The 60,948-nt window shown below is 42.2% G+C and overlaps 3 protein-coding genes across 3 annotated transcripts; all 3 read left to right on the top strand.

Annotated features, from left to right (window-relative positions):
- Positions 1-3,306: 3,306 nt before the first annotated feature.
- On the top strand, positions 3,307-9,377 carry G6pc2 (glucose-6-phosphatase catalytic subunit 2). The gene is made up of 4 exons (XM_070033787.1): positions 3,307-3,524; positions 4,091-4,200; positions 6,210-6,321; positions 9,353-9,377. Exons 1-4 carry the CDS (start codon positions 3,307-3,309, stop codon positions 9,375-9,377), a joined length of 465 nt encoding a protein of 154 aa, XP_069889888.1.
- An 18,407-nt stretch (positions 9,378-27,784) lies between these two features.
- LOC138830373 (lysine-specific demethylase 4D-like) lies at positions 27,785-29,217 on the top strand. Its single transcript, XM_070027121.1, has 2 exons — positions 27,785-28,815; positions 28,878-29,217. Exons 1-2 carry the CDS (start codon positions 27,785-27,787, stop codon positions 29,215-29,217), a joined length of 1,371 nt encoding a protein of 456 aa, XP_069883222.1.
- Positions 29,218-38,096: 8,879 nt separating this feature from the next.
- On the top strand, positions 38,097-39,530 carry LOC138829538 (lysine-specific demethylase 4D-like). The gene is made up of 2 exons (XM_070026291.1): positions 38,097-39,127; positions 39,191-39,530. Exons 1-2 carry the CDS (start codon positions 38,097-38,099, stop codon positions 39,528-39,530), a joined length of 1,371 nt encoding a protein of 456 aa, XP_069882392.1.
- Positions 39,531-60,948: the final 21,418 nt, after the last annotated feature.

Raw genomic sequence — 60,948 nt, 5'->3', positions numbered from 1 at the left:
AGAGTAGGAATTCTATTTCATTTTTACAAACTATTTGGCAAAATAATGGTAACTAATACTAACCCAATTTGAAATTAGTATTTACCAAATGCTCTGGGTTACAAAAAAAAGAGGAATAAAAAGGAAGGTCCTAAAATAATAGCCTGCATACATTTAAAAGACTGGAATAATACAGACTCTAAACAAGGGAAGGGGAAAATAAAACACCGTAAGTCAGAATATGAGAAAATGGATCAGGGTAGAGTGCACTGGGTGTACGCAGAGGAGAAGTATAGTCATCTTGTATCAAAAGAGAGATGAGTTAAGACAGAATTTCTAAAATGTGATTATGTAAACATTATGCAGGTAACCTGCAAATATGTAGATTTCTGAGATCTGAGGATAACAGTTCAAAGTCAGTCCAAGCAGGTTTGTTGGTTAGAGGTTTATCTCCCATTAAGCAGCAAAAAGCCAAAAGTGGAGCTGGGGCTCAAGTTGTAGAGCACTAGCCTTGAGCAAAAAAGAGCTCAGGGCCCAGGGACAGCACCCAATCTCTGAGTTCAAGCCCCAGGATCAGCACATGCATGTGAGCAAGAGCAGTGCATGTGTGTGCACACACATACACGTTAGGGGAGATGAATGACAGGTTCAGATCTTCTTAAAGAAAAAAAGTCAGGGGTGGACATACACAGGAATTTTTAACAGTGGGATTTAATTAAGCAAAAGCTAGACTTTATTAAATTAGAAGTGATTGTAAAGCACAGAGGAAACTGAAGCCAGACAACTTGACCAAACTGGCGCATGTCTTGAGTCCTTCAAGTCACAGATGCTTTTATGAATAGGGTTTAATGACTGTGTTAAGGGTATGTATGTAGTTGTGGCAATCTCTAAGAAACAAGAGGTCATTTCCAAAAACTGGGGCATAGGGAATAGCTTATGTAACAAAATGTCCTTAGAACCAAGATAGAGATTTGAAGGGAGAAGTGTTTGTTCATGCAGCCTCAACTATAATGAGATGTAGATGAGGCCTCTGGCTAACCTCTAGGTTGGGAATTTTCCTGTTCGGTTGTTTGCGGGGGACTGTTGGCCAGGTTACCAAGGAATTAGCCTCCACCATGGTCAACCATTGCTCCAGGTCAATGGTGGAGGAGGATGCTTGTTAAAATGTACCCAGATGTAATGCTGCACCTGTTCCCTGGCTCTTTTTGTTTTATTATTATTCCCTTTCTACCTTCCTGCCCCATATAAAAATACTAAAGATGACAAATTAGAAAAATAAAGAGATTTATCAGATCCTATTAAAAGGCATAAGAAGTCAAGATGCTTTTGTTTCTGTTAATTAGCCCACCATCTACAAAACCATAGTCCTCGGGAGACTACAGGCTTTCTAAATTAACCGCTAAAGATGAAAAGCTAATGTGAAGTCAACCTCATCACAATCCACAGACTCTGAAGTGTTGAATGAGCATGAAGCTTAATTTTTAATTGTAAGACAAAATGTATTTGATATCATTCATACTCTGATTTAAGGACAAGCCACTTCAAAAGAAAATGAATATTATGAATTATGTACCTCAAACCCTTGTAGAAAAAGAATAAAAGGAAGTTATGTCCTTCCTCGTGGCTCATTAACAAGATTATGGAAATTATAGAGCCTGAATATGCAAAACAAAAAAAAAAATGCCAGAAGCACAGACTCTGATTAGTCAAGGCTAATGCTGCCTGTGAGTTGCTTTAGCACAATGATTTGAAACCCGATTTTACATTGGGATCACCTGGAAGTACATTTATATTATCAAGGTCTGGATCTCATCACCGGGAATTAATAGATCTAGGATGAAGCAAAAGCATAGCAGTTTTTCTTTTAAGCATCCTAAGTTGATTTTAATGGTCAGTTAATGAATTACTTCTAGGCAACAGAGGCCTAGAAGATACGAAAAGTCACTGGATGCGTGTAATAAGGATGCTGTTAAGTCATGAGCTAACTGTAAGAGAAGTTCAACGTGGTATCCGTAGCCAATGAAGGAAGTTTCTAGTAAAGAAGGCTGTGATTAGCGAAGACAGCAATCTGAACTGTGAACATTACAGCTCCTGCTCTACTCCGGTCACCTGGTAGGGCTTCACTGACTTCTCACAATCTCTGCTAGACAGAACTTAGCTCTCTTAAACCAGCGTTCCACTTTGATGGGGACTTATAGGTCTCTACATAGCTCTCCTCTCTACTTTCAATTTGCATGTTTATTTGGATACTTCCTATTTACTTCTACTGAGCACTGTGCTCAACTAATTATTTTCCTGATTGATTGAAAGCCTATTCTTGCTGTAAGAGCAACAACTCTCCATTCCTGTGAACTATATCCTCTAGTCACATTAAAAATTAATAAAGGAAAAAACCCAACTACATCAGTCTTAACATGATCCCATTACTCAAATGACTTCCATTTCTACTTATTTGCCTCACAATGAAAACAAAAACAACACATTTCCTTCCACATATTTCTTCCCTGCTACACACACATTCCATCTTTCGCATTGATAAAAAATATCAAACATAGCTGGGCACCAGTGACTCATGCCTGTAATCCTAGCTACTCAGGAGGCTGAGATCTAAGGATCGCTGTTCAAAGCCACTAGAGCAGATTCTTATCTCCAGTTAACTACCAGAAAACCAGAAGTGGCTCTGTGGCTCAAAGTGGTAGAGCAATAGCCTTGAGCTGAAGAGCTCAGGGACAGTGCCAGGCTCAAAGTTCAAGCCCCACAACCAACAACAAAAAAAATCAAACTATTTTTATTTAAAAATAATCAAAACAACTGTCATACTATCTAAATATTTCATCATCTAAATATTTACCATTTCCTGAAAGATCCAATAAAATAGACAAAGAGCTGAAGTTTATCTTACATTAAAATGCATAGCTTTAAGTCCTATTGGACATGGAATAATTATTAGTGTAGTCTTCTAGTCAAGCATGGAAATTGCTAATGTCTGCCCTTGAAGGAAATGAACTGTGCAAAAAATTTCAAGCAAACATGATCCAACTGTTCACACAAAGGCAAGGTTACATAAGAAATGCATTGTGCATCTATCCAAATTTCCCCTCAAATTGCCCCCAGATCAGCATGTACTTCACCTCTTTTCCACCAATTAAAATCATAAACAGATATTTTCAACAAAGGAGGATCAGGACTGAAGTGCATCCTCCACAGATGGCCAACATCACATGTCACAGTAATGGCCCAACTCATCTCCAGGATGCTGTATAAAAACAGCAAGACTGGGAGCACTGAAGCTCTATTGCTCTATGTTTAAGACTGCAACTTGCCAAGATGGATTTTCTTCATCGAAATGGAGTGCTTGTTATTCAGCACTTGCAGAAGGACTACCGAGCCTACTATGATTTTCTAAATTTTATGTCCAATGTTGGAGATCCGAGGAATATTTTTTCTATTTATTTCCCACTTTGGTTTCAACTTAATCAGACAGTAGGAACCAAGATGATATGGGTAGCAGTCATTGGAGATTGGTTCAATCTTATATTTAAATGGTAAGACTTCTGTTTTCTTTCACTATTTTTCTTAAAACTTACTCTTAAATTTATAACTTTAGCACAATGATCATATTTCAGGTATGTATACCCCAGTTCAGAGAATCTTTCAAATGTACCTGTTACCTACCTGGAAACATCATATTCATTAGTAGAACCTACAAAAAAGCAGAGAATTGTGTACATTGAGGAATAAATGATTTCCAAAACGGTGTAATACATACTCTGTGATTAACCAAGAAGTTAAAGGAATAGCACCATAACAAATAGACTGACAGTTCTAGGGGCCACTTTGGAATTCCAAATCTAAGCACTCAAAGTACCTATAAGACTTCTTAAAAAGAAAAACATTTCTGTGTTTATGAAAGATGAGGATGCCCAAATCCCCAGCACTACCATTTTCAGTAATAAGACACAGAAATAGAAGCTCTTTGGGTCTTTTAACCTTGGGCTTTCCCCCCACTAACACTCTCCTTGTACTTTTGTAGGAAAGAATAGCTAGCCTCCAACAAAGTAGTGTATATGTATTTAAATATATATGAATATTTCTATTTCTTTAAATACAGGATATTATTTGGTCATCGTCCATATTGGTGGATCCAAGAAACTCAGATTTACCCAAATCACTCTGGCCCCTGTCTTGAGCAGTTCCCCACAACATGTGAAACAGGACCAGGTAAGCAATTCAAGAAGTCTCATAATGAAGTTATCCCAACAGAAAATCACTATGTATGGTTATCACCTAATAACAGATGCATTGTGTAGTTTCTCAAAGAAAATGGCCTGGGTTGGACAAGGAGGCAAAATGCCTAAGCATCAAAAGTGCTAATGATAAAGAAGTTTTATAAATAATCAAATTCTATTTTGCTGTTTGAGAAGGGGAAGCTTGTGAGAGTACTTCCTAAATGATTTTTTATGTGGGCATTTACTTTTTGGAAGAAATATAAAAAAAAACAATTAGCTAGAACAAATTCTTACAGAATTATGAGGGAGAATGATGGAAAGAATGTCATTGATCAGGATGCATTGTATTCATAATTTGAGATTCGAACTCAAATCCCTTTGCACAACTACATCATCATCATCATCACCATCATCATAATAGCTGTTGGAAAGAGGGAAGAATAGTCCTATAAGAAAAGTAAAGGCTTCTCAATGGTACTATGCTAGTAAAGACAGTTGCTAACTTTAGAACTATTTCTTAACTTTTTTCCTTTTCTCTCTTGCGTGTATAAATCATCTTCTTTGGCTACATCTTACTTGTTAGTATGACTCTGAATAAGTGTAACTTTTTTGTTGTGGAAGTTGGATTCAAGCCTGTAAAATTGAGAGTTTTAAAAATACATAATAAAAAGTTACATGTGGTTATCATTAATAAGAATGTGTTCCATGGTACCTCACTGGTTTGTTACATAGCATAAAATTATTGCCATGAGATACTGTTTGAAACTAGCCCTACATATATGAGTTCCTAATCAGTCTTCTGAATGTCTTTTTGCCATATAAATGTATGCCTACATCTGTCATATCATTTATCATGCCATACTACAATTAATTCTTTATGTATTTTGGCTTTTCTAGACTGTATCAGAACAGGGATAATGTGTATTTTATCTTTGCGAAACCAAAGTGTTTTTACATGAACTAGATAGAATGGATGAATAACCTTGGAGACAACTGGTATGGTTGTTTGGTCTGTCCTGGCACTTCCTGGCATTTGTTCCATCTTAGGGGGCATTTTCAGTGGAGTGGAGAAACAAGAGATGGAGGAGGCAGCAGAGAGTCTGCTTAGAGATAAGAAATAGGTGTGTTGTTGTTTAACCAAACAAGAGATTGGTGCTGTGTTTTTTTTTTAATCTGATCTTTAACCAGAATGAAAAAGCAAGGAGAATATCAAAATAAAGTTATTAAAATAAAAATTATTATTATTATTAAAAATAAAATTAAGCAGAATGGGAAAGACATTGTGGCAGCTGAGATCCTACCTGACTGCAGATGTTTTCTTCCAGGATCCATGGAAGACAACTTTGCTCCTCCTCCATTGCATAACAATAGTTGTCATTGCAGTTGCCACAGATAGCAAACAGCTACCTGTTTGCTCCTAGCAGTCACCTGTAAATTAATCAACGAACCACAGGCACAGCAATGGTTGCCTTAGAGTTTGACTTTGTAGCCCAAGAAAAATACACAGATTCTAGGTTCAGTAGTGGAGCCAGTGTGATGGCTGTGCTTGTAATTCCAGCTAGGGGAGTAGCAACAGAAGGATTGCAAGTTAAAGACTGGCCTAAGCTACATAGAGAGTACTCTAGGCCAACCTGGTCTACATAGTGAGACTCTGTCTCAAAAAGAGAAAAGGAAAGGAAACTAAGAGAGAGAGAAAATAAAGGAAAGGAAAAAAAATCCAAGGTATTTTAATTTTTTTGTCCATTGAAAATAATTACACATGAAGAATGAATAAGCTTGTCTTAGATATAGCTGCAAAAGCTTTGAATATACTGATTTCTGTAATTCAGGGAGCTTGAAAATCTGGGAAAACTTTTTTTTAAAAATAGTTTCGAGGTTCAGTCTTCCTTTTTTTTAGCTCCTCACATTATGTAAGGCTGATGCCCTCTACACTAACCTAGCATCCATGTCTGACTGTGAAACTAAATTAACCAACTTTCAAATGGCTGATACTTATTGCAGGAAGTCCATCTGGCCATGCAATGGGCTCATCGTGTGTCTGGTATGTCATGGTGACAGCTGCCCTTAGCCACACTGTCAGCCGGGTGGACAAGCTCTCCATTACTCTCCACAGGTCAGTCCGACTCCAGCGTCTACAGCACGGGCATGGCAGTTTTAATACATAACATCTTTTCGAAAAATCCTTTTTTGTAATTTTAGATATTGAATGAAATATTCATAATCTATTCTATCATAGCTAAACTAGCAGAATGAATAGAAAATTAATATTTTGCATTAGGATAACATCCTAATTAGCTCACAGCTATTTCCACGTTTATAATAGAATTGGAAATGTTTAAACGATTAATGACTAGTTAAATGTGCCTTTGGGTTTCCAAAATTCAATGATTACTGTGGTAGCTCATAAATAAGTCATAAATATTATATAAGGAAACATTTTTCCATGCTTATTTCCTTGCTTTGAGATTAACTGAAGGTTTTAAGAATCATCATCCCACTCAAAACATCAATTTTTAGTGAAAAATCATACTGTCTTGTCTGAATAGCCAATGTTTTTTGATCAATAACATTCTAGCTTTAAAGATTATACGGTGTTTTCAGTTGAAAACATTCTAGAGGCAAACAAATTTTAATGTTAATAGGCTTAATACTAGTAAATTTCTTTCTTTTTCTTCGATTAAGATTACTTATAATTTGTAGGAACCAGGGTTCTTCTTTCTCTTCTTTTCTGAATTCTTTAACTATCATTAAAACAATACTGAGCATGACTTTAGTTAGAAATTATTGGATGACTTGACATAAAATGTGTGGTTATACATATGTGTGTGTGTGAGAGAAAGAGAGAGAGACAGAGACAGAGACAGAGAAACAGAGAGAGACAGAGACAGAAACAGAGAAAGACAGAGAGACAGAGACACAGAAAAAGAGAGACAAATCAGGCAGACTAAGGATGTGGCTCAAGTGGTAAATGCTTGCATAGCAAACACAAGCCCCAGAGCTCAAACCCAATAATGGAAGGGGGATTATAGACAGACAGACCAGACAGACAGACAGACAGACAGACAGACAGACAGACAGACAGACAGAAAGACAGATGTAGATATTTACATATATCTAATATGTAAAATCACATAAAAGTTCTAAAATAAAAATTCAAGATCTATCACATATTCTACTTTGTAGAATAGTGCTGAAAACTAAGAAATCAGCTCCTTTTAACTTAGAAAAATGTATCTCTTCTAAAAAATTTTTATATCCAATTCCTGATTTCTATAGCTCCAACATTTTTTTTCATCTGTCTAAACTTAATGAGTACCTAGTCTTTATCTTGACCTTACCAAATCCTACTTGTTTCTCTACATGGATAGCCTCTGTTTATTTCCTCTTGGAAAATGTCATTTTCTCTTTATTCCTCTGTCTTTCTACAACTAAATATGATTCTGGTTAGCAGAAACAAACCATTCAAGGAGCTCAGTACTACTGTTTATCTATCTATCTATCTATCTATCTATCTATCTATCTATCTATCTATCTATCTATCTATCTATCTATCTATTTGTTTATTGGGGGGGGGTCCAGTCATGGGGCCTGAACTCTGGGTCTGGGTTCTGTCCCTCAGCTCTTCAGCTCAAAGCTAGCACTCTACCACTTGAGCCACAGCGCCACTTCCGGCTTTTTCCTTTTTGCTTATGTGGTGCTGAGGAATCGAACCCAGGGCCTCATGTATGCAAGACAAGCACTCTACCACTGAGCCACCTTCCCCGCCCTTCAATACTACTTTTTAAATAGCAGACATTGTATGGATTTTGATATTTTTATGTTGCTTGCATGTTGCTGCTTCTTGTTACTTTATGATCCTTACTTTGGTCCTTATTTCTCAAAAAAACAAGGAACCAGGACTCTTGGGAATCTGTGAAATTGCACCAAATGAGAACCTGCCCCTGCATGCGCTCAATGCTTTTCTTCTAAGAAGCAGCTGCCTCTTCAGCATGTTTCCTTCAAATAAAGAAAGTCAGAGAAGGGAGAGTAAAAAGCAATAATGTAATAGAATAAAAACATCTGTGGCTTCCCTTTTAGCATTTATTAAGATGTGAGGTGGTACCACTGGTCAAATTGAATGTACTGAGAAACGTAGAAATCTCTGTTTTTGAATCCTACTGAACACATGAAAACAGTTGGGAATAAAACAACTCTAAAATTATACTACAACCAAGAGATTCTAAAGATTCCCTGGTGTCACTTACTTAATTTTATGAGTGATATAATTCTTTGCTTTTTACCCTTAAATCTCTTTTTTCATCATAGATTGACCTGGTCATTTCTTTGGAGTCTTTTCTGGTTGATTCAAATCAGTGTCTGCATCTCCAGAGTATTCATAGCAACACACTTCCCTCATCAAGTTATTCTGGGAGTCATTGGTGGTAAATATGGTTACTTATCTTTACTTGTATCCTTTGAAAGCTTTGCTTCATTTATCTTAGGGTGTCAGATGCTCTCTGGTAATCAATTTTCCAAGTTCAGCAGCTATCTACCAAGCTAAATACTAAATGTTGTCCTGGGAGCTTAACACAAACGTTGTCCTGGGAGCTTAAGTGGGTCAACACATGACCGTAGCCCCCATGGACAATGGCAGTCTTAGTGGTGTAAATGCATAAATGCACCACGAGGTGGATTGTTTTTTTAAAATTGTGAATAGAACCAAGTCCAGTTTTCAATGCATCACGTCAAACCCTGTGCTTATGAAACAAGCAACATGCTAGGCTTATCCCTGAGCCACATTACCAACCTGAGGTGATTATTACAGGAATGGACTTCATGGAGCATTGAGCAGCATTGAATTTCCAGTGCTCCCATGTACATTTCAAATGCTCTCTAAGAAAATTGGCCATGGCATTTGAAATATTAATGGCAAGCATCTAGATTAGGGCTGTGCCTGACTGATTCTTCTGGGCTAATATACATAGTTAAAAGACGATGGAGCAAATGGGTGGTTTCAGTTAATGCCAGTAAAAGGCTTTCATCGAACCTAGATGTCTAAATCCGTTTGTCACGGGAAAACTACAGCTAAATTCTTCCCTAAGGCAGAGAAAGGATTCCCGAGGAGCTTTAACAGTGCAGTCATCATAGGTGTTTCCAATCCCCAGGCATGCTGGTGGCAGAAGCCTTTGAGCACACCCCGGGTATTCACACGGCCAGCCTGAGCACATACCTGAAGACCAACCTCTTCCTCTTCGTGTTTGCACTTGGCTTCTATCTGCTTCTCAGACTGCTCGACATCGATTTGCTATGGTCTGTGCCTATAGCTAAGAAGTGGTGTGCCAACCCGGACTGGATCCATATTGACACTACACCTTTTGCCGGACTTGTGAGAAACCTTGGGATCCTCTTTGGCTTGGGTTTTGCAATCAACTCGGAGATGTTTCTTATCAGCTGCCGAGGGGAAAATGGCTACAAACTGAGCTTCCGGTTGCTCTGTGCTGTGACCTCATTGACCACGTTGCAGCTGTACCATTTCATCAAGATCCCCACTCATACAGAGCATTTATTTTATGTGCTATCTTTCTGTAAAAGTGCATCAATCCCACTGACAGTGGTGGCTCTGATTCCCTACTGTATACATATGTTAATGAAACCGAGTGAAAAGAAGATTAAATAGAGTTGTGCAAAGTTAGGGCTCTGTGGTCCTAGAATCACCCTGGTCCTCTGTCCCCCAACAGAACCACAGAGCAGGGAGACACTCTGGGGTACATCTCAGGAGAGGTTTGCAACAAGGTGGCACCCACCCACACTTAGTTTAGTCTTTACAATGGCTTTTTGTCATTGTTGTTTTATAATTAGGTGTCAACATTTCAAACACAGAATATTTGATTTAAGAAAACTGTGAAATTTCTTGAAAAACTTGATGATGTAACAATATGGAAGTTGCATTCCACAATTTAAAGACTATTGCCTGGGGCTGAATGCTGATTGCACCTAATAGTCAAGGAGGAATCTCCATTTTTTCACTGTCTTCAGCATCTCATTATGAACCCCAATGACAGACACCTTTATTTTCTTAAGACATGGGTGCTTTTAGTTCATGTGGGCATTTGAATGGTGATGCTGATCAAATCTAGTTCCCTTAAATTACAGATAAGCAAGTGGGGTTCCCTTCAGGTTAACTCAGTAGCAAGTCATGCTATGTTAGAAAAAGAATTAGAGCACTGTCCTTCTGGTACATATTTCCATGACAGTGTTCTCTGTTCCTCCATTTTAAGTAAGAGTAAATACTTCTGTGTAGTCTATGATTTCCATGTAAGGCCTCCATTTTCCCAGACATTGAAATGCCATATCCAGTTTCTCTTGTGCTCTGCTGGGCCAGCAGTGGCCATAGATATTAATACACAAGCAGATCTAGCACAAACTCAGACCAAGTTCTAGTCTACACATGAACAGAAGTACTTGTAGATATGTCAATCATTCCTACTATAGATCCTCTGATAAAACAATATCACCCACCCCGAAGTCTAGCTCTTCATTATGATGTCTCCATATTTTAATTTTAGGAGACAATGTTTCAAAACAAGGGGGAGAGAATTAAGGAAGACTATCAAATACATACACACACACATACTAAACTAGAATGAAGCCTACAACTGTACTTTAGAAAAATAATTCTAGACTAAATGAGATTACACTAACAATTTCTCAGTAAGGGTTGTAGTTTTCCTCATTGAAATTCTGGGCTTAAAGTTGATAACTGTAATATCAAACAAACAAAAAGAATTCGAGTCTGATTTTTGCCACATGTTACTGACCTGAGATTCACCATGATGTTTTATGTAAGCCTTCTTAAGAATGTCAGTGCCTGAATTATTTTAGATACAAAAGAGTTTATAAATATTTATGAAAACAGAACAGTTCAAGGGGATAAGATAGTATTTGACAAGATATTCATTGTGGAAAACAAAACCTCTAAAACCCAAAGAAATCATTGGCCCCTTTCCAAGTATAGTGATAGAATATGTGCTCTTATTTTTTTAGAGATAGCCTTCTTTCGAAAGGTAATTGATGACTAAGCAAAAAGCTGAGGAATGAAGATTTTCTTAAGTAAATTTGTCTCATGTTGATGACTCAATTAGGATGGAAGAAGAAGAAGTCTTCTTCATTTCCTTAGTGTCTCCTTATTGCTGTACCATTGGAAGGTCCTTCTAGTCCTTGGACTCTTTATGATACATTTGCTCCATCACATCTCCTGCATACATAGAAGGCCTGACTTCCTTTATGAGCTCTCTTTCAAACTTTCTCCAAACTTGGTAATATTCATCTGAACAATCCTCTATTCTAGTACATTCTCAGTCTGTTCTCAACAAGTCCTGAGGGATATTCAAACCAGGGAACTCTGCTGTGAGGCTTGACAATTGCAAATCCCTTCTTAGTTTCCATAGAGAAGCTCTGTTCAGCTACCTCACATGGGTCTGTTGAATCACGTGGGTTTCTCAGAGGGGAAATAGGATAAAGAATGAGCTCATTTTTCTATAATTAATCCCCAACACTGGTAGCCCTATCAGTTGTAGAGCCTGAGTTCCCAGTGAGAGATTTTTTTCTTGGTACTTTAGATGCAATCTCCTGGAGGGATCCATAGGGTAGCAAACTGCTTTTGTGATTGAAACTGCTTAGGCAGCAAGAAAAATAGCTTCACAAGTCTTGGAGAAAATCTTTGTCTGCAATAATGATGAAGAAGATTCTTTTCCTTCCAACTTATTTGTCAGAAGGAAGTGAAATTGAGCTCATTTGACTTACTGTTACCATATCCATTTAAATGTGTACCTATCTACATATGTAGGAGAAAAGTGTCAATAGCCTTCAGGATGACAAAAATCTGACTAGAGAAACTGTCCAATCATGCATATATTTGAAAAGAAATGCAAGGGAATGTATTCTGGCTGAAATCAGCCATCAAGAACGTGTAGTCCTTGTAACAAGATGCTCTGGAAACTCAAATTTATCTCTAACTAGAATATATTCAAAATTTGTAAATAGGTTTATTTACAAGTTGGTTTATAAAGTATGGTTCATTTCTTTGATTATATTATCTTATCTTTCCTAGCCATTTTTATTGAACTTTCACAGTGATGGGGATGTTGCATATTTTTTGCTATTCAGTACAGTAGCCACTAGGAAGCTCCTGAAATACAGCTAATGCAACCAGTAGACTGCATTTATTAAACTTTATTTACATTCACTTTGTATGTGTGTATGTGGGTACTGGGGCTCAAACTTTGGGCCTAGCTCTCTCACTCAGAGTTTTGCTCAAGGCTGCTGCTCTAATATTTGAGCCGCAGCTCCATTTCCAGCTTTTTTTTCTAGTTAATTTGGGGGTAAGAGTCTGACAGACTTTTCTGCCAAGATTGGCTTTAAACCAGGATCTGCTGTTTTCAGCCTTTTGAATAGCTCGGATTACAGGCTTGAGCTACTGTGCCTGGCTTACATTTACTTTAAGTTTAAAGTCCAATAGCCATGTGTGTCTAGTAAATGCTAAATTGGGCATTACAAATCTAATCCCACAGTGCTTTTCGTTGAAAACAAAATAATTATTTATATAAAACAATTATTTATATTGTCACTTATTCCACATTCCTGCAAGATAGTGGTTGTAAGGTTTGCCCAAAGGAGACTGTGTCACAGTTGTTCAGGAAAGTTCATTTAGGAGAACCAAACCACTGGTCCACATGAGATGGATGGAGGTGTGCAGAGAGGTGATGTATGGCAGGGAGAAAAGTTATATAGGGAGAGAGCAGGGAGGAGGTGTGGCTGCAGTGGATGCAGAAGTGACCTTGGAAGTGACCTTAGAGCCTGGGGGACCTCCCATTTCCCCCACATGCTCCAGTTATCTGGGTTACAGGTGCTGGGTGGGGACTTCTAGAAAGGACCAGGTGTAGTTCCTCACAAGAGAGAACAAAAAGGAAGGGGCCATTTTTCCCAGGCAGACCTAACAGTGGAGATCTAAAATACCAGGAGAATAGTGGCTTCTGTTGCATCTTCAAGAGAGACATCCAGCAGATCTGGGATCCTCTGTGCTCCCTTCACTCTGTCTGGGATTGACCCCCACTGCATCATGTCCTTGAAAACTAAGGGACCCAAGACTGAGTGAAATTTTATTCAATATTAATGACCACATTTTGGATGACTGGATGATCTTACCAAATTCTCCTGTTTTCCTGGGTTTTATGTATCTGTATGCCTCACACCAATATTTTTAGAAATAATCACATAAGCATGGCTCGTGTCTAACTGCCACTGAGGTCCTCATTGATGACCTGTCTTGGCCACCCTGGAAACTACAAATGTCTTCCTGGGTGAATGTCTGGTCCACTGTGTTGCTAAGAAGCTAAAGTGATATTGTCAACCTTTTTTTCTTCCCTTTATCTTTAGTACTTGATAGGATGATTTCACTCTATAGTAAGAGTTGTGACTCTCATTAGTTTCTTTTTTTTGGGGGGGGGTCCGGTCGTGGGGCCTGAATCTGGGCCTGGACACTGTCCCTCAGCTCTTCAGCTCAAGGCTAGCGCTCTACCACTTGAGCCACAATGCCACTTCCGGCTTTTTTCTTTTTGCTTATGTGGGGCTGAGGAATCGAAACCAGGGCCTCAGGCATGCAAGGCAAACACTCTACCACTGAGCCACCTTCCCAGCCCCTCTCATTAATTTCTTTATGTCTTCATTTTGTTTTTCTTTTTTTACAAAAAAGAGTTCACAGTAACGGTTTATAAAACAACAAATTCCAGAAACCCCTGCCCAAAGACAGAAAGTCATTAAACTAAGAATTAGACGTGTTTCATTTTCAGCTTTCCAAAGGGCAGCAGCAGTCGATGTCGAATTTAAGACTGCTTTGTGTAGAGTACTAATTAATGTCTTTGCTGTCCTTTGATGAGATCGCAGTAATGATTTATTAGTCACATTTCATTTCTTATGCTAGCTCAGAAGTTATTGCTCCAGAGGAGAGAGAAAATTCAAAAATTGAGGTTATAAAGGTTAGTGTGAACCCAATTAATTGTCTTCTGCTTTGAATTCTTTAATTTCTTAGAATCTTTTCCTCTAACATTTTGCCATGTTGTTTCTGAAGAGAAGCTGTCTTTCGTTCAAAAACCTGTGATGCTTCTCCAAAAGATGTATGCTCTAGGAGCTGCCTGGGGACAGGAGCACACTGCAGCTGCTGTGGTCCAACTGCATTGGGCTTGAGACCAAACTCGATGGCTACCCAGAGGAGCACTGGCTTTAACCAAACACTAGCCCACCTCAGCTAACTCCTTCTCTGGGACTATATAGGTAGCATGCAGGAAGAGCAGGTGACATTTGCCTGGGAAAGTTATGCAGCCTCAGTGATGAAGAACTCCCCCTTCTCCTCTCATCTTCCCTGTACATTATGGGGCCAGTCACACTCTGATTCCTCCCAATCCAAAACTGGCTTTTCAAGGACTCAGGCTTTGTTCTATGAACAGTATTGGTCAGGCCAGTATTTCTGCCTGCATATCTGGCTTCACTAGAAACAATTATTTCACATATACTGTCTTCATTAGAAAGAGTTGCCTCAGAGACGACAGGTAAGCCTGGCTTCCCAGCCACTTGGGAAGCAGAGTTAGGATAAAAGTCCTGGCCCAATCCAGACAAAGGAGAAGGTCCATTCTGAAAAATAAACTAAAAGCAAAAGGACCTGAGCCTGGCCCAAGTAGTAAGGTGCTTGCCTAACAAGCAGGGAGTTCTAGATTCAATCTATAGTAACACACAACACACACACACACACACACACACACACACACACACACACACACACACACACACACACACACACACACAGATTGCATGTATTTTTCACTCTCTTGCTTTCTGGTGCAGTGATTCTGCATTAAAAATATCTGGTCCTCAAGATCTTCTTTTCTCCACAATCATTCCAAATTGCTTTTTTGTGGGTTTTCTTTTCTTTTTCTTTTTCTTTTTTTTTTTGGAATGGTATAAGATATGGTGGAGTGCTTCCTATTTTCTTATATTTCTTATCTTTGCATCAGAGTTCTGCGATTTTTGTCACGCATTTCATTCTTTTAGCTTTGGAATCTTAATGCCTTGCCTATCCTGGCCAATGAAGAGGCTCTGTCACAGCTCGAATTCTGCGGGCCACAGTTGGGAGGTTGGTACAAGAGAATTCCAAGACAACAGAGTACAAATGACTTCATGGAGTTTCACAGTTAGCACTCTGGACCACCTTCTTCAGTCCTACATTCTAGTTGGGCTCTTTACTGTCACTCTGGAAGGCCATTCAACATTGGTGGCCTCCAGTCACTAATTCTCAACTGAGGCACTTAGCATACACTTACAACAGAAAGTCACTTATGTGACATTCTGCAATTCAGATATTCAAATTTAATATGGACCTTTCCTGATTCCTCTTTGTGGACACTGTTTAGGTGAAAGACCTCCAGGTTTTTTGTTTGTTTGTTTGTTTTTCTGAGAAGTTAAAAAAAAAAGATAAGAAAAGCCATGGTAAATGTATTCCAGAGAAAGTATTTGAATTTTTACTAACATTCGATGAACAAGGCTTTTTATATATTTTAAAAAGATTGTACTCCATTTTGAAATATTCCTTTAGCTCATGCCTGTAATCCTGGCTACTCAGGAGGCTGAGATCTGAGGAACTCAGTTCAAAGCCTGCCCGGGCAGGAAAGTCCGTGAGAGTCTTATCTTCAATAAACCACTAGAAAACCAGAAGTGGTGCTGTGGCTCAAGTAGTAGAGCACTAGCCTTGAGCTGAAGAGCACAAGGACAGCGCCCAAGCCCAGAGTTCAAGCCCCACAACAGACAAAAAAAAAATCCTTTATTAATCCAACTATGCAGAACATTTCAGTCATTAAAACATTCTATTCCAATTCGAATTCAAATTTTATAGCCTTGAAAAGAGACATATAGAAAATTGAAACAATTCAACTGATGTAATGAGACAGAATTATTAACGTAAAAATATTCACAGACTTTCTGCTCACCTATTGCTCAAAACTGATTTTTGTAGTTGAATTACCAATATCCAAAAAGAGAAGTTCTTACTGGAAGAGATACTGAGTTGACACAGAATGTAACAGGCTGAGGGAGAAAGGAATTTTGCTTTGGTGGAGGTGGGTTGGAGGCATTTCTCCTTTGGTAGCAAAATGCTATCCAGTTATAAATGTTTTATATTTCTAATGTAATGACTATTTGAATTTTCAACTTTCAAGAAAATTTTAACACAGTGTTCCTGTTTACATTTATTCTGCACTTTACATATTAGAATTCCATATTCTCGGCCAGTAAAATAGCACAGAATTTTTATCTTCTGTACTTTTATGGTAAACATCACTTGAGTGAACATTTCTCTTTCTCTTTCCAGTGATTCTGTTGTTATACAACTGATGGCTGTGTGTCTGACAATAGAAATTTTACCTGCATTGCAGAAAAGAAAACATTGTCAATTCCCCATCTGGCTATGTATTTTTTTTTCTCTGCTAAATTTTGTCATAGCTCCAATTTATTGGGTTGAGTAGTCAAACTCAGGCAGCTAGACATGCTAGTCACGTGTAGCCTGATTACTCAATAAGTTACTATATAGTGTAAGGGAATATGACTACAAGTTTGAAATTGTACTTAAGGAAGTTTGTTATGGATCTTGTAATGACGTAGAAATAAAGTTGACTTTTTAGTTCTTCATGTGTTTTGTAAATGTAACATAACTCTACCAACAAATTATACAATGCCAAGGTCTTTGGACGTAACTGTGAAAAATGAACATTAGAAATTCAGTTTCAGAAATACTTACATAATCTTCTCAACTCAGATAGGGCTTTCTTTTTGTCTTTTTTCTTTTTTCTTTTTTTTCTGGTCAGCCATAGGGCTTGAATTTGGGGCCTGGGTGCTGTTTCTGAGCTTTTTTCCTCACGTCTAGTAATGTACCACTTTCAGCCACAGCTGCACTTACTGTCTTCTGGTGGTTAATTGGAGATACAAGTCTCACAGACTTTTCTGCCTGGGCTGGCTTTGCACCATGAGCCTCAGATCTCAGTCTCCTGAGTAGCTAGAATTAGGGTTCGAGCCACCAGCACCCAGCCACTGACCTGAAATTTATCAGGATGGGATCATGGATGCTGCCCTAGAAAGGGCTCTATTGGTTATAAGTTTATGTACTACACTTCTGGTTGGATCTAGCAATACCTCTGTATGGTGGGCTTGGAAGGATTGGACTGTGATTAGAACTGTGTAAGTAACTAGTAACATGATTTCTCATCTCTTCTAATCCATTCTTCTTCAAATTCATCCTCTCCTTGAACTATTTTCTTTTTCAAATCCTGCAATAATGTGCCAATGGAATCCAAGTTGTTTATAATCTAATCTCCATTTAGTATTCAAGAGTAAGAAAGCAGAATCACCCTACTCCTGACACACCAAGTGAAGTGCCTAATGACAGCTTCGTTCATTTGAAGCAATGTCTGTGAAAGGTTCCTGGAAAACTGAGTGGACATGCTTCTGTCCTCCTCTCCATAGCAAAGAATTTTGTTTAAAAGATGGATTCGTTCTTTCCTTAAGTAATATCTTTGGAATATCTTTAGCCATAAAGTGCATGTTTGAAAGTCCTTTAAGCATACATCAATGCTTCAATATTGTATTGTTTCTGTATACTTACACTTTCAGTATTTTTATTAATAATATCTGTTACAATTGTACTAATCCATGCCTAAGTATAATAAATGACTTCAGTCATTTAAGGGGAAAGGTTTTTTTTTTTCCTCCTATAACAAGGTGGCTAAGGTAGGTAGGCCAGGGTGGGCTACCTGCTGAGGAATCTTCTGCAATCAGGGTTGTCCTATTTTCCTGCTCTGTCACTGTGATGTGTGGCCTTCATATAAATGATCACAGCATGGTTGCTGTGCTGAGCATTAAGGCAAGAAAAAGGCAGAAGGGTAATAACCCTTTTCTTATTCAGGTTATTCAGAAAGGTGGTCACCTACATACAGCCTATATCTATGCTGCATACATACAGGACCGCCTGGCCTTCTCAACTACAAGAGAGTCAAGGAAGGGAATACTGTTTTTCCAGCCCTTTGAAAGCAAAGGAAAATGGTAATAGACTAAGTGCCAAGTGAAATCCATCGATAACACCTGCCATGATGGGTGCTGGTGGCTCATGCTTGTAATCCTAGCTACTTAGATTTGAGGATTTGAGATTTGAGATTTGAGGATCACCATTTGAAGCCAGACAGAACAGACAAACTGAGTGAAAAAGCTAAGGGCACTAAATTCAAGCCCCAGCACCACACAAAAACACCACAAAACAAAATCCTCTCATAGTACCTTCTCATCTATAACAATAAATGTAACTTATTTTGTATCCCTCCCCTGCAGCCTCTCACAATAACATACCAAAATTATAGAGATATAATGCTATCAACGTCACTCTCAACCAATAAAATAGCACAGAGTTTTTACTTTCTGTACTCTTTTAAAATGTCACTTGAGTGAACATTTCTCTCTCTCCAATGATTCTGTTGTTATTCAACTGATAGCTTTGTATCTGACAATAGTAATTTTACCTTTGTTACACAAAAGAGAAAAATGTCAATCCCCACTCCCCCCCGCCAATCTGGCTATACATTCTTTTTCATTTGCTAAATTTTGTCGTAGCTCTAATTTATTGGGTTGAGTAATCAAATTCAGGCAGCTAGCTAGACATGCCAGTCACGTGTAGCCTGCTTACTCATTATAAGCCATAGGACACTGCCCAACTCATTAATGAGCACATTATAATGCTGGCCAGTGCTAATTAGATGATAATCATGCATTTCTTTATTTTCAGTCTATCCATTTAAATTAATTGGGCATTTAATTGAACGCAGTGTGAAAGAAATTGGAATTAGGTTTAGAGGTTTGTGGAAGTTACTTTCACCTGCTATCTCCTTTTCAGGTGAAATTATTCACTGTATTTCAAAATTCAGAGAAAATACAAATGACCATAGTGCTTACTTTATAATAGTATGCATGCATATGTAAATTTTTCTCAAAATGTGTTTGGAAACAGCAATCAAACTTGTGATTTATCTCCACTAACATCCTTATGTGACCTGAGTGCAGAGTGGTACTCCATGAATAAGAGATATTTACCCTTAGCTGGAAATATGAGGTGGAAGCCTAAATACCAATCTAACAAGAATATCCTGATAACTTCTTAGGACAAGAAAAAACACATATACATGAAGACATACAGGATAAAATGCTACACAAAGTCTGGTCAATCTGATTAAAATATGGTATACACATATGTGAAACAGTGTGAAGTCCCTTTGAATAATTGCCATGCACTTTAAACAAAATGAATGTGTTTTTTTTTTTTTTTAATTTTTTTTTTTTAAATTGTATTTTATTTTATTTGAGAACATACTGTACAGAGGGGCTACAATTACATGGGCAGAATAATGCATACATTTCTTACCAAGCATTGCAGCCTCCTCCTTTGTTTACCCTTCACTTCCCTTCCCTGCCTCCCCCCTCCCCCCACCCAATTTTACCCCCCTCCCCCCACCCAATTATACCCCCCTCCCCCCCCCACCGAAATTGTAAAGCTGGTTTTGACATGACATTTTTAAACAAAATGAATGTGTGAATGCAAAGTACATTATGTACATGTATGAAGTGAAGCAATGAAACCTGTTGGGATTGTTCTGGAAGGGGGAGGAGGACGCAGGAGGGGGACAGAAGGGTGAGTCTAATTAAAGCTATGTCAAAATGAAACTCCCTCCAACAAATAATTGATGCTAATAGGCAAAAATTAATATGCAGTTATTGAATAAGTCTCTCACCAACTACCTCTAATTAGAATCCTATATCATTTTCTGTAATAGAACATAATATCAAAATATCCCAGTATCTACACTTTGAATGAATAGATAATAACCACAATTTACATCAATGTGTGAGCACTACATTTAAGGTATCCTTTTATTAAAATACTTTCTTTGGATCTCATGAAAAGTAGGGTTACTCTTAGTACAAAAAAGAGTTTTTTAATGGACAAAAAATATCTAGAGGCTAATTTTTGTTTTATTTCAAATACTTTTATTTCTAGTTTGGTATATTGACTTCCATACAAAATTGACTGTTTTATTTCAAATACTTTTATTTCTAGTTTGGTATATTGACTTCCATACAAAATTGACCTTGTTCAAATGATTGAGGTTCTCTTCTGCCTAAAATCTGGAAAACATGCTGTTCAAATTTTCATAGAAAAAACCCCATAAGCAATCCTTATAAATTAACTGGAACAAGCCAGGTGCTGGTGGCTCACACCTGCAATCCTAGCTACTCAGGAGGCTGAAATCTGAGGATTGTGGTTCAAAGCCAGCCAGTCTCAAGTCCTTGAGACTCTTATCTCCAATAAACCACCAAAAATCCAAAAGTGCTGCTGTGGTTCAAGTGGTAGAGTGCTCACCTTGAGCTGACGAGCTGAGGGACAGTGCCCAGAGGCAGAGTTCAAACCCCAAGACCGACAAAAAAAAAAAAAAATTAACTGAAACAAAACGTTGTGGAACCAGATCCTAGGGAGCTTAAATAATATGGCAGTTTTTTGTTTCTGTAGTATCAAAAAATTTTAGTTATTCCCTTCTGTTAACTCAAAGAGGTGAGTAATGAGAACTTTGCATTGCCTCTCCTCAACCAAGATATTTTGGTAGTCTAAATACACATCAGGTTTTGAACATTTGTACTATGATGTAATGATGTAAATCAGCTCAGTAACTATATTTATATTGTCTATATTATAATGGGAATATTTTTTATATGTCAGCCTAACTAAAACACACATTTGAGGGGAAAAGATTGCAGAATAACAACAGGGAACAACACTCAACTCTCTGGCCAAGCAGAGATTTTCTAGATGGTACTCCACCTCTAGAGAGTCACACCAAATACGCTATAATTATCCAAACACATACACTAAAAAAGAAGATTTTATTCTGCCTTCACAAGAAGACACAGCACCAGGGCCACTGAGCTGGCTGGCTGGCTTACTTGAGTGCCGACCTTCAGCGTGTAATTTTTTTATTTAAATTAATGAATTAATAAATAATTGTCACAGGCCTTGAGCTCTGGGCCTGGGCCATGTCCCTGAGCTCTTTTTGCTTAAGGCTAGGGCTAGAGTTCTACCACTTTGAGCCACAGCACCAATTCCGGTTTTCTTGTGGTTAATTGGACATAGGACTTTTCTTCCCGGGGCTGGCTTAGAACTGTAATCCTCAGATCTCAATCTCCTGAGTAGATAGGATTACAGGCGAGTGATAGGATTACAGGCCAGCGCCAACAGCTGGCTTCAGTGTGGAATTTAAAGAACCAGCTTGGGGAAAAAACAGGGTGGGGAACATACAGCCTGAAGGGCCACAGCCAGACACAGAAAGGATTTACCTCACGGCTGGAGAGTCCGAATCAGGAGCTCCAATGTCCGCAGGTTTAAAGATTTCAACCCTGCCCTCAGCCGCCTGAGTATCTTGGAATTACAAAGCCCAAAGTCTCTGAAGTCTTGCTGCAAAAACTCAGAGAGGTGTTAAAAAAATCCTAGCGTATTTCCAGGCTGTACTGAGAGTGGGAACCTAGATCATAGTCACATCCCCATATGGGGAACTCTGTAGATGCCAGGTGTGCCTCAGCCCAGCCAGCACCCAAGCACTCTGCAGAATCTAGGAAGCAGAAAGGAGTCACCATCCCCACCTGTGAATTAAGGAGCCTCACCCTCCGCGGCTGCCTAGTTCCAAGCCAGGAAGAGTGCTGCAGATACTAGGGTGCAACAAAAACTGAAACTCTACTTTTATAGTGCACAGTGCACTTCTGGAGACTCGAGGTTCCTCAGACATATAGATTAGAGAATTCATTTTTTAATCTTTGGTTTATAGTTTACAGACAGGCCTTAAGAACCTAGTTTATTTCCCCGGTATACTGAGAGTGGGAATCTAGACACCAGGCACACTCACATATGGGAGTGGGAATCTATGTCCCAGCCTGGCCTGCATTCAAGCACCAAGCAGAATTGAGGCTACATCCACCACAGACACCTCCTCCCTATGAATTAAGGAACTCCACCCTCTAGTGCTGCCCAGATCTTGGCTAGAAGAACAGTGGCAGATCTCAACAGGCAATTAAAACAGAGACTCTGGTTCTTTCCCAGAGACACAAGATCCCCCAAAGAAAATGATTGGAGAACTCAATTTTCATCTTTGATTTATACTCTATGTGATAGCTCAGCTTTATTCTTAGTTTTGTGTATGCCTATTTCTGGTTTTATTTTTGATTGTCATTATTGATTTTATATTTTATTTATTCTTGCATTTGGATTTGTTGCTTTTTTATTTTTATTATTAGTATTTCTCTCTTTTTCCTTTTTCTTTTTCTGTTACCTTTTGTTTTTTCTTCCCTTTTTTTTCTTTTGTTGCTTTTTGTTTGTCTGGGTAGATTTTTTTTTGGTTGTCTTTGTTTGCTCTGTTTTTTAAAAAATTTTTTAAAAGTCACAAACACCTTTTAATCTTCACAATGATAGTCATCATTATCTTAATCTACATAGCTTATGAACTCTATGACCTTTAACAATAAAACTATCTTTTCTACAAATCCAGTGAGGTTTTGTTTTGTTGGTTGGTCATATTATCCTTTTAGTTTGGTCTGGTTTGTACTGACTCTTACAATTGATTTGCTCACTAGGCATAAATATATACAGTCTCCTTTTCTGCACTTCTTCACTTCTCCACCTAAAAGTAAAGGCATATTTAGATAGGGGAACACGTATCTATGGTTTAAAGTCTCTGATTTAAAGTGCAACTGTAGGGTTTTGTGTTTGATTTTATTTTATGTTTTGTCTTATTTTGATATTGATGCTTTTGATTCCTTTTGTTTTATTTTGTATTGGTTCATATGGACTCTTACAATTGAATTACTAATCAGTTACAAATATACATAATCTCCTTTCTTCACCAACATACCCTTCCCCACCCAAAATTAAAGGTGTATTTTGGTAAAGGAATATCTACAACTGACTTAGGATTTTAGAGTAGGCAATGTTGGTGTTAGGATCATGAACTGACTCTTAGCCTTGTTTTCTACAGTGGTATAGACCAACAGGTCTCCTGTTCTCTTTCTTCATCTAACACCTCTATGACATTCTCTGACTTCTCTGACCCATAGATCTCTCAGATAAACTATTCCTCTCCATCCCTCCCTTGCCTAACAACCTTAACTTTTTTCAACTGATAGACAATTGTTAGCATCAGTGTCTTACCACAGCTAAAATGTAATCTTATACTTAATGATCTCAACAAAATCTAACCCCAGATAAACAAATCCCAACAAAATAGAAAAAAACATCTGGCAAATCCACCTAGAACAGAGAAAACAACCTGTTAGGAAGACCACAGTCCCATACAAACTTACAAGCAAAAGGGACTCCAAATGGACAGAAAAAAAATCACAGAAATACAAGAAAAATGGCAAGTCAATGTAGTTTAATTCCCCCAGAAAATAACCAGATGATAGGGGGACAATCAAGGACCTTTACAAAAAACTGCTGAGAGACAGGCACCAGTGGCTCATGGCTTTAATCCTAGCTACTTAGCAGGCTAATATCTGAGGATCACTGTTCAAAGTCAGCCCAGGCAGGAAAGTCCATGAGACTCATATATCCAATAAAATATGTAGAAAAAGCCAGAAGTAATGCTGTGGCTCAAGAATTAGAGCATTAGCCTTGAGCACAAAGAAGCTCTGGGACACCACCCAGGCACTGAGTTCAAACTCCAGGACTAGCAAACAAACAAACGAAAATAAAAACAAAAAAAACACAAAAAACACCAAACATTGCTGATAAATATGTTTTTTTCTCATATGTGGAAGCTAGATCTAAAATAAATCAGGACATGATAACTTATACAGCACTCCAGGCATTCACACACACGGAAACCAAAGGCTGACACACTTAGGGGAGAAAAACAAAGACACAATGCCTCTGTGCCTCTGATCATGTAAAATCATATTTACCAAAATTTAAAGAAGTCATTATAGAGAAATTATTTAAATATAGGAGAAATTTCTACAATACACACTCAGTTGAGACATGCCCCCAAGCGAAAGATATTTTTATTTGCTTATCTGTCTTTGTTTTTCAGTTATGGTGATTGAACTCCAGTCCTCTCACTTCATAAATGCTGTAATTCCAGTCTTTTTTTTTTTTTAATACCACCTCACTATGTAGTCCACGCTGGCCTTAAATTCCTGTTCCTCCTATCTCACTTTTCCATTTTCTGGGATTATCAATGTGTGCCACTATATTTGGTTTTAATATTATCTGTAAGACATTTTTTTTCCAAACTTGAGTTCATAAAGGCATTCTTTTTATTGTAGTCTTTACTTGTTTTAGGAGTTATCTTTAAACAGTCTTTAATTTATCTCTAATTGATTTATGTAGGTGGTTTAAGGAAAACCCCTATTTCTCTTATTTGAGAGATAAACCTTTCAAGATCAATATCACTTATTGAATAATTCCCTTCCTTCTCACTGGTTTCGCCCTCCACCTTTGTTATATAGAGTTTCCCAAACTGCTGATTAAATTGGAGATAGGGGTCTCTCTGACTAGTCTGAATTACCTGGCTCTCAATTATAATATCTAGCTCTCAGCTTCCTGAGTAGCTAAGAGTATAGGCATAGGTAACTTGTTCGTATTGAAGTGGGTTTTTTTGGTTTATTTATTTATTTTTTGAACCTGTCATTGGGCTGGAACTCACAGTCTGAGCAATTTCCCTGAGCAGTTTTGCTCAAGGCTAGCACTGCATACTTGAGGCAAACTTCCACTTCTGGCTATTTGGAGACTAATTGGAGACAAGAATCTCACAGGCTTTCCTACCTGGGCTAGCTTCCAAAAGCAATCCTCATATGACAGTCTCCAGAATAGCCAGGATTACAGCTCTGACCAACTGGCACCCAGCCTTATGAGAGACTCTCATATTTGAGTCAAATACTTGCTAGCTCTTTCATCTTAAGCAAATCACCCTATCTCTTGATAATTCAGCATCTTCTGCATAATACAGTTATTTTATCATAATATTTTATATATGTGTGTATCACTACCCCAGCTGGAACAGGCTCCTACTGTTTTTGTTTGTTTGTTTGTTTGTTTTTTGCTCCAGTTTGGCAATCTATCACTTGAGCCAGGCTTCTTGCTGGATTGAAAACAAAAGCAAGAAAGGAAAGGAAAGGGGAGAAAAGGGAAATGAAAAAAGAAAAGAAAATTTGTCCTATTTAACCTTAGCTTTAATTTCGAGTTATTATTCAAATGTGTTTAGGTATGGTTATGTGTGGGGAGTGGGGGTTGTTTCATTGCAGATAAGAATCTCAGAGACTTTTACTGCTTGAGGTGGCTTTGAACCATGATACTCAGGTCTCTGCAGCCTGAGTAGCTAGGAATAGAGGAATGAACCTCAGGTACCCAGCACTACTTACATTTTTCAGTATTTGATTTCTATTAGGAAATGAGGAGAATGAAGAATACATCCCATTCATGTCCTATAATTATAGACAATTGTTTGTAAATAATATATTCAGCTGATTCATGAAGCACAGCATCAACATACTTCCTTCCTGGATCATCTCTCTCTCCTGACTAGATTGCCCTTTATCCATTACTGATTTCACTTTAAATCTAGCACCAGACAAAATCCTTTCTCAACAACAACAACAATAATAATAATAATAATAATAATAATAATAATAATAAGTGGCTCAAGTTGGAGCCTTGACATCATTGAGAAATTTTGAAAACTCTTCTCATGCTTGAACATTGTATACTATGCATAAAAAAAATCCCTTGGAATTATGAAGAGAGTTTTTTTTGGGAGGGGGGGTCTGGTCGTGGGGCCTGAACTATGGGCCTGGGCGCTGTCCCTCAGCTCTTCAGCTCAAGGCTAGCACTCTATCAATTGAGCCACAGCGCCACTTCCGGCTTTTTTCTTTTTTCTTATGTGGTGCTGAGGAATTGAACCCAGGGCCTCATGAATGCAAGGCAAGCACTCTACCACTGAGCCACCTTCCCAGCCCCTGAAGAGAGTCTTAATATATTGTGCCTCAGGATTATTGTCAAGAAGTTCAATGTCATCACTATGTTTTATTCATATGTAATGAGACCTTTTTTCTGGGAAAGATTTTGGTGGGTGGTTATGGTATACTGTAGAATATGGTATACTGTAGGTTTGTGTGTGTGTGTGTGTGTGTGTGTGTGTATGTGTGTGTGTGTGTGTGTGTGTGTGTGTGTGTACAGAAATGGAGTGCTAACCCTTAGTTTTCTCACCCAAGTATGACAGATACTCTACAACTTAAGTTTAGAGTTCCATTTCTGGCTTTGTGGTGGTTAATTGGATATAAGAATCTGTTGGACTTCCTTGGCCACAATGGTTTTGAGTGATCCTCAGATCCATCCCCTGAGTGTTAGGATTACAACCATACGCCATTGGAGCAAATAGACTGTTAATTTTTCTTCATGGCTACACTTTTTTAGAGATCAATATGAAAATCCGGAACATCAAGGCTGACAGCAAATTTCTTAGCTTGACCTTACCACAGTCACTTTTGCTTTTCTGTACCTTTAGTGCTGTGGTAAGTAGCATAAAGTTCAGCAACATATGTGTTCCTAGTGAGTTTTTATTGTGGTGTAGAAATATTTCAGGGTGATATTTGGAGAAACTTTGTTGGCCTTTTCCCACCCTTTAATTTCCAGCCTCTTAGATTTGATAGGTTTAGCTGGTTGCTGGTGGGCCACCCCTGTTTTCAGATATTCAGGAGGCTGAGATCTGAGGATCAAAGTTCAAAACAAGCTGAGGCAAGAAAGTCCAGGAGACTCTAATCTCCAATTAACTACCCAAAACCCCAGAAGCAGAGCTGTGACTTGAGTGATTGAGTGCTCAACTGGAGCAAAGCAGCTCAGGAATAGAGTCCAGGCCCAGAGTTCCAGCCTCTATACTTGATGGGTTTAGAAAAGGGTGGATCAGATTAAATAGGATTTGGGGCCAGCAGGTGGTTCTGTGGTTTGCTCTGGTGGGTGGTTCTGAGTGCCTGGGTGGCGCTGCTCCTCTATAAAACTCAGCATGCTCCATAGACTTTCTTGTGGAGTGCAGCTCTCCCAGAGAAACCTCTCTCTGTGAGCCTCTGTGCTTTCACTTGGATCAGGTGTCTGCTGGTGGAACACCACTCTCACTTGCCATTCCCACGAAGAGGGTCTTGACTCTGCCAGCTTGCTTGTCTCCCCAGGGTCTACTCTTGCCAGCTGGGATCAAGGATAGAAGCTAGAGAAGAAACTCACCAAGCTACAGGTTCTGGGCCCTGATCACCCACTAGAGTCAGTCTGGTAAGTCAGCCAGCCTTGGCAGATACATCTCCTTTTGGGGAAGATTCAGCCTCCCAGAAGGGAAAGCAGTTTGTGTCTTTATATACATATCTAAGAGAGAAGCACCCGCTGAGGCTTCTCCGGAATCTGAACGCCTCTCGGAGCTTGGGCCATTGCAACCATGGAGTCTGACGAGGCTGCTCGCCAGAACCCAAGCTGCAGCATCATGACCTTCCATCCAAGCATGGAAGAATTTGCAGACTTCAACAAATACATCGCTTACATGGAATCGCAGGGAGCACATCGAGCTGGGATAGCCAAGGTGGTGCCCCCGAAGGAGTGGAGAGCCACGCGGTCCTACGCCAAGATCAAGGGCATGCTGATCGCCACTCCGCTGCAGCAGACGGTGTCCGGAAGGGCAGGTGTCTTCACCCAATACAACCAGCAGAAGGAAGCCATGACGGTGGAGCAGTACCAACGTCTGGCGAACAGTGAGACCTATCGCACCCCAGCGCACCTGGACTTTGAAGATTTGGAGCGAAAGTACTGGAAGACGCGCACGTATGGTTCCCCACCGGTTTATGGGGCCGACGTGAGCGGCTCCCTGTTCGAGGAGAGCACGCAGGCGTGGAACCTCGGCCGCCTGGGGACCATCCAGGACCTGCTGGAGCAGGAGTGCGGGGTGGTGATCGAGGGCGTGAACAGGCCCTACCTGTACTTCGGCATGTGGAAGACCACCTTCCCTTGGCACACGGAGGACATGGACCTGTACAGCATCAACTACGTGCACTTCGGGGCCCCCAAGACGTGGTACGCGGTGCCCCCCGAGCACGGCCCGCGGCTGGAGAGCCTGGCGCAACAGCTGTTTCCGGGCAGCGCGCAGGGCTGCAAGGCCTTCCTGCGGCACAAGCTGGCCCTCATCTCGCCTCGCGTGCTGCGGGACACTGGCGTCCCCTTCGGGCGAATGACCCAGGAAGCTGGAGAGTTCATGGTCACCTTTCCCTCCGGCTACCACGCTGGCTTCAACCACGGCTTCAACTGCGCCGAGGCCATCAACTTTGCCACGCCGCGGTGGATCGATTATGGCAAAGCGGCCTCGCAGTGCAGCTGCGGGGAGGCCAGGGTCAGCTTCTCCATGGATGTCTTCGTGCGCACCCTGCAGCCCGAGCAGTACGAGCAGTGGAAATGCAGGCAAGGCCCGGAGCTGGAGCAGCGCGCCGAGCCCGCGGGCCTGCCAGGCGCAAGCCCAAGTCCAGGCCGAAGCAGATGGCCAGCACCAAGCCGACGCCCAGCACTAAGCTGACGCCCAGGCCATGGCGCACTTCCCTACCCTACCAGAGGCCCACAACAGAGGCGAAGACCAGGCCCGAGCTCAGGCCCAGAAAGGAGCCAATCCCCCACCGGAAACCAGGGCCTAGGCCTCTGCTGACACCCAGCCCGGAGCTGTCGCCCGAAACCGAGCTGCCCCCCACATGCAAGCTGATGCCCACACCGGAGATGGCAGCACACAATCTGCATGACTGTGCTCTGCTTACTGTGCCTGATGCAAAGCCTCTGAGAAGCTTCCTGGATGCTGATCACTGTGTGGCTTCTGGGGCCTGGCCAGAATTGTAGCCGTGAGCCTCATGGCTGCCCTCAGCATCCTGTCTCCATAGAAGCTGCTAAGATCTCCTGTCTCCTGACTGCAAAACCAGACAAACTTGCACCTGGGAGTTGTAAGATACTTGCCATCAGTAAATGGTCCTATCTCTTTGAGCACGGATATTGACTGTATATACATGGAATATGCCTGTCCTCTGACCTTAAGGTCAGACCTAAGCACCATTCAGGCTGGCATTATCCAAGGGCACGTTTTCTTTGAAATGACCTAATGCTTTATCACACTGACATTGGGCCTGCCACTGACTACTGGTGTGCGATTCCCAGGCCATGATGCCATGATGCCATGATGCCAAAGGAACTGGTCCTTCACCTCAGGACATCTCGGCTTACTCTGGAAACATATGAGCCTGTCAGGATAGTGATGTCAACCAACAATTCATGTTGCCTTTACCAAGCTCAGGAATCTTCTCTTGTAGGGCTATGGGCCCTGCTCCCACAGAGTTGGGACTACATTGGCTGTTGCTGAAAGTCTAACTGGACTTCTTTTTCTCCAAGTTGCCTCTGGGCCTTTAGCCATTTACCCTGGATTCTACTGACCAAGACTGCAGCCACAGAGGCCCAGGAGCAAGTCGAGGTTGTACCATTATAACCTTCCCTGCAGGGCACCACCAACCACAGCCCAACAATGCAGAAACTAGAATTTTGTATAAATTGAAATTAGGACTCCATTTTTTTTCTCTGTATTACTTTGTAGTGTTGGAACTCTTTAATAAAGGTGTTAGATGAATCTGGGGGTCACATGAAAATTCATAGTGAAAATTGGTGGGATGAAGGTGTGAACTAATTCAGCACTGATACTCACTAGACACAATGTTGGAAATTAACTATACGAGTTGGGAAGGAGGGGCATTGGGAGCAGTCAAGAGGGGAGGAAGTGAAGAAGGGGTGACATAGTTTAAAAGGAAATGTACTCTTTACTTGATTTCTGTAACAAGAAACCCTCTGTAAATCACCCATGCAATAAAATTTAAATTTAAAACGGCATCGTTAAGTTTGTTCTGTTAGGTCACCCAATTTTAGGAACTAAGGATGCTGAACTCTGGAAGATCATGATTTCAATCCTTTCTGGACTGGAAGGTCTGGAGACTCCACTTTCTATTCACCAGCAAAAGTTTGGGTTGGAGTTGAGTTCATGTGGTACAGAGCTTGGTGTGAGCAAGAGAAATCCTCTGCTCTCATGAGACTTTGAGTTCAAATTCAGTACCAATACATGCACACATACACAGATGTAAACCCATGGGTGGGCGTGCGCGTGCACTCGCGCACATACCCACACACACACACACACACACACACACACACACACACACACACACACACACTACCTCCAGAATTACGTAATGAATCTATTTAGGCGTAGTGATTTGGAAAGGTTGAAAACTAAGAGACTGGGAAACTCTATTCTAAGGAAAGTACAAACAAAAGAAACCAGAAATCAACTGATCAAAGAAATTAGGCACCAAACTTACATATAGTACTTTATGTAATATAAAAGTATATTTTGCATGAAAATATACAAGTCAGAACTCAGTATCTTTCCAAGCACGATCAAATAGAAGGCATAGCAGATCCTTTCTGGGAATGCTGACTGGAGCCCAACAGAAGGAAGGGATGTCCAAGGAAACCATAACCAATCAACTAAGTGATTTGAGAATAAACACTGAACACCAAATTAAGGAATTAAAGCAGTTCATACAATATCTAAAACAAAGCTCCAACAAAGAATTTGAAGCCATCAAAGCCGACCAATTAGAAGGAAAAGACATAAAAAAAACAAAAGAAAATCTTGACAGTAGGTTAGATCATGCAGAAGATCGAATCTCGGGCATTGAAGACAGCCAAGATATTATAGAGAAAGAACATACAACTAACCAAGACAAATCCAAGAAATATGATAGATCTATTCAACATTTGGAACACACACCATCAGAAGGCCTAATCTGTGGAGAATGTGTGTAGAAGAAGTTAATGCTCTAGGAAATTTGTTTAACAGAACCCTAGCAGAGAATTTCCCAAACATGCAAAAAGGTAGGCCTATTCAGATACAAGAAGCTTTTAGAACCCCTAATCGATGAGACCAGAACATGATATCCCACCATCACATTATAATCTGCACAGGATCAATTCAGAGGAAGGAAAAGATCCTTAAAGCTGTTCAAGAAGAAAAGATCAGTCAACTATAAAAGGAAACCAATTAGAATTACCTCAGATTTCTCAGCAGAGACAATTAAAGCAAGAAGAGCCTGGAATGATGTATGCTATGCCCTAAAGACAAACAACTATCAACCAAGAATACTGTACCCAGCTAAACTCTCCTTCATTACCGAAGGTCAAATCAAAACCTTCCATAGCAAAGAAAAACTGAAACAATATATTTCCACCAAACCAGCGCTACAGAAGATACTTAATGATATCCTACACAAGAAAATCAACAAGACAACAATAAAGGCCAAGAAACCACACCCCAATTGAGAATCCAAGAACCATAGGAAGAACCCAGTTGTCCCTGCCCCTAGGAAGGTGGATAAAATGGCAGGAACTCCCAAATACCTCTCAGTCCTATCTCTCCACATTAACGGACTTAACTCTCCAATTAAGCTACATAGACTGTCTTGATGGATCGAAAAGCAAGATCCTTCTATCTGCTGCCTTCAGGAGTCACACCTTGCCCATAAAAACAAACACATTTTGAAAGTGAAAGGCTGGAACAAAATGTGCCAAGCAAATGGCCCCCATAAACAGGGAGGAGTTGCAATCTTAATATCTGATAAAATAGACTTCAAATTAAAATTAGTGAGAAGAGATAAAGAAAGTCGCCACATACTAATTAAGGAGGAGGATATTACAATTCTAAATATCTATTGGCCAAACAATGGAGCCCCCAAATTTATCCAAGAAACACTGCTTTCCCTCAAATCTCACATGGATCCAAAGACATTAATTGTTGGGAACTTTAACACACCCTATTCTCACTAGATAGATCAACTCCGCAAAAACTCATCAGAGAAATCGCAGATCTAAACAACTGCATAGATCAACTAGATTTAACAGACATCTAGCGAACATTTCACCTAGCAGCATCAGAAGATTCGTTTTTCTCAGCAGCACATGGAACAGTTTGCAAAATAGAACACATTTTTAGGTAACAAAGCAAACTTGTCCACATTCAGAAACATCTAAGTTATACCTTGCATTCTCTCAGACCACAAGGGAATAAAATTAGAACTCAACACCAAAAGCCACCAAAGAAAGTCCTGTAACCCATGGAGACTGAACAACACACTGTTGAATCACCAGTGGGTCACGGAAGAGATGAGAAAGGAAATTCAAATATTCATGATATTCAACAAAAATGAGGACACAAATTACCAGCTCCTCTGGGACACAGCAAAGGCTATACTCAGAGGCAAGTTTATACCTCTGTTTATATCAACACCTCTTTATGATGAAGGCTTTGGAAAAATTAGGAATCCTGAGAACATTCCTCAATACAATAAAGGCTGTATATGAGAAACCTACAGCCAGCACTAACTAAAGCCATTTCCTCTTAACTCAGGAACGAGAAAAGGATGTCCACTCTCTACACTTCTCTTCAATTAGTATTAGAATGCCTAGCTACAGCAATAAGACAAGATGCAAAGATAAGAGGGATCCAAATAGAGAAAGAGGAAGTAAAACTCTCCCTCTTTGCAGATGACATGATATTATATTTGAAGAATCCCACGGACTCCACTCCCAAATTACTCAAGCTGATTCAAAACTTTGGCAAAGTAGAGGGTATAAAATTAACTCTCAAAAATCAATCTCTTTTCTGTATGCCCACAATGAGAAAAGCGTGGCTGAAATCAGGAAAGCAACTCCTTCTGTAAAAGCCCTACAAAAAATAAAATACCTAGAAATTAACTTAACCAAAGAAGTGAAGGACTTCTATGATTATCACTTTAAAAAACCTGAAAAAGGAAATCAAAACAGAACTTAGAAAGTAGAAAAACCTCCCATGCTCCTGGATTGGAAGGATCAACATCTTGAAAATGGCAATACTTCCCAAGGCTATCTACCAATTCAATGCGATACCTATCAATATTCCAACCTCATTCTTCAAGGAAATAGAAGAGGCAATCCAAAAACTCATATGGAACAATAAAAGACCCGGAAGAGCAAAAACGATCTTGAACAGAAAGAACAGTGCTGGAGGAATATCAATATCAAATTTCAAACTCTACTCCAAAGCCATAGTAATCAAAACAGCTTGGTACTGGCATAAGAACAGACATCAGAACCAATGAAATAGATTTGAAAACTCAGAAATGAACCCACAGACATATAGCCATCTAATCCTTGATAACAGAGCTAAAGAAATATATAATGGAAGAAAGACAGCCTCTTCAGTAAATGGTGCTGGCAAAAGTAGTTAATCACTTGTAGAAAACTAAACCTATATTTTTCATATCCCCCTGTACCAGAATCAACTCCAAATGGATCAATGACCCCAGAGTCAAAGCAGTCACTCTGAAAATATTACAGGATGGAATAGGAGAAACCCTAGGTCTCCTTAGCACAGGCTGAAATTTTCTTAATAGACACCCAGAAACACAACAAATCAAAGAAAGGTTGAACAAATGGGATTGCATGAAAATTCAGAGCTTGTGCATGCAAAAACATAGCTAGCAAGATCAATAGAAAGCCCTCTGATTGGGAGAAGATCTTCACTAGCCATACAATGGACAAGGGTCTCATATCTAAAATATACCAGGAACTCCAAAAAATTTAATACCCGAACAACAAATTCTCTAAGAAACAACTGCCCAATAAATAAGTGGGCTAAAGACTTACAGAAAAACTTCTCTGAAGAAGAAAGAAGAATGGCCAATAGATACATGATGAAATGCTCAAACTCTCTAGCCATAAAAGCAATGCAAATCAAAACAACATTGAGATACAACCTCACCCCAGGTAGAATGGCTATAATTAAGAACTCTAATAACAACAGATCCTGGTGAGGAAGTGGACAGAAGGGAACCTTACTGCATTGTTAGTGGGAGTGTAAACTTGTTCAACCACTTTTGAAAGTAGTATCAAGGTTCCTCAAAAGATTCTACATAGAGCTCCTTTATGACCCAGCAATCCCACTTTTGGGAATTTTCCCAAATGACCACAATCAAGACCATACTAAAGCTACCAGCACAACTATGTTTATTGCAGCAGTATTTACCATAGCTAAGATATGGAACCAACCCAGATGCCCCTCAGTCGATAAATAGATCAAGAATATGTGGTATATATACACAATGGAATTCTATGCCTCCATCAGAAAGAATGATATTGCCCCATTTGTTAGGAAATGGACAGACTTGGCAAAGATTATATTAACTGAAGTAAGCCAGGCCCAAAGAAACATAGGTCCCATGGTTTCGCTTATTTGCAATAACTAGTATATGTCTGAGAAAGCAGAAAACGTCAGATAAGTTGATGTTAGGTGAAATAAACTCCAAGATAAGGATTCAATTTTTTTTCTTTCATGTGATTGTTTCTAACATATTTATACCTGATTTCTTTGTTGCTTTGTATGTCCCTCCCCCACAGTATAACCCCTGCTATCACTGTATTTGATGTTGGTATAATTTGTGGAAGGAAAGGGAAAAAAACAAATCATTTAAGTAGGGATACAGGTGGACCCATTGCAACAATGAGATGTACAAGTCTTTATGTTGAAAAAGGAACTTTACAACTTTGTCGGGGTGGGAGTGTGTGTGGTGGGGGGGATAGGGGATGGGAAGGGGAGACAAAGGAGGAGGCAACAATGCTTGATAAGAAATGTACTCATTATCTTTCCCATGTAATTGGAACCCCTCTATACGGTAGTTTCACAAGAAAAAATAAAAAAAAATGTGTATAGCAGACACAAGACACATAAAATACATTGAAATTGGTATAATTAAGGACCTTAACTCATTTAGGAATGATAACCCTACAGAAAACTTAAACTACATTCAGGATGAAGGAAGAAGTGTATGCCTGCTTGTAGAGAGCAGCCCACTTTTCCTAGTATCAATGAGAAAATCCCACCTCAGCAATGTCAAACTGAAAGCAATTAAAGATGTTTAACAAGATAGGATGTAGAGTGAATTTTAGTGTTTCTGCTGCAATTTGTTAACTCTGTGTGCGTGTATGTGTGTGTGTGTGTGTGTGTGTGTGTGTGTGTGTGTGTGTGTGTGTGTGTGTTGAATTGGAGATAAGAATTTGTTAGAAAATGAAAAGACTTGGAAAAATTTATATTAAGTGAAGGAAACCAGGCCCAAAGAAATATAGATCCCATGGTTTCAATTATTTGCAATAACTAGTATATGTCTGAGCAGAAAAGGTCAGATAAGTTGATGTTAGGTGAAATGAACCCCAAGATAAGTATTGAAATGTTTTTTTCTTTCTTGCGATTGTTTCTAACATATTTATAAGATGATTTCTTTGTTGCTTTGTATGTCCTTCCCCCACGGCATAACCCCTGCTTTCACTGTATTTGATGTTGTTATAATTTGTGGAGAGGAAAGGCAAAAACAAACCATTTAAATAGGATACAGGTGGGCCCATTGCAACAATGAGATGTACAAGTAGTTATGTTGAAAAATGAACTTTACAACTTTGGCCTGGGGGTGGAGGGGATGGGAAGGAGGAGGAGGAGGAGGCAACAATGCTTGAAAAGAAATGTACTCATTACCTTGCCCATGTAATTGTAACCCCTCTATATGGTATTTTCACAATAAAAACTTTTTTAAAAAATAAAAAATAAAAAAAATTTCAAAGACTTTTGCTCCCTGAGCTGGTTTTGAACCATGATCCTCAGGTCTGTGAAGCCTGAGTAGCTAGGAATAGAGCAATGAAACACAAGTACCCAGTACTGATCTGAATTCAAATCTAGCACCAAACTCCTTTCTCAACAACAACAACAAAAATAATGAGTGGCTCAAGTTTGGAGCATTGACAACATTGGGTAATTTTGAAAACTCTTCTCATGCTTGAGCATTGTTTGCTGTGAGTCAAAAAATCCCTGAGAATTATCAACACAATCTTAATATCTTGTGATGCAGGACATTGTCAAGAAGTTCAATGTTATCACTATTCTTTGTTCATATGTAACATGATCAATCTTCTGGGAAATTTTACTAGCTTCTCATTTCTCCAAGATTTTGGAGGTGGATGTGATGGTATACTGTGTGACTGTGTGTTTGTATGTGTGTGTGTGTGACTGTGTGTGTGTGAGTGTGACTGTGTGTGTGAGAGTGTGACTGTGTGTGTTTGTGCGCACTGAAACTAGAATGCAGAATTGGAGTAGTGACCCCTAGTTTTCTCACTCAAGTATGATCCTCTACTGCTTAAGTCAAGTTCCACTTCTGGCTTTGTGCTAGTTCATTGGAGATGACAATCTGATGGACTTCCCTGGCCACAGTGGTTTTAAGGCTTCCTCAGATCCATCCTCCTGAATGTTAGGATTACAACCATGGGCCATTGGTGCCCATAGAATTGTTAGATTTTCTTCATAGTTACCCTTTTCCACAGAATAATGTAAAAATCCTAAAATCACAGACTGACTGCAAATTTCTTCTACCTTCGTCTTCTTTTTTATTTTTTTTTATTTTTTGGCTGTTGTAGGGCTTGAAGTCTGGGCCTGGGTGCTGTCCCTCAACTCTTAAGCTCAAGGTGAGTGCTCTACCACTTGAGCCACAGTGCCATTGCAGGTTTTCATATTGGTTTGTTGGAGATAAGAATATCCCTGAGTTTCCTGCCTCGCCTGGCTTTGAACAGCTTTCCTCATATCTCAGCCTCTGGACATCATAGGATTACAGGCATGAACCAACTATGCTCAGCTGACTGCGAATTTCTTAAGCTTGACCTTACCACAGTCACTTTTGTTTTTATGTATCTTAGTGCTGTGGTTAGTAGCATGAAGTTCAGCAATGTATGTTTTCCTAGTGAGTGTTTCTTGTTGTGTAGAAACATTTCCAGGTGATATTTAGGGCAACTATGTTGGCCTTTTCCCACCCTTTGATTTCCACCCTCTTGGATTTGATAGGTTTAACTGGTTGCTGTTGGGCCACCCCTGTTTTCAGCTATTCAGAAGGGTGAAGTCTTAAGATCAAGGTTCAAAACAAGCTGAGGCAAGAAAGTCTAGGAGACTCCTAGCTCCAATTAACTACCCAAAACCGCAGAAGCACAGCTGTGACATGACTGACTGAGTGCTCAGCTGGAGAGCAAAGCACCTCAGGAATAGAGCCCAGACACAGTTCCAGCTCCAGAACCTGATAGGTTTAGAAAAGGGTGGATCACAGTAAATAGGATTTGGGGCCAGCAGGTGGTTCTCTGGTTTACTCTGGTCCCTGTTCTGAGTGGGTGGGTGGAGATGCCCCTCTATAAAAGCTGAAACACTGCACAGACCTTCTTGTGGAGTGCAGCTCTCCCGGAGAAACCTCTCTGTGAGCCTCGGTGCCTTCACTTGGATCAGGTGTCTGCTGGTGGAACATCACTCTAAGTGGCCATTCCCACAAAGAGGGTCTTGACTCTGCCAGCTTGCTTGTCTCCCCAGGGTCTACTCTTGCCAGCTGGGCTCAAGGACAGAAGCTAGAGAAGAAACTCCCAAGCTACAGGTTCTGGGCCCTGGTCATCCAGGGGAGTCAGTCTGGTAAGTCAGCCAGCCTTGGCTGATACATCTCCTTTTGGGGAAGAGTCTGCCGTCCAGAAGGGAAAGCAGTTTGTGTCTCTATATACATATCTAAGAGAGAAGCACCCGCTGAGGCTTCTCCGGAATCTGAACGCCTCTCGGAGCTTGGGCCATTGCAACCATGGAGTCTGACGAGGCTGCTCGCCAGAACCCGAGCTGCAGCATCATGACCTTCCATCCAAGCATGGAAGAATTTGCAGACTTCAACAAATACATCGCTTACATGGAATCGCAGGGAGCACATCGAGCTGGGATAGCCAAGGTGGTGCCCCCGAAGGAGTGGAGAGCCACGCGGTCCTACGCCAAGATCAAGGGCATGCTGATCGCCACTCCGCTGCAGCAGACGGTGTCCGGAAGGGCAGGTGTCTTCACCCAATACAACCAGCAGAAGGAAGCCATGACGGTGGAGCAGTACCAACGTCTGGCGAACAGTGAGACCTATCGCACCCCAGCGCACCTGGACTTTGAAGATTTGGAGCGAAAGTACTGGAAGACGCGCACGTATGGTTCCCCACCGGTTTATGGGGCCGACGTGAGCGGCTCCCTGTTCGAGGAGAGCACGCAGGCGTGGAACCTCGGCCGCCTGGGGACCATCCAGGACCTGCTGGAGCAGGAGTGCGGGGTGGTGATCGAGGGCGTGAACAGGCCCTACCTGTACTTCGGCATGTGGAAGACCACCTTCCCTTGGCACACGGAGGACATGGACCTGTACAGCATCAACTACGTGCACTTCGGGGCCCCCAAGACGTGGTACGCGGTGCCCCCCGAGCACGGCCCGCGGCTGGAGAGCCTGGCGCAACAGCTGTTTCCGGGCAGCGCGCAGGGCTGCAAGGCCTTCCTGCGGCACAAGCTGGCCCTCATCTCGCCTCGCGTGCTGCGGGACACTGGCGTCCCCTTCGGGCGAATGACCCAGGAAGCTGGAGAGTTCATGGTCACCTTTCCCTCCGGCTACCACGCTGGCTTCAACCACGGCTTCAACTGCGCCGAGGCCATCAACTTTGCCACGCCCTGGTGGATCGATTATGGCAAAGCAGCCTCGCAGTGCAGCTGCGGGGAGGCCAGGGTCAGCTTCTCCATGGATGTCTTCGTGTGCACCCTGCAGCCCGAGCAGTACGAGCAGTGGAAACGCAGGCAAGGCCCGGAGCTGGAGCAGCGCGCCGAGCCCGCGGGGCCTGCCGGGCGCGAGCCCAAGTCCAAGCTGAAGCAGATGGCCAGCACCAAGCCGACGCCCAGCACTAAGCTGACGCCCAGGCCATGGCGCACTTCCCTACCCTACCGGAGGCCCACAACAGAGGCGAAGACCAGGCCCGAGCTCAGGCCCAGAAAGGAGCCAATCCCCCACCGGAAACCAGGGCCTAGGCCTCTGCTGACACCCAGCCCGGAGCTGTCGCCCGAAACCGAGCTGCCCCCCACATGCAAGCTGATGCCCACACCGGAGATGGCAGCACACAATCTGCATGACTGTGCTCTGCTTACTGTGCCTGATGCAAAGCCTCTGAGAAGCTTCCTGGATGCTGATCACTGTGTGGCTTCTGGGGCCTGGCCAGAATTGTAGCCGTGAGCCTCATGGCTGCCCTCAGCATCCTGTCTCCATAGAAGCTGCTAAGATCTCCTGTCTCCTGACTGCAAAACCAGACAAACTTGCACCTGGGAGTTGTAAGATACTTGCCATCAGTAAATGGTCCTATCTCTTTGAGCACGGATATTGACTGTATATACATGGAATATGCCTGTCCTCTGACCTTAAGGTCAGACCTAAGCACCATTCAGGCTGGCATTATCCAAGGGCACGTTTTCTTTGAAATGACCTAATGCTTTATCACACTGACATTGGGCCTGCCACTGACTACTGATGTGCGACTCCCAGGCCATGATGCCATGATGCCATGATGCCAAAGGAACTGGTCCTTCACCTCAGGACATCTCGGCTTACTCTGGACACATATGAGCCTGTCAGGATAGTGATGTCAACCAACAATTCATGTTGCCTCTACCAAGCTCAGGAATCTTCTCTTGTAGGGCTATGGGCCCTGCTCCCACAGAGTTGGGACTACATTGGCTGTTGCTGAAAGTCTAACTGGACTTCTTTTTCTCCATGTTGCCTCTGGGCCTTTAGCCATTTACCCTGGATTCTACTGACCAGGACTGCAGCCACAGAGGCCCAGGAACAAGTCGAGGTTGTACCATTATAACCTTCCCTGCAGGGCACCACCAACCACAGCCCAACAATGCAGAAACTAGAATTTTGTATAAATTGAAATTAGGACTCCATTTTTTTTCTCTGTATTACTTTGTAGTGTTGGAACTCTTTAATAAAGGTGTTAGATGAATCTGGGGGTCACATGAAAATTCATAGTGAAAATTGGTGGGATGAAGGTGTGAACTAATTCAGCACTGATACTCACTAGACACAATGTTGGAAATTAACTATACGAGTTGGGAAGGAGGGGCATTGGGAGCAGTCAAGAGGGGAGGAAGTGAAGAAGGGGTGACGTAGTTTAAAAGGAAATGTACTCTTTACTTGATTTCTGTAACAAGAAACCCTCTGTAAATCACCCATGCAATAAAATTTAACTTTTAAAACGGCATCGTTAAGTTTGTTCTGTTAGGTCACCCAATTTTAGGTACTAAGGATGCTGAGCTCTGGAAGATCATGATTTCAATCCTTTCTGGACTGGAAGGTCTGGAGACTCCACTTTCTATTCACCAGCAAAAGTTTGGGTTGGAGTTGAGTTCATGTGGTACAGAGCTTGGTGTGAGCAAGAGAAATCCTCTGCTCTCATGAGACTTTGAGTTCAAATTCAGTACCAATACATGCACAAATACACAGATGTAAACCCATGGGTGGGCGTGCGCGTGCACTCACGCACATACACACACACACACACACACACACACACACACACACACACACACACACACACACTACCTCCAGAATTACGTAATGAATCTATTTAGGCGTAGTGATTTGGAAAGGTTGAAAACTAAGAGACTGGGAAACTCTATTCTAAGGAAAGTACAAACAAAAGAAACCAGAAATCAACTGATCAAAGAAATTAGGCACCAAACTTACATATAGTACTTTATGTAATATAAAAGTATATTTTGCATGAAAATATACAAGTCAGAACTCAGTATCTTTCCAAGCATGATCAAATAGAAGGCATAGCAGATCCTTTCTGGGAATGCTGACTGGAGCCCAACAGAAGGAAGGGATGTCCAAGGAAACCATAACCAATCAACTAAGTGATTTGAGAATAAACACTGAACACCAAATTAAGGAATTAAAGCAGTTCATACAATATCTAAAACAAAGCTCCAACAAAGAATTTGAAGCCATCAAAGCCGACCAATTAGAAGGAAAAGACATAAAAAAAACAAAAGAAAATCTTGACAGTAGGTTAGATCATGCAGAAGATCAAATCTCGGGCATTGAAGACAGCCAAGATATTATAGAGAAAGAACATACAACTAACCAAGACAAATCCAAGAAATATGATAGATCTATTCAACATTTGGAACACACACCATCAGAAGGCCTAATCTGTGGAGAATGTGTGTAGAAGAAGTTAATGCTCTAGGAAATTTGTTTAACAGAACCCTAGCAGAGAATTTCCCAAACATGCAAAAAGGTAAGCCTATTCAGATACAAGAAGCTTTTAGAATTCCTAATCGATGAGACCAGAACATGATATCCCACCATCACATTATAATCTGCACAGGATCAATTCAGAGGAAGGAAAAGATCCTTAAAGCTGTTCAAGAAGAAAAGATCAGTCAACTATAAAAGGAAACCAATTAGAATTACCTCAGATTTCTCAGCAGAGACAATTAAAGCAAGAAGAGCCTGGAATGATGTATGCTATGCCCTAAAGACAAACAACTATCAACCAAGAATACTGTACCCAGCTAAACTCTCCTTCATTACCGAAGGTCAAATCAAAACCTTCCATAGCAAAGAAAAACTGAAACAATATATTTCCACCAAACCAGCGCTACAGAAGATACTTAATGATATCCTACACAAGAAAATCAACAAGACAACAATAAAGGCCAAGAAACCACACCCCAATTGAGAATCCAAGAACCATAGGAAGAACCCAGTTGTCCCTGCCCCTAGGAAGGTGGATAAAATGGCAGGAACTCCCAAATACCTCTCAGTCCTATCTCTCCACATTAACGGACTTAACTCTCCAATGAAGCTACATAGACTGTCTTGATGGATCGAAAAGCAAGATCCTTCTATCTGCTGCCTTCAGGAGTCACACCTTGCCCATAAAAACAAACACATTTTGAAAGTGAAAGACTGGAACAAAATGTGCCAAGCAAATGGCCCCCATAAACAGGGAGGAGTTGCAATCTTAATATCTGATAAAATAGACTTCAAATTAAAATTAGTGAGAAGAGATAAAGAAAGTCGCCACATACTAATTAAGGAGGAGGATATTACAATTCTAAATATCTATTGGCCAAACAATGGAGCCCCCAAATTTATCCAAGAAACACTGCTTTCCCTCAAATCTCACATGGATCCAAAGACATTAATTGTTGGGAACTTTAACACACCCTATTCTCACTAGATAGATCAACTCCGCAAAAACTCATCAGAGAAATCGCAGATCTAAACAACTGCATAGATCAACTAGATTTAACAGACATCTAGCGAACATTTCACCTAGCAGCATCAGAAGATTCGTTTTTTTCAGCAGCACATGGAACAGTTTGCAAAATAGAACACATTTTTAGGTCACAAAGCAAACTTGTCCAAATTCAGAAACATCTAAGTTATACCTTGCATTCTCTCAGACCACAAGGGAATAAAATTAGAACTCAACACCAAAAGCCACCAAAGAAAGTCCTGTAACCCATGGAGACTGAACAACACACTGTTGAATCACCAGTGGGTCACGGAAGAGATGAGAAAGGAAATTCAAATGTTCATGATATTCAACAAAAATGAGCACACAAATTACCAGCTCCTCTGGGACAAAGCAAAGGCTATACTCAGAGGCAAGTTTATACCTCTGTTTATATCAACACCTCTTTATGATGAAGGCTTTGGAAAAATTAGGAATCCTGAGAACATTCCTCAATACAATAAAGGCTGTATATGAGAAACCTACAGCCAGCACTATACTTAACAGTGACAAACTAAAGCCATTTCCTCTTAACTCAGGAACGAGAAAAGGATGTCCACTCTCTACACTTCTCTTCAATTAGTATTAGAATGCCTAGCTACAGCAATAAGACAAGATGCAAAGATAAGAGGGATCCAAATAGAGAAAGAGGAAGTAAAACTCTCCCTCTTTGCAGATGACATGATATTATATTTGAAGAATCCCACGGACTCCACTCCCAAATTACTCAAGCTGATTCAAAACTTTGGCAAAGTAGAGGGTATAAAATTAACTCTCAAAAATCAATCTCTTTTCTGTATGCCCACAATGAGAAAAGCGTGGCTGAAATCAGGAAAGCAACTCCTTCTGTAAAAGCCCTACAAAAAATAAAATACCTAGAAATTAACTTAACCAAAGAAGTGAAGGACTTCTATGATTATCACTTTAAAAAACCTGAAAAAGGAAATCAAAACAGAACTTAGAAAGTAGAAAAACCTCCCATGCTCCTGGATTGGAAGGATCAACATCTTGAAAATGGCAATACTTCCCAAGGCTATCTACCAATTCAATGTGATACCTATCAATATTCCAACCTCATTCTTCAAGGAAATAGAAGAGGCAATCCAAAAACTCATATGGAACAATAAAAGACCCGGAAGAGCAAAAACAATCTTGAACAGAAAGAACAGTGCTGGAGGAATATCAATATCCAATTTCAAACTCTACTCCAAAGCCATAGTAATCAAAACAGCTTGGTACTGGCATAAGAACAGACATCAGAACCAATGAAATAGATTTGAAAACTCAGAAATGAACCCACAGACATATAGCCATCTAATCCTTGATAACAGAGCTAAAGAAATATATAATGGAAGAAAGACAGCCTCTTCAGTAAATGGTGCTGGCAAAAGTAGTTAATCACTTGTAGAAAACTAAACCTATATTTTTCGTATCCTGTACCAGAATCAACTACAAATGGATCAATGACCCCAGAGTCAAAGCAGTCACTCTGAAAACATTACAGGATGGAATAGGAGAAACCCTAGGTCTCCTTAGCACAGGCTGAAATTTTCTTAATAGACACCCAGAAACACAACAAATCAAAGAAAGGTTGAACAAATGGGATTGCATGAAAATTCAGAGCTTGTGCATGCAAAAACATAGCTAGCAAGATCAATAGAAAGCCCTCTGATTGGGAGAAGATCTTCACTAGCCATACAATGGACAAGGGTCTCATATCTAAAATATACCAGGAACTCCAAAAAATTAAATCCCCGAACAACAAATTCTCTAAGAAACAACTGCCCAATAAATAAGTGGGCTAAAGACTTACAGAAAAACTTCTCTGAAGAAGAAAGAAGAATGGCCAATAGATACATGATGAAATGCTCAAACTCTCTAGCCATAAAAGCAATGCAAATCAAAACAACATTGAGATACAACCTCACCCCAGGTAGAATGGCTATAATTAAGAACTCTAATAACAACAGATCCTGGTGAGGAAGTGGACAGAAGGGAACTTTACTGCATTGTTAGTGGGAGTGTAAACTTATTCAACCACTTTTGAAAGTAGTATCAAGGTTCCTCAAAAGATTCTACATAGAGCTCCCCTATGACCCAGCAATCCCACTTTTGGGAATTTTCCCAAATGACCGCAATCAAGACCATACTAAAGCTACCAGCATAACTATGTTTATTGCAGCAGTATTTACCATAGCTAAGATATGGAACCAACCCAGATGCCCCTCAGTCGATAAATAGATCAAGAATATGTGGTATATATACACAATGGAATTCTATGCCTCCATCAGAAAGAATGATATTGCCCCATTTGTTAGGAAATGGACAGACTTGGCAAAGATTATATTAACTGAAGTAAGCCAGGCCCAAAGAAACATAGGTCCCATGGTTTCGCTTATTTGCAATAACTAGTATATGTCTGAGAAAGCAGAAAACGTCAGATAAGTTGATGTTAGGTGAAATAAACTCCAAGATAAGGATTCAATTTTTTTTCTTTCATGTGATTGTTTCTAACATATTTATACCTGATTTCTTTGTTGCTTTGTATGTCCCTCCCCCACAGTATAACCCCTGCTATCACTGTATTTGATGTTGGTATAATTTGTGGAAGGAAAGGGAAAAAACAAATCATTTAAATAGGGATACAGGTGGACTCATTGCAACGATGAGATGTACAAGTCTTTATGTTGAAAAAGGAACTTTACAACTTTGTCGGGGTGGGAGTGTGTGTGGGGGGGGATAGGGGATGGGAAGGGGAGACAAAGGAGGAGGCAACAATGCTTGATAAGAAATGTACTCATTATCTTTCCCATGTAATTGGAACCCCTCTATACGGTAGTTTCACAAGAAAAAAAAATGTGTATAGCAGACACAAGACACATAAAATACATTGAAACTGGTATAATTAAGGACCTTAACTCATTTAGGAATGATAACCCTACAGAAAACTTAAACTACATTCAGGATGAAGGAAGAAGTGTATGCCTGCTTGTAGAGAGCAGCCCACTTTTCCTAGTATCAATGAGAAAATCCCACCTCAGCAATGTCAAACTGAAAGCAATTAAAGATGTTTAACAAGATAGGATGTACAGTGAATTTTAGTGTTTCTGCTGCAATTTGTTTACTCTGTGTGTGTGTGTGTGTGTGTGTGTGTGTGTGTGTGTGTGTGTGTGTGTGTGTGTGTTGAATTGGAGATAAGAATTTGTTAGAAAATGAAAAGACTTGGAAAAATTTATATTAAGTGAAGGAAACCAGGCCCAAAGAAATATAGATCCCATGGTTTCAATTATTTGCAATAACTAGTATATGTCTGAGCAGAAAAGGTCAGATAAGTTGATGTTAGGTGAAATGAACCCCAAGATAAGTATTGAAATGTTTTTTTCTTTCTTGCGATTGTTTCTAACATATTTATAAGATGATTTCTTTGTTGCTTTGTATGTCCTTCCCCCGCGGCATAACCCCTGCTTTCACTGTATTTGATGTTGTTATAATTTGTGGAGAGGAAAGGCAAAAACAAACCATTTAAATAGGATACAGGTGGGCCCATTGCAACAATGAGATGTACAAGTAGTTATGTTGAAAAATGAACTTTACAACTTTGGCCTGGGGGTGGAGGGGATGGGAAAGGAGGAGGAGGAGGAGGCAACAATGCTTGAAAAGAAATGTACTCATTACCTTGCCCATGTAATTGTAACCCCTCTATATGGTATTTTCACAATAAAAACTTTTTTTAAAAATTAAAAAATAAAAAAAAATTTCAAAGACTTTTGCTCCCTGAGCTGGTTTTGAACCATGATCCTCAGGTCTGTGAAGCCTGAGTAGCTAGGAATAGAGCAATGAAACACAAGTACCCAGTACTGATCTGAATTCAAATCTAGCACCAAACTCCTTTCTCAAGAACAACAACAAAAATAATGAGTGGCTCCAGTTTGGAGCATTGACAACATTGGGTAATTTAGAAAACCCTTCTCATGCTTGAGCATTGTTTGCTGTGAGTCAAAAAATCCCTGAGAATTATCAACACAATCTTAATATCCTGTGATGCAGGACATTGTCAAGAAGTTCAATGTTATCACTATTCTTTGTTCATATGTAACATGATCAATCTTCTGGGAAATTTTACTAGCTTCTCATTTCTCCAAGATTTTGGAGGTGGATGTGATGGTATACTGTGTGACTGTGTGTTTGTATGTGTGTGTGTGACTGTGTGTGTGTGAGTGTGACTGTGTGTGTGAGAGTGTGACTGTGTGTGTTTGTGCGCACTGAGACTAGAATGCAGAATTGGAGTAGTGACCCCTAGTTTTCACTCAAGTATGATCCTCTACTGCTTAAGTCAAGTTCCACTTCTGGCTTTGTGCTGGTTCATTGGAGATGACAATCTGATGGACTTCCCTGGCCACAGTGGTTTTAAGGCTTCCTCAGATCCATCCTCCTGAATGTTAGGATTACAACCATGGGCCATTGGTGCCCATAGAATTGTTAGATTTTCTTCATAGTTACACTTTTCCACAGAATAATGTAAAAATCCTAAAATCACAGACTGACTGCAAATTTCTTCTACCTTCGTCTTCTTTTTTATTTTTTTTATTTTTTGGCTGTTGTGGGGCTTGAAGTCTGGGCCTGGGTGCTGTCCCTCAACTCTTAAGCTCAAGGTGAGTGCTCTACCACTTGAGCCACAGTGCCATTGCAGGTTTTCATATTGGTTTGTTGGAGATAAGAATATCCCTGAGTTTCCTGCCTCGCCTGGCTTTGAACAGCTTTCCTCATATCTCAGCCTCTGGACATCATAGGATTATAGGCATGAAGCACCTATGCTCAGCTGACTGCGAATTTCTTAAGCTTGACCTTACCACAGTCACTTTTGTTTTTCTGTATCTTAGTGCTGTGGTTAGTAGCATGAAGTTCAGCAATGTATGTTTTCCTAGTGAGTGTTTCTTGTTGTGTAGAAACATTTCCAGGTGATATTTAGGGCAACTATGTTGGCCTTTTCCCACCCTTTGATTTCCACCCTCTTGGATTTGATAGGTTTAACTGGTTGCTGTTGGGCCACCCCTGTTTTCAGCTATTCAGAAGGGTGAAGTCTGAAGATCAAGGTTCAAAACAAGCTGAGGCAAGAAAGTCTAGGAGACTCCTAGCTCCAGTTAACTACCCCAAACCGCAGAAACACAGCTGTGACGTGATTGATTGAGTGCTCAGCTGGAGAGCACAGCAGCTCAGGAATAGAGCCCAGACACAGTTCCAGCTCCAGAACCTAATAGGTTTAGAAAAGGGTGGATCACAGTAAATAGGATTTGGGGCCAGCAGGTGGTTCTGTGGTTTGCTCTGGTGGGTGGTTCTGAGTGGTTGGGTGGAGATGCCCCTCTATAAAAGCTGGGACACTGCACAGACCTTCCTGTGGAGTGCAGCTCTCCCGGAGAAACCTCTCTGTGAGCCTCGGTGCCTTCATACGATAAGGTGTCTGCTGGTGGAACATCACTCTCAGTGGCCATTCCCACGAAGAGGGTCTTGACTCTGCCAGCTTGCTTGTCTCCCCAGGGTCTACTCTTGCCAGCTGGGCTCCAGGACAGAAGCTAGAGAAGAAACTCACCAAGCTACAGGTTCTGGGCCCTGGTCATCCAGGGGAGTCAGTCTGGTAAGTCAGCCAGCCTTGGCAGATACATCTCCTTTTGGGGAAGATTCAGCCTCCCAGAAGGGAAAGCAGTTTGTGTCTTTATATACATATCTAAGAGAGAAGCACCCGCTGAGGCTTCTCCGGAATCTGAACGCCTCTCGGAGCTTGGGCCATTGCAACCATGGAGTCTGACGAGGCTGCTCGCCAGAACCCGAGCTGCAGCATCATGACCTTCCATCCAAGCATGGAAGAATTTGCAGACTTCAACAAATACATCGCTTACATGGAATCGCAGGGAGCACATCGAGCTGGGATAGCCAAGGTGGTGCCCCCGAAGGAGTGGAGAGCCACGCGGTCCTACGCCAAGATCAAGGGCATGCTGATCGCCACTCCGCTGCAGCAGACGGTGTCCGGAAGGGCAGGTGTCTTCACCCAATACAACCAGCAGAAGGAAGCCATGACGGTGGAGCAGTACCAACGTCTGGCGAACAGTGAGACCTATCGCACCCCAGCGCACCTGGATTTTGAAGATTTGGAGCGAAAGTACTGGAAGACGCGCACGTATGGTTCCCCACCGGTTTATGGGGCCGACGTGAGCGGCTCCCTGTTCGAGGAGAGCACGCCTGTGGAACCTCGGCCGCCTGGGGACCATCCAGGACCTGCTGGAGCAGGAGTGCGGGGTGGTGATCGAGGGCGTGAACAGGCCCTACCTGTACTTCGGCATGTGGAAGACCACCTTCCCTTGGCACACGGAGGACATGGACCTGTACAGCATCAACTACGTGCACTTCGGGGCCCCCAAGACGTGGTACGCGGTGCCCCCCGAGCACGGCCCGCGGCTGGAGAGCCTGGCGCAACAGCTGTTTCCGGGCAGCGCGCAGGGCTGCAAGGCCTTCCTGCGGCACAAGCTGGCCCTCATCTCGCCTCGCGTGCTGCGGGACACTGGCGTCCCCTTCGGGCGAATGACCCAGGAAGCTGGAGAGTTCATGGTCACCTTTCCCTCCGGCTACCACGCTGGCTTCAACCACGGCTTCAACTGCGCCGAGGCCATCAACTTTGCCACGCCGCGGTGGATCGATTATGGCAAAGCGGCCTCGCAGTGCAGCTGCGGGGAGGCCAGGGTCAGCTTCTCCATGGATGTCTTCGTGCGCACCCTGCAGCCCGAACAGTACGAGCAGTGGAAACGCAGGCAAGGCCCGGAGCTGGAGCAGCGCGCCGAGCCCGCGGGGCCTGCCAGGCGCGAGCCCAAGTCCAGGCCGAAGCAGATGGCCAGCACCAAGCCCGCACCCAGGCCGCGGCGCACTTCCATAAGAGACCCGAGGCCCACAACAGAGGCGAAGCCCAGGCCCGAGCTGAGGCCCAGAAAGAAGCCAACCCCGAGACCGGAGCCAGGGCCTAGGCCACCGCTGACAGCCAGCCCGGAGCTGTCGCCCGAACCCGAGCTGCCCCCCACATGCAAGCTGACGCCCACACCGGAGATGACGCCCGGCCAGGAGTTGACGGCCACACTGGAGCTGCCCGCCAGACCCGAGCTGCTACCCATACCTCATGTCCCGCCAAGACAGGAGCTGTCGCCCGGACCCGACCTGATGCTCAGACCAGAGTTCATGCCCAGACAGCAGCGGATATCCGGACCTGAGCTGATGGAGACGCTTGAATTGATGCCGGGGTCCCATCTGGTGCCCGGCCCTGAGCCGACCCCCTGCCCGCAGACGATGCCCTGGCCACATTGGAAGCCCAGATCAGAGCCGATGCACACAGGGGAGCTGATGCCGAGACCAGAGATGCCATCGAGGCCCGAACTGCCACCCTGGCCACAGTGGAAGCCCAGGTCTCAGGTGATGCCCACACCTGCACCAACGTTCTGGCCACAGTGGACCCCCACACCAGAGCCGATGCCCACCCAGGAGATGATGCCAAATCCAGAGCTGACATGCAGTCCCCAGCTGACCCCTTGGGCAGAGTGGACCCCCAGATCAGAGCTGATGCCCACACTGAAGATGAGGGCCTGGCCGGGGCTGATACCCAGAGCAGAGATGATGCCCTGGACAGGGCCAACACCTGGGAAGGATGTATCAGATTATGGGAGACCAGAGCAGAGCCTGATGTCTCTTCAGTGTGGGGCCCATGGTGGTAGAACTGGTCAAGAAGCTCTTACGTGGCAGACTCCTTGGTTTGTGGCCTCCAGAAATGCTCCACCACCCCTGGAGTCTGTCCACAGGTCACAAGAGCTCTACCCAACTCCGCCTTCGTCCGTTATTGCATCCCACCAGCGCCTCTGTCCCCTTACTGGCCCCAGTACTCTTGGAAAACGTAAGCGTCAGGAGCCCTTCTTGCTGAGGCCAGCCAAGAGATGCCCAGGAAGCCCAACCCAGCCCCATCTCCTGGAAGCTTGCCATGAATGCCTGAGCCTCTGAGCCCTGTTGCGAGTGTCCCACTGGGGTTCTGTCTTCAAACCTTGGCACCACCTGCAAGCTGACCCTGGCTTTGCGCCTTCCCTTGCTGACTATCCTCTGAGGCCGCACACTGAATCTCCATGACTCCGCCCTGCTGATTGTGCCTGATGCAGAGCCTCTGAGAAGCTTCCTGGATGCTGATCACTGTGTGGCTCCTGTGGACCTGGCCAGAATTGTAGGCGTGAGACTCATGCTGCCCTCAGCATCCTGCCTCCATAGAAACTGCTAAGATCTCCTGTCTCCTGACTGCAAAACCAGACAGTCTTGTACCTGCAAATTATGAGATACTTGCCATCAGTAAATGGTCCTATCTCTTTGAGCTCGGATATTGACTGTACTATATATGGAATGTGGCTGTCCTCTGACCTTATGCTCAGACCTAAGCACCATTCTGGCTGGCATTATCCAAGGGCACGTTTTCTTTGGAGTGACATTATGTTTTGCCACACTGACATTTGTCACTACTGACATGGACTTCCCATCCATGATGCCATGGTGTCATAGGAAGTGGTCCTTCCCCTTGTGACATCTTGGCCCAGCCTGGACACAGATGAACCTCTCAAGGCAGTGATGTCAATCAACAATTCAGGTTTCTCCTACCACTCTCAGGACTCTTCTTCTGTAGAGCTATGGGCCCTGTTCCCACAGAGTTTGGATCACATTGGCTGATGCAGAGACTCAAGTGGACTTCTTTTTCTTCAAGCTGCCTCTAGGCCTCTGAGTCATTCACCCTTGCTTCTACAGCCCCAGAGGTCGAGGAGCAAGTCATGGTCCTAGCATTATAACCTGCCCTGCTTCCCTCAGGGCTCCACCAACCACGGCCCCACCATGCAGAAAGTAGAATTTTAGATCAACTGACTTTCGGAGTCAATTTTTTTTAATCTCTGTATTACTTTGTATTGTTGGTGATGTTTCATAAATTTATCAATTCTGTAACACATAGAAATAAATCAGAGTTAAAACTGGTCAGATGCGGGGTGAACTAATTTAGCAGGGTTGGACACAATGTTGGAAATGAACTTTACAGTTGGGGAGGAGGTGTATTGGGATGGGAAAATGGAGATAGGTAATGAACAAATGGGTAACAGGATTGTAAAGAAATGTACTCATTACCTAACTCATGTAACTTTAACCCTTGTGTACATCACCTAAACAATAAAGTTTAATTTTTTAAAAAACCATCAAGTTGGTTTTGGTAGTCCATGATTATAATTCTAGGTACTTAATATGCTGAGTTCCGGAAGAGCATTCTTTGAATCCATCCTAGACTAGAATGTCTGGAGACTCCACTTTCTATTCACCAGCAAAAAACTGGGTTGTATTTTATGTGGTATATAGCTTCCTTTGAGCATGAAACCCCTCGCTTTCAAGAGACTGATTTCAAGCCTACTATCAGCAAATGCCATACACACACGCACACACTCACACACACACACACACACACACACATACACACACACACACACACACACATTCAGACACATAGTCTATCTCCAGAATTAGGTAAAAAATCTATTTAGTCATAGTGATTTAGAAAGGTTGAAAAGTAAGGATTAGGAAAAAGTATTCCAAGGTAAATATAAACAAAGAAACCAGAAGTCAACTGATCAAAGAAACTACATTCAGGGTAAAGGAAGAAGGGTATGCCTTCTTGGAGATAACATCCCTTTTCTCCTAGTAGCTTTCTGAAACTCCCAAATCAGCAAAGTCAAAGTGAAAGAAATCAATAAATATTTTTAAAGATATGGTATACACACACGCACACGCACACACACACACACACACACACACACACACACACACACACACACACACACACACACACCGTGTATTTTAATGATTTTATTGCTGGTTGCTGTGGGTGCTGGCCCTACACCTTGATCTCAAGAGCTGATCACTCTCCCTGATCTTTTGTAGTCAAGACTAGTACTCTGCTACTTGAGCTACAGTTCCAGTTATGATTGTGTGTGTGTGTGTGTGTGTGTGTGTGTGTGTGTGTGTGTGTGTCTTTCATAGGAGGTAAGAATCTGAGAAACTTTTCCTGCCTTAACTGGCTTTGAACCATGATCCTCTGATCTCAGCAGCCTGAGTAGCTAGAATTACAGGTATTTAGAAGTATTTGGTTTGGATTATGAAATTGGGAGAATGAAGATTCCATCCTGTCCATGTCCTATCTCATCCCCAAACCTTTCCCACATATTTTCTTTTCATTTTCACAGCCTATTTATATGTGTAGATCATTGTTTGTAAATATTACACTCAAATTATTCATGTAGCATAGCGTACATATACTTTCTTCCTATATCATCTCGCTTTGCTAAGTATATTGTTCATTAGCCATTACTGATTTACCTTCAGATCTAGCACAAAACAAAATCTTTTCTCAATACAAAAAAAATTATGTTTCCAAAAAAACTATAGAAAGAGTCAACAAAACAAAGACATGGTTCTTGGAAAAAAATTAACAAAATTGACAGACCCTTAGCAAATCTTATCAGAAAAAGAAGAGAACACACCCAAATAAATAAACTCAGAGATGAGAATGGAAACATCACCAGGGAAACAACCAAGATTCAGAACATTATAAGGGAATACTTCTCAAAATTTTATGCTAAGAAGTTTGAGAACTTGACAGAAATGGACCTTTTCCTAGCAAATATTGACATGCCAAAACTAAACCAAGATGAATTAAACCATCTTAACAGGCCCTTATCAAGCATTGAAATAGAAACAGCAATAAGAGACCTCCCAGCTAAGAAAAGTCCAGGACCAGATGGTTTTACAGCGGAATTTTACAAGGCCTTCAAAGCAGAGCTCACACCAATTCTCCTCCAACTCTTCAATGAAATTGAAAGAGAAAGTTCACTACCGAACACATTCTATGCAGCCATCATAACCCTCATCCCAAAACCAGGCAGGGACTCATCAAAGAAAGAGAACTATAGACCCATTTCTTTGATGAACATTGATTCAAAACTTCTCAACAAAATTTTGGCCAATCGACTTCAACAATTCATCCAAAAAATCATACACCACGATCAAACAGGATTCATTTCAGGGAAGCAGAGCTGGTTCAATATACGCAAATCAGTTAATATTATTCATCACATGAACAGGAGCAAGAATAAGAACCACATGGTTATCTCAATAGATGCAGAAAAAGCATTCCACAAGATCCAACACCCCTTTATGATGAAGGTTCTGGAAAAATTAGGAATCCATGGAACATTCCTCAATACGATAAAGGCTGTATATGACAAACCTACAGCCAGCATTATAGTCAATGGTGAAAAACTAAAGCCATTTCCTCTTAACTCAGGAACAAGACAAGGATGTCCATTCTCTCCACTTCTCTTCAATCTAGTATTAGAATGCCTAGCTACAGCAATAAGACAAGATGCAGAATTAAAGGGGATCCAAATAGGGAAAGAAGAAATAAAACTCTCCCTCTTTGCAGATGACATGATCTTGTATCTAAAGAATCCCATAGACTCCACTCCCAAATTACTCAAGCTGATTCAAAACTTTGGCCAAGTAGCAGGGTATAAGATTAACCCCCCAAAATCAATGGCTTTTCTGTATGCCAACAATGAAAAAATGTGGCTGAAATTAAGAAAGCAACTCCGTTTGTAATAGCCCTACAAAAAATAAAATACCTAGGAATTAACTTAACCAAAGAAGTGAAGGACCTTTATGATGAAAACTTTAAAATCTTGAAAAAGGACATCAAAACAGAACTTAGAAAATGGCAAAACCTCCCATGCTCCTGGATTGGAAAGATTAACATCGTGAAAATGGCAATACTTCCCAAGGCTATCTACAAATTCAACGTGATATCTATCAAAATTCCAACCTCATTCTTCAAGGAAATAGAAGAGGCAATCCAAAAATTCATATGGAACAATAAAAGACCCCAAGTAGCACAAACGCTCCTCAACAGAAAGAACACTGCTGGAGGAATATCAATACCAAATTTCAAACTCTACTATAAAGCCATAGTAATCAAAACAGCTTGGTATTGGCATAAGAACAGACCTCAGGACCCAGAAATGAACCTACAGACCTATAGCCATCTAATCTTCGGTAAGGGAGCTAAAACAACAGAATGGAAGAAAGACAGCCTCATCAGTAAATGGTGCTGGCAAAATTGGTTAACTACTTGTAGAAAACTAGAGCTAGATCCTTATGTATCACCCTGCACCAGAATCAACACCAAATGGATCAAAGACCTCGGAGTCAAAGCAGACACTCTGAAAACATTACAGGATGGAATAGGAGAGAGAAACCCTAGGTCTCCTTGGCTCAGGCTGAAATTTTCTGAATAGAGACCCAGAAACACAACAAATCAAAGAAAGGTTGGACAAATGGGATTGCATGAAGTTGCAGAGCTTCTGCATGGCAAAGGACATAGCTAGCAAGATCAATAGAAAGCCCACGGATTGGGAGAAGATCTGCACTAGCCATACAACAGACAAGGGTCTCATGTCTAAAATAGACTTGGAACTCAAAAAATTAAATCCCCCAACAACAAATCCTCAAAGAAACAACAGCCCAATAAATAAGTGGGCTAAAGACTTAAAGAGAAACTTCTCTGAAGAAGAAAGAAGGACGACCAATAGACACATGAAGAAATGCTCAACATCCCTAGCCATAAAAGAAATGCAAATCAAAACAACATTGAGATACCATCTCACCCCAGTTAGAATGGCAAAAATCAAGAACTCTAACAACAACAGATGCTGGAGGGGATGTGGACAGAAGGGAACCTTACTTCATTGTTGATGGGAGTGTCAACTTGTTCAACCACTTTGGAAAGCAGTATGGAGGTTCCTCAAAAGACTTCACGGAGAGCTCCCCTATGACCCAGCAATCCCACTTTTGGGCCTTTACCCAAATGATCACAAACAAGACCACAGTAAAGCTACTAGCACAACTATGATTATTGCAGCATTATTTCCCATAGCTAAGATATGGAACCAACCCAGATGCCCCTCAGTAGATGAATGGATCAAGAAAATGTGGTATATATACACAATGGAATTCTATGCCTCCATCAGAAAGAATAGCATTGCCCCATTTGTTAGGAAATGGAAAAACTTGGAAATAATTTTATTAAGTGAAGTAAGCCAGGCCCAAAGAAACATAGGGCCCATGGTTACCCTTATTTGCAATACCTAGTGTATGTATGAGTCAAGCGGAAAAGGTCAGATAATGTGATGTTAGGAAAATGAACCCTTAGATATGTATTTTATTTTTTTTATTTTTTTTTACTTGTTTTTTAAAAATTTTTTATTGTAAAGATACTATACAGAGGGTTACAGTTACATGAGTGAGGTAATGAGTACACTTCCTCTTGAGCATTGTTACCCCTTCCATTGTTTTCCCCCTACCATCCCCTCCCTCCCTCCCTTCCCCAAGGTTCTTTTTTTTTTTTTTTTTTTGATTGTGATTAAGTGATTACTTAATTTCCGGTAATTCACAGTATTGTGGAATAATGATGCTCGTTTAAAGTCACAAGTTCATTCTAACTTTCCTGGAGCAAATTGTCTATCACAGTCTGTAATATATAACGGTGCTCACATGTTATATACCATATATGTGATCAGCAGCATGGGGATATTTCGTAGTGGTTCAACCAGATGAGTGGGAGTTCTTTGTTTCTTAAGTCCTGTTAGTTTTGTCATATCACCTAACATTTTGGATTTATCATCCACTTATCAGGGAGACCATGTACTGTTTGTCTCTTCGTTCTTGGCTTACCTCGCTCAATATGATTCCTTCTAGCTCCATCCATTTCCCTGCAAATGCCATTATTTTGTCATTTCTAATGGCTGCATAATATTCCATTGTGTATAGATACCACAATTTTTGGACCCATTCATCTGTGGTGGGGCATCTAGGCTGTTTCCATATCCTAGCTATTGCGAACAGTGCTGCAATAAACATGGAGGTGCACGTGTCCTTGTATATTGGTTCCTGTTGTTCAGGGTAGATGCCTAGAAGTGGTATGACTGGGTCGTAAGGGAGGTCAATCTTTAGCTTTCTAAGGACCCTCCAGACTGCTTTCCAAAGTGGTTGTATGAGTGTACATTCCCACCAGCAGTGTAATAGCGTTCCTCGTTCTCCACATCCCCTCCAGCATTTGTCGTTGGCTGATTTGTGGATGTGGGACATTCTGACTGGGGTAAGGTGGTATCTCAGGGTTGTCTTTATTTGCATTTCCTTCACCACCAGGGATGATGAACATTTCCTCATGTGTTTCTTTGCCATTTTTATTTCTTCATTTGAGAAGTCCCTCTTTAGTTCCCTTGCCCATTTAGTAATTGGTTTGTTAGCTTTGGGAGGGATTAGTTTCTTGAGTTCCCTGTATATACAGGATGTTAACCCCTTGTCTGATATATTGCTGGTAAATATTTTTTCCCAATTAGTTGGTTGTCTTTCTAGCTTGGTTGCGATAGCTTTATCTGTGCAGAAGCTTTTTATTTTAAGGTAGTCCCATTTGTCGAGTCTCTCTCCAATTTGTTGTGACCCTGGGACTCTGTTCAGGAAGTTCCTTCCTGTGCCTATTAGTTCAAGTGTCTCTCCTACTCTGTCTTGCAGTAGTTTCAGAGATTCAGGTTTAATGTTAAGGTCTTTAATCCATTTTGAGTTGATGTTGGTGCATGGTGATAGGCTGGGGTCCACTTAGATATATATTTTAATGTTTTTTTTCTTTCGTGCATTTGTTTCTAATGCATTTATAAGATTATCTCTTTGTTGCTTTGTATGTCCCTCCCCCACAGTATAACCCCTGCTTTCACGATATTTGATGTCAGTATAACTTGTGGAGGAGATGGGGAAAAACAAGTCGTTGAAGGATACAGGTGGACCTGTTGCAACAATGAGAAGTACAAGTTGTCATGTTGAAAACGAGATTTACAACATTGGTGCTGAGGGGGGGTAGAGGGGGAGGATTGGGTCGGGGGTGGGGGGGGAGGCTGGGAAGGGATGTGAAGGGCAAACAAAGGAGGAGGCTGCAATGCTTGGTAAGAAATGTACGCATTATCCTGCCCAGGTAATTGTAACCCCTCTGTACAGTATGTTCACAAATAAAATAATAAAATAAAATTTTAAAAACAAAAAAAGAAAAAAAATTGTGTGGAATACATGTTCAGAGACTTGATATTGCTGAAAAAATATGTGCCCCTAGTGAGTTTTTCTTGTGGTGTAGAAACATTTCAAAGTGATATTTGGGAAAACTTTGTTTGCCTTTTCCCACCCTTTGATTTCCAACCTCTTGGATTTGATAGGTTTAGCTGGTTGCTGTTGGGCCACTCCTGTTTTTGGCTATTCAGAAGGCTGCAGTCTGAAGATCAAAGTTCAAAAGAAGCTCAAGCAAGAAAGACTAGGAGACTCTTAGTTCCAATTAACTACGCAAGGCCCCAGAAGCAGAGCTGTGAGTAGAGTGATTGAGTGCCCAACTGGAGGAAAGCTGCTCAGGATGAGTATCAGGCCCAGAGTTCTAGCCCCAGTACTGGATGTGCTCAGAAAAGGGTGGATCAGATTAAATGGGCTTTGGGGCCAGCAGGTGGTTCTGTGGTTTGCTCAGGTGGGTGGTTCTGAGTGGGTGGGTGGGGCTGCTCCTCTATAAAATCCCACAGGCTCCACAGACCTTCTTGTGGAGTGCAGCTCTCCCGGAGAAACCTCTCTCTGTGAGCCTCTGTGCCTTCACTTGGATCAGGTGTCTGCTGGTGGAACATCACTCTCACTTGCCATTCCCACGAAGAGGGTCTTGACTCTGCCAGCTTGCTTGTCTCCCCAGGGTCTACTCTTGCCAGCTGGGCTCCAGGACAGAAGCTAGAGAAGAAACTCACCAAGCTACAGGTTCTGGGCCCTGGTCATCCAGGGGAGTCAGTCTGGTAAGTCAGCCAGCCTTGGCAGATACATCTCCTTTTGGGGAAGATTCAGCCTCCCAGAAGGGAAAGCAGTTTGTGTCTTTATATACATATCTAAGAGAGAAGCACCCGCTGAGGCTTCTCCGGAATCTGAACGCCTCTCGGAGCTTGGGCCATTGCAACCATGGAGTCTGACGAGGCTGCTCGCCAGAACCCGAGCTGCAGCATCATGACCTTCCATCCAAGCATGGAAGAATTTGCAGACTTCAACAAATACATCGCTTACATGGAATCGCAGGGAGCACATCGAGCTGGGATAGCCAAGGTGGTGCCCCCGAAGGAGTGGAGAGCCACGCGGTCCTACGCCAAGATCAAGGGCATGCTGATCGCCACTCCGCTGCAGCAGACGGTGTCCGGAAGGGCAGGTGTCTTCACCCAATACAACCAGCAGAAGGAAGCCATGACGGTGGAGCAGTACCAACGTCTGGCGAACAGTGAGACCTATCGCACCCCAGCGCACCTGGATTTTGAAGATTTGGAGCGAAAGTACTGGAAGACGCGCACGTATGGTTCCCCACCGGTTTATGGGGCCGACGTGAGCGGCTCCCTGTTCGAGGAGAGCACGCAGGCGTGGAACCTCGGCCGCCTGGGGACCATCCAGGACCTGCTGGAGCAGGAGTGCGGGGTGGTGATCGAGGGCGTGAACAGGCCCTACCTGTACTTCGGCATGTGGAAGACCACCTTCCCTTGGCACACGGAGGACATGGACCTGTACAGCATCAACTACGTGCACTTCGGGGCCCCCAAGACGTGGTACGCGGTGCCCCCCGAGCACGGCCCGCGGCTGGAGAGCCTGGCGCAACAGCTGTTTCCGGGCAGCGCGCAGGGCTGCAAGGCCTTCCTGCGGCACAAGCTGGCCCTCATCTCGCCTCGCGTGCTGCGGGACACTGGCGTCCCCTTCGGGCGAATGACCCAGGAAGCTGGAGAGTTCATGGTCACCTTTCCCTCCGGCTACCACGCTGGCTTCAACCACGGCTTCAACTGCGCCGAGGCCATCAACTTTGCCACGCCGCGGTGGATCGATTATGGCAAAGCGGCCTCGCAGTGCAGCTGCGGGGAGGCCAGGGTCAGCTTCTCCATGGATGTCTTCGTGCGCACCCTGCAGCCCGAACAGTACGAGCAGTGGAAACGCAGGCAAGGCCCGGAGCTGGAGCAGCGCGCCGAGCCCGCGGGGCCTGCCAGGCGCGAGCCCAAGTCCAGGCCGAAGCAGATGGCCAGCACCAAGCCCGCACCCAGGCCGCGGCGCACTTCCATAAGAGACCCGAGGCCCACAACAGAGGCGAAGCCCAGGCCCGAGCTGAGGCCCAGAAAGAAGCCAACCCCGAGACCGGAGCCAGGACCTAGGCCACCGCTGACAGCCAGCCCGGAGCTGTCGCCCGAACCCGAGCTGCCCCCCACATGCAAGCTGACGCCCACACCGGAGATGACGCCCGGCCAGGAGTTGACGGCCACACTGGAGCTGCCCGCCAGACCCGAGCTGCTACCCATACCTCATGTCCCGCCAAGACAGGAGCTGTCGCCCGGACCCGACCTGATGCTCAGACCAGAGTTCATGCCCAGACAGCAGCGGATATCCGGACCTGAGCTGATGGAGACGCTTGAATTGATGCCGGGGTCCCATCTGGTGCCCGGCCCTGAGCCGACCCCCTGCCCGCAGACGATGCCCTGGCCACATTGGAAGCCCAGATCAGAGCCGATGCACACAGGGGAGCTGATGCCGAGACCAGAGATGCCATCGAGGCCCGAACTGCCACCCTGGCCACAGTGGAAGCCCAGGTCTCAGGTAATGCCCACACCTGCACCAACGTTCTGGCCACAGTGGACCCCCACACCAGAGCTAATGCCCACCCAGGAGATGATGCCAAATCCAGAGCTGACATGCAGTCCCCAGCTGACCCCTTGGGCAGAGTGGACCCCCAGATCAGAGCTGATGCCCACACTGAAGATGAGGGCCTGGCCGGGGCTGATACCCAGAGCAGAGATGATGCCCTGGACAGGGCCAACACCTGGGAAGGATGTATCAGATTATGGGAGACCAGAGCAGAGCCTGATGTCTCTTCAGTGTGGGGCCCATGGTGGTAGAACTGGTCAAGAAGCTCTTACGTGGCAGACTCCTTGGTTTGTGGCCTCCAGAAATGCTCCACCACCCCTGGAGTCTGTCCACAGGTCACAAGAGCTCTACCCAACTCCGCCTTCGTCCGTTATTGCATCCCACCAGCGCCTCTGTCCCCTTACTGGCCCCAGTACTCTTGGAAAACGTAAGCGTCAGGAGCCCTTCTTGCTGAGGCCAGCCAAGAGATGCCCAGGAAGCCCAACCCAGCCCCATCTCCTGGAA

Source organism: Dipodomys merriami, unplaced genomic scaffold (genome assembly GCF_024711535.1).
Source record: "Dipodomys merriami isolate MVZ:Mamm:240054 unplaced genomic scaffold, mDipMer1.0.p SCAF_1, whole genome shotgun sequence".
Taxonomy (NCBI): domain Eukaryota; kingdom Metazoa; phylum Chordata; class Mammalia; order Rodentia; family Heteromyidae; genus Dipodomys; species Dipodomys merriami.
This window is presented reverse-complemented; position numbering and strand designations above follow the sequence as displayed.

Excerpts from the sequence above, each read along its gene's own strand:
- G6pc2 (XM_070033787.1), top strand. The coding sequence starts at position 3,307 with ATGGATTTTCTTCATCGAAATGGAGTGCTTGTTATTCAGCACTTGCAG. Across the intron at positions 3,525-4,090 it reads TTCAATCTTATATTTAAATG|GATATTATTTGGTCATCGTC; the intron begins GTAAGACTTCTG and ends CTTTAAATACAG. Across the intron at positions 6,322-9,352 it reads CTCTCCATTACTCTCCACAG|GCATGCTGGTGGCAGAAGCC; the intron begins GTCAGTCCGACT and ends TCCAATCCCCAG.
- LOC138829538 (XM_070026291.1), top strand. The coding sequence starts at position 38,097 with ATGGAGTCTGACGAGGCTGCTCGCCAGAACCCGAGCTGCAGCATCATG. Across the intron at positions 39,128-39,190 it reads CAAGGCCCGGAGCTGGAGCA|CACCAAGCCGACGCCCAGCA; the intron begins GCGCGCCGAGCC and ends GCAGATGGCCAG.
- LOC138830373 (XM_070027121.1), top strand. The coding sequence starts at position 27,785 with ATGGAGTCTGACGAGGCTGCTCGCCAGAACCCAAGCTGCAGCATCATG. Across the intron at positions 28,816-28,877 it reads CAAGGCCCGGAGCTGGAGCA|CACCAAGCCGACGCCCAGCA; the intron begins GCGCGCCGAGCC and ends GCAGATGGCCAG.